The 72,089-nt window shown below is 32.6% G+C and overlaps 6 protein-coding genes and 1 long non-coding RNA gene across 20 annotated transcripts in view; 3 read left to right on the forward strand and 4 right to left on the reverse strand.

Annotated features, from left to right (window-relative positions):
• LOC116352207 (facilitated trehalose transporter Tret1-like) overlaps positions 1-6,123 on the reverse strand; it is a 13,896-nt gene extending 7,773 nt beyond the window's left edge. Inside the window, exon 1 of the mRNA XM_031784612.1 lies at positions 5,265-6,123. The gene's annotated coding sequence lies outside the window, so the exon portion shown is untranslated. The remainder of the gene's footprint in view (positions 1-5,264) is intronic.
• An 11,291-nt stretch (positions 6,124-17,414) lies between these two features.
• Positions 17,415-24,080, reverse strand: LOC116352309 (heparan sulfate 2-O-sulfotransferase pipe). Its single transcript, XM_031784812.1, has 8 exons — positions 23,411-24,080; positions 23,077-23,219; positions 21,406-21,455; positions 19,796-20,091; positions 18,641-18,706; positions 18,350-18,565; positions 18,052-18,206; positions 17,415-17,929 (listed from the first exon to the last, which is right to left on the reverse strand). The coding sequence occupies exons 1-8, from the start codon at positions 23,452-23,454 to the stop codon at positions 17,730-17,732; spliced, it is 1,170 nt and encodes a 389-aa protein (XP_031640672.1). The 5' UTR covers positions 23,455-24,080; the 3' UTR covers positions 17,415-17,729.
• A 3,507-nt stretch (positions 24,081-27,587) lies between these two features.
• On the reverse strand, positions 27,588-28,886 carry LOC116336791. Its single transcript, XM_031760922.1, has 4 exons — positions 28,812-28,886; positions 28,466-28,688; positions 28,208-28,362; positions 27,588-28,071 (listed from the first exon to the last, which is right to left on the reverse strand). The coding sequence occupies exons 1-4, from the start codon at positions 28,884-28,886 to the stop codon at positions 27,769-27,771; spliced, it is 756 nt and encodes a 251-aa protein (XP_031616782.1). The 3' UTR covers positions 27,588-27,768.
• A 1,729-nt stretch (positions 28,887-30,615) lies between these two features.
• LOC116352537 (palmitoyltransferase Hip14) lies at positions 30,616-34,222 on the forward strand. Its single transcript, XM_031785218.1, has 8 exons — positions 30,616-30,868; positions 31,121-31,841; positions 31,906-32,073; positions 32,162-32,524; positions 32,614-32,776; positions 32,844-32,963; positions 33,029-33,310; positions 33,463-34,222. Exons 2-8 carry the CDS (start codon positions 31,167-31,169, stop codon positions 33,543-33,545), a joined length of 1,854 nt encoding a protein of 617 aa, XP_031641078.1. The 5' UTR covers positions 30,616-30,868; positions 31,121-31,166; the 3' UTR covers positions 33,546-34,222.
• Positions 34,223-36,676: 2,454 nt separating this feature from the next.
• Positions 36,677-59,709, forward strand: LOC116352028 (endophilin-A). Of its 10 annotated transcripts, none has more exons than XM_031784222.1 (12): positions 36,677-36,904; positions 51,842-52,295; positions 52,953-53,021; positions 53,088-53,304; positions 53,375-53,508; positions 53,583-53,649; positions 54,115-54,215; positions 54,296-54,399; positions 54,521-55,257; positions 56,190-56,240; positions 58,244-58,383; positions 58,459-59,709. In XM_031784222.1, the coding sequence occupies exons 2-12, from the start codon at positions 52,251-52,253 to the stop codon at positions 58,576-58,578; spliced, it is 1,785 nt and encodes a 594-aa protein (XP_031640082.1). In that variant the 5' UTR covers positions 36,677-36,904; positions 51,842-52,250; the 3' UTR covers positions 58,579-59,709. The 10 variants fall into 10 exon arrangements, with proteins under 10 accessions (XP_031640082.1, XP_031640087.1, XP_031640090.1 ...); XM_031784227.1 differs by having other exon boundaries at positions 54,130-54,215; XM_031784230.1 differs by lacking the exon at positions 56,190-56,240 and adding an exon at positions 57,513-57,572 and having other exon boundaries at positions 36,678-36,904; positions 54,521-54,633.
• Positions 48,080-50,611, reverse strand: LOC116352030. Of its 5 annotated transcripts, none has more exons than XR_004202250.1 (7): positions 50,529-50,611; positions 50,131-50,320; positions 49,923-50,043; positions 49,716-49,857; positions 48,791-49,536; positions 48,464-48,695; positions 48,080-48,374 (listed from the first exon to the last, which is right to left on the reverse strand). It is a non-coding gene; the product is annotated as an uncharacterized LOC116352030 (long non-coding RNA). The 5 variants fall into 5 exon arrangements; XR_004202251.1 differs by having other exon boundaries at positions 48,791-49,027; positions 49,126-49,857; XR_004202248.1 differs by having other exon boundaries at positions 48,791-49,043; positions 49,126-49,857.
• A 7,187-nt stretch (positions 59,710-66,896) lies between the features above and the next one.
• LOC116336605 (ras-related protein Rab-23) overlaps positions 66,897-72,089 on the forward strand; it is a 12,469-nt gene continuing 7,276 nt past the window's right edge. The window contains exons 1-2 of the mRNA XM_031760554.1: positions 66,897-67,004; positions 69,741-70,415. The gene's annotated coding sequence lies outside the window, so the exon portion shown is untranslated. The remainder of the gene's footprint in view (positions 67,005-69,740; positions 70,416-72,089) is intronic.

Genomic DNA, 72,089 nt, shown 5'->3' on the forward strand with positions numbered 1-72,089 from the left:
TAAAAAAGAGAAAGAATCAAAAAAACTGTTCCGAAATTAATTAACACTTTGTCTATCGTCTAGTTAGAATATATGTTTGAATGGGATGGAATGGGTCCGAATATTCGTGATTCCAAACGATATTGATATACATATGTATATATCTATTGAAAATATCGAGAGGAGAGTATGTTTTTATTCAGACAGCGCTGAATAACATACTCTCTTCTCGATATATTCAATAGATATAGGGAGGGATCCGGAATGTTGCTCTTCATACTTGAAATCGTATGAAATCAATGTTGTGATCATTACAATTATTTCAATGATCATTTTATTGAATTCGATTGATTGTTTATTGGACTTGTTTAGTTTGCGGTAATTGTACAGCATTTGTATCGATTCAGAGGACACTTTCAAATAAATCGCATTTGAAAGTATTGTCGCCAAAAAAAGGGGAACAAAGATATTGATGAAAAAACCTTAATCGTTCATGCAAATTCATAATAAGAAGAGCAACACAAAAAAATTGGTTTGGTATGCACGAAACTGGTTCTCATATTGAAAAAGTGAGAACTGACCTAACTCATGCAAACCAATTTGCTTTCGATTTTTCGTTGTAGTTATGTGCAAAAGAGCATCGTTTAATCAATTGACTCTATATCTTTTAGTGATATTCATCGTTTTTGTGTTAGCAACAGATAAATTAGTGTTAATTTCGATCAACCAATACAAGAAGACGAGAATACAAGTCCGAGTTCAAAGTGTTTGCACAACACAAAAAAAAAGGAAGACTAGTGTATGGGTGTGCGCTTGTGATAATATTTATAAAATATGCCACAATGGAAATATTTGGTAAAGCGTAAAGTGTGTAATTGTACGAACGAATGCAAAAGAGATAGAACACCGATAATTTACTCTTTTTTTTTATTTGGTTTCGTTATCTCTGCGTTTCAAACCCAAACCCACCTCAATAAGAATTTATTCTCTACGAGTTTTATTTCGGTTTGTTTGAGTTTGTTCATAAATACCGTGAATCACGGAACTTGGCTTAATTATTCGAAATGAAGAAGAAGAAAAAAAAAATCGCACAAACACATTCAAAATGGGTCAGTTTCACTTTTTTTTTCGTTTTTATCGTCTATCACACACAGATTTCAGATTTGAAAATCAAACGGAAACTTTTTGCCAATAATTTTATTTGGACATTCCAATTCGACCCATTCTGATTCTGAGTCATAATTTTTTGGGAATTTGTCGTATTATCAATGCATTGTATATACTATTTGTATTTGTTGATCAATATCGTTTGTTATTTGTCCGTTGTGTTATCAAAAAATAAATATCATTTAATGTAAACAAATTAAAATAAATGCCCATATTATTTTACTGATCAAAAAAGTGATCGCTGTTAAAATCGGAACCACACTTCTGCAACAAGAGTGACTCAATTTCACAAGAAGTGGCAAACCCATTCAAAAGGATATGATCGAACGCATTTGCAACCCTCCCCCCAGCGTAAGGCATCATTCATTGCAACAAAAAGTAAACACAAAAAAATGCATACAAAACAAATTTAATCACTTGCAAAAAAAAAAACTAAATAACCAAATTGTAATTGAGGGCGAATCTCTACGTTCAATTTCAATGTTATGTATGTGCTTAGCGTTTATTTCGCTATGACTATTCATTCAGTGTTTGACTATTAAAAATAGTAATTGTGGCTACGGACGGCCGTTTTATTTTTATCTTGATGTATATCTCTGAGAGAGCGCATTGATACACATAAAAAAAAAATTCGTGCACAATCACAAGCATTATTTTAATCGCATTCAATCAATCTCGCGTGCATTTAAAGAAATAGGAACTCTTTTTTCTCTCTCGTTGCAAAACTATAAATTTTCTATGCAAATTTAGACGGATAAAATATCGATAGAATGCAAACAATTTACTCACACGAACATCGATCGACAAGTGTAAGAGAGTGGTGAACGAAGGAAAACAAAGAACGCACACAAATATTCAAATTTTTGTGGTTATGCGAATTATTATTTATATTTATATCAAACTCATGTTTGTGTGTAATTGTTTGTAGCATTTCATTCAGCTTTTTTTCGAGTCTCGATAAAACGCACATACATATACGTTATTTTCTCTTTCTCGAGAGAGAGAAACCTCTAGAAAATTCACAAACAACACCAACACAACCAGGCGAATCAATGTCGAGCGATGAGTTTCTTTGCATACTATTTGATTAGAGGCTCGTCTGAACCCATTAAACATTTAATCATGAAGTAAAAGAGAAGAAAAAAACAATCAATGACAAGAAGACATGAAAGATATGTATTTATTTTGTTGATTTTATGTGCTAAATAACTGATATCGAACAAATCATTTGACATACGCTATGTGACATTGCGTTTTAAAGTACGTGTACATAAAATATAATTCTGCCACGTGCATTATATAACATTTACATGCTCAAGAAAGTGGTGTGCCTGTTAATTGACTAACTAATGGACACGGCTAGCTTGATGTGCTCGATTTTCTTTTGATACGACATTTTTTTCTTCTTGTCCCAAGTCGCTTCGATATCAACGATGCACAATAAAACAATTCTGAACCTTCGAACTCAATCGTATAACTTTTATATCGGACCTTTATATTAATTGAATGTTGCTTTGGCCTGATTTAACTATGGTTCTCTTCCAGTTGACATATTCTACAATGCTTAACCCCAATGCAAGTGATAAATGTTATTCTTTCAGTTAAATTGAATTAAGCTAAATTAAAACAATTCAATGTATTCAAATTATCTCGACCGAATGCTAATCAAGTTGATACATTAGTTTCGCGCCGCCCTTTTGAAAGTGTGCCGATAATTGGTGATAATTTCAATTAGAAATTGCATACATATGGTACATTTCATCCGAAAAACAATATCGTAATGCATTCGATGATGTCATTGAAACTTTTTGCTCCAGTTAACAGGTATATTCATTCATGATGTAGATGTTATATCAACAAGTGTCCAAATATATGAACTAGAGAAAAGAATTAAAGAAGTTCTCAAATATTCATGAATTTTGCTTATTCAGCTGGCAGTAACAGATGATTTAACTGAGAAAAAAAAAACAATTTTCACCTACATTGCGAATGTCGTTTCACTTTGGAATGAATGCGATTTGTTAATTGATGAAATATTTTCAAATTTGAATTTTAATTTGCCGTGAATTCGAATTTTCAAACTTTCGCTGATTTCTGATAAAATAAAAAAAAAGAATGCCGTTTCAAAGTAAATGTTCGAACAGAATCGATAATAAATGAATCAATAAGGAAATAGAATTTTATTGCCAGCATCAGAGGTCAATAAATATCTTTAAAAAAAATCATGGTTTGCATTAATTGGAACATCACATTTCAACGAATGAAAATTGAGGGGCTTGGTGAGCATATGTACAAATATTTTTATTTAAAACGCCACAAAAAAAAAAAACAATTGAATGTGTGTAAGCAATTTTCAGTCGGAGTTCATCATTTTTCGGTTTTAATTCGTGGTTACCGAATAAACTGGATTTTCAGTTGCCTCAATGTGGTGCAGAGTAAATTATGATTATTCATTAATTTTCAATTGAGAGTAAAAGGAGGACAACTTAAAATCCATCATTTTGCCAGTTGAGTCTACAGTTATTAACAGCATTGAACTAAAGAATTGCCATTTTTACCGTTTTTTTGTTGTCAAATTTCCAACGAAATTTACCACAATCAACCGGTATTTTACAGATATACATATGCATATCAACCGTAAAAAAATATCTGTGTATGTGTATGTAGAGAAACCAAAATAGTACATGTTAATAACAACAGTTGTCAGCTGATTTTTCTGATTTGTCGTCATCTTTTGTGTGTGTTCGTGTTTTTTTTTATGCGTTTCTCAGTAAATACAAAACGGTAAAATATTGTATTGATTTTTCGCACGATATTGCGATTCAATCAAAATCAATAATTGATCAACGGCCACGACACTTCACTCATCAAATATCAATCAATGACTATTGCACAGCTGGAGATATTAGACACATTTTTCATTCTCTATTTTATTCGGTTTATTAATTTGGGGCGAATTTAAATTGAGCATTTGTCGTATGACTTGAATGACGATGCTAAAATTGTGTGACTGTGAGTGTGGTCCAACGAATCTAGCATTTGTCACATTGTTTAGCGTATTCTTTCACTTAAATAAGCTTTTACGATGGCTCCGACGTACTTCATCATTATCATCACAGTTTCGTCATTTTTCGTCAATTTGGGTTGCTTTAGTCTAATTTGTTATAGCTGATTGTTTAAATTGACAAGTTTTGCAAACAAAGAAATCTTTTCAATTGAACCCGGAGATGGAAGAAAGCACACAATAATTCACAAAGCAACAATGTATCATATTTGTTGGGCTGTATGGGTGGTGTGTGCGCTGTGATCTTATAACATTAATTAGATTTCGAATAATATTTAACCAGTTGCCAGCTAATTTGTAGAATGGAACAAAGAACGCGAAAGTGTCAACCATTGACAAACGTGTTGAACATATGACAATTGATACACACATCTCAATGTGTTGAGATTTTGAGATACTGTTGAATTAACACAATTATGTAAGATTATGTTATGAACAGGAGAGTGAAAAAGAAACACAAGAGTCAGTTTCATTTCACCGCAATCACATTATTTAACTGCTAATTTTACATATGAAATATTCAGTCTGAACAACAATACAATTTTTTTTCTTCAAAATGGTCTTTACCACGCGATATTACAGAATCATTTTTTTTGTTCACCGATCAATCAATTGAATTTTTTGAATGGAGTATTTTTTTTACGCATATGAGAATGTTACGAATTTTTCTGTACATCACGATCGGCCAGGTGATCGCAAAATGTGAATGTGCTCATGCTTACATCACAATGAGCTCTTTATTGGCGGTGTGTGTATATATATATATTTCTGTTTTCAAATTGATGGCTCGTGGTTCACGGTCTGCGTAAATTTTGTTACGCGAATTACCTTCTATTTGTTAGTATCTATTTGTATACGTAATTTGATGTTCGCAATTATCATACGGCCAAATGTAATTCAAATAGATTCAATACATTTGATTTAATATTCTTTCTCTCTTTCGTTGTTGTGTGCAATGAAACGAAAAAAAACCTACGATGAAAAGTGTTTAACCTTGACATATGCATCCCTCAAACACTCACCTAAACCAATAAATAAAAAACTTGTACGTTACCTTTTAATTGGTGTATTCACGGATTGGCTTTCCTTCGATTTATTAATGTATTGTGTCTTACACAACTCTTTCTCGGTCTCTTCCTTTCAAATCTCGGTTCTTAGCCAATATCACGTTTTTTTCTTATTTGCTTTTCGTTGCTTCAAACTTTTATTTTTGTTCGCAAATATCACTATGATTTATATATGCTATTTTTAGACGCTCAAAAGTCTTTTCTTTTCGTGTGTTGGTGGCGATTATTATTATTATTATTTTCGTCGTTATTGTTGCACACTAATGTCTATGTCCCTTACAATCGCGCATTTGTTCTTTTGTTTTGTTTTTGTTTTTATATTTCTTTGTTTTTCATATGCGACAAATGCCGAATTGTTTATATTTCTTTGTCACTCGGTTATCATTTACACTTTTTCGTCTATTTCGTTGCGGCTTTCATTTCAAATCGAAACATTCAATCTAACGATTAGATAATCGAACGCGCATTGAATGTCAAATTGACGGTTGATTCAATTGATTTGGATTCAAATATGATGAATTATCCTTATTTTGATTGTTCCGTTGTTGGACCGTCGTCATTGTAATTATATCCCAGCCAACTTTCTGACCTCAGTTAACTTATCACTCGTTGATTCATTTAAATATAGTTTTATCCTCGATGAACTTGATACTTGTCATTTAATTCACTCGTAGCTAGTCGATGGTTTTTCGTTTGCTTCGTTCGATTGTTGAATTTTTTAAATGGACTGGATATTTTTGCAATAATTCATCATCAGTCATCGTAAATTCGGATAATTATTTTCAAATGATCAAAAATGTTGATGCCACATTTGAGACGGGTTCAGGTAACATACTAAATCTTTGACTTAACGTTGGTATTTCCAATATCACGGTTACATGGAAAAAGAATGAAAAAGAAAGAAAAACAAAAACAAAATGATCCGATTAGCTAATGGAAGTGTTTACATATTAAAAAAAAATCATTGAATTCATAAAATGTGATGCGCAATCGCATGAGATCCATATATACCAACACACACCGAAAACATTTGCATTCATACTAATTTCGGATTTCATTGCGTTCATCGCACGTATACAAAACAAACAGCAAAAACCGAAAGCAATAAAAAGCCGCCAAAAAGTGGGAGATTGTGAGAGATGGAATTTCACTTTTTCACATATAAATTGAGTCATGTTTGCGAAAATATTTAGAATTGTCAAGTAAAAATCCTCGTTAAATCCGACATGAAATTATATCGACCGACAATACTGTATAATATGGTGATTTTTGCTTATTGTTTTATGTTTGCCGATAGCACTTGAAAAGCATTTGTATCAAAGGCAAACGGAAAAAAAATCATGATACATTTCTTAAATGAGTCAATTCGATACAATCAATACACGATTGCGATAAAAGGTTTTTCCAAAGTCATTTCCTAACCACTTCTTCATGCTTCCGAATGACTAATTGACAGCAAACTCAACATAATTCTACCTGAACTTTGATTCGTGACGTTTAAGATGATCGTTCAGTTTTACGTTAAAACGATCAATTAATCTCAAGTCATTTCGATATAGTGGATACACTTTAAATGGCCAATGAAGCGTTACCGGTTATAACATTCTCTGTTTTTTTTTTTAATGTCAAGACGACGATAAACAAAATAAAAACGGATGTATTATGAAAAAAGATTTTTCCCAGCTAGTATGCAATGATATGTTTTACTTTGCGGTAAATGATAATTTTTTAGCGAATTTCTTTTTTGGTTGTCAAGTCCATTCCAAGGGCAACCGAATTTTCACACACTGAAATTTAAACTTCGCGCACAAAACTGACGTTATCTAATGATCGTCGAAAGATCATCATCTTTAAATGCCTTCTTTTTTTAGCGCAAATGCCAAAAGTATATGTGTGCAAGAATTCAATCATTCTATTCTCTTTCTGACATGTGCTCATTTCTCTGTGATTTCCTTTTTACACTCAATCTTTTTATTTGTACATATAAATATTTATTTATCATTTGTTTGACGAATTTGTTGTTTTTGTCTGTGTACGATGTACGTATTGATATTAAATTTATAATTTACTTGTATAAAATTTTTGGTTATTCATTTAAATGTGTGTTCGCGACAATTTTGTTTGTTGACATTGAGTGTACTGCGTGGTGCATTATATTTTTAGTGTTTTGGCATCCAATCAAACGATCAAAATATGCGTTGCTTACAGTTTTCTTTTTCTGTCCGTAGAGTAGGAAATACATACCCAAAAAAAAAAACGCTCGCAAAAAAAGTTTTTTTTTTTTTTAATTTCGCCAAATAAAAAGGTGTCGATCAGTTGGTTTTTCACAATTAGAACTGATTAAGAAAATGTATACAATATTTTAACTGATTTTATTAGTATTTGACTTTGAACCAAATTAAATTGTCAAAATAAAACCTCTTTTTTTAGAAGAAACACACAAACAGAGCGCCTGCACTGTAAGTTTTTCTCATTTGATATTATCTACAAAACTGAAGTGTACATATCAAATGGTTCTGGTATATATAGGTTGGGTATCGTGTCGTGCCGGTTCGGTGTGTACTTCATCAAGTCGCTTATTAGGCTGTCCGTGTCTCACACAACAAATATACGATGACGATTCAACTTCTAGGATATTTATGAGTGACCTCTGTCGTGCTGTTAAATCACAGAATAAAACCATTTTTTGCGGAATATTTTTTTTTTCAAGTATCGATAATTTCATTGAAAATTTTGAACAATTTCAAATGTATCAAATCGAAAAATGCATCATATTTACAATCGGTATCATTTTCACCTAAAGCCCATATTTATTACGAATTTTTAATCATTTAGTTCAGGTTCAAACCTATGGCTCAACCAGTTTTAAGATGAATTAAGCGGCCAGCCTATTTCTCGCGTACACAATGTGAGTATTAAAATCGTAGTATGATGTTTTTTTTCGTTGCTCGTGTATACATATGTTTTAGTTCGTTCTCTTCTTCGTCTCTTCTTTTCGTTGACGTTTTTTTTTCGGTGGTCGTTTTTGTCGCTGTGTGTGTTAATGTTTTTCTTTGGTTGGCTGTTTCAGTACTTTCTCGAATAACTGACAGTATAAGATAAAAGTATGACAATCAACTCAAAAATTTAAATCGCTTTCATTTAAACATTGAAAATTGATTATAAAATTTGATTTAATTGATTTGAAAAAGTTGTGATTTGAATTCATTTTTAGACCATTTCTGACTATGAAAATCAAGCTTTTAATATGTATGGACGAGAATTAATGAATAGTAATGATATATTTTACTGAAGAAAAAAAATACGTACGTCAAAAAATGGATTTTTTCAGGTTTTTTTCAATCGTAAAATAATCAAAATTGTCGTAAAAAATGGGTAAAATGTGTATAAAAGTTGTTCTTCTGGATGTAAGATGATATTTCTTTTACTTTCATTTCATTCGAAAAAGATGCTCGGTTTCGGTTTGACGTATTTCTATAGATATTTAAATAAATCTATCCTTGTCTGTCCTACTGCATAAAATGTTAAGCGGTGTCGAATTGATGAATAATACGTCTGTATATTATATATATTTTCAGCTATAGGCAGTGTATGTATTTTTTCTCTCAGAGGAGAATCTGTTTTTATATGTGTTATATTTTTTTGTATATTCGTTCGAATATGCACGTATATTAAAATGTATTGGGATGCGAATCGTGATCGCATACACTTGCAAATTGTCACATTGAATGCTCAATATATCCCGCCTAATTACAGCTATAAAGTGTTAGTTCGTTTTTCTTTTGATTCTGGTTTTGCACATCACTGATTGTTGTGCTAGCGGCTATTACTTTGAATACACGAATGTCTAAGAACAAGCATGTGAATGGGAGGATAAATTGCATTGAATGACAAAAATAACATGATGTGCATTGATAAAACTGAAATATCACACAGATGTTGTTGATTCAATCATATGTTGCACATTTTCGCCAAAGATTTGAAGCAACAAAAACAAAAATTCTCAATGAATTCAATCAGTCCAATGTAGGAAAATGCTGTAAATCGGAATGGAACGCACGCAAATTATTCGATTCATGCTGATCAAGCACAATGTTAGTCATTTGAAGGACATTACTTGATGCTACCACAAAGTTTATTGGCGATCAACACAGGTAACAGGGACCGATCACCCATCATTTCAATTGCAATTAAATGAAAAGCTCGCTGACCCCCCGTAAAATAGAATGGCGTTAATGATTTCCATGGAATGCGTATTTGATTTACATTTCAAATGATCGTCGATCAATTTAAATTAATGTCAATCGGGTTTGCTTTTTTTTTACGATCCACACGAATACAATGTGATCCAATCACATTTTTCTCAAGTCAATAAGCAACTGGCAACGCACTTGTTTATGTCCCATTCAGCTTAACAGCAACAAAAATAAACCAAATAAATCAATTGTCAATCATTCGATTTATATATATATATATATTTCGCCATCATTTGGATTTGTTTGTTTTGGTTTTATTAGTGAAAGCATGCAAAAAAATTAAATGCCAAAAATACTTAACGTATTCGTACATTTCCTATTGAAGCAAAAAAAACAAAAAAAAAAAAAACAAAACAAAAACATCACATCGAACCATCAACAGCATATAGTCACATGACGCAGTTACCTAAATCACGAAAAACATGCTATTTATTTCTCTTTTTTTACTGTTGAACTGCAATAGCTGCCGAATACGTTGGAAATTTTCCACTTGCATACGCATCAGCATACGCGTCGGTGATCTAGACGGAATTTTGCAGTACACACAGTATAAAGACTTTTAGCACATATATTGTATATATATACATATATATGTTTCTTATACGTCGCATGGCCTTTTCGTACTAGTTTTAATCTTACGCAGAAAATGTATTTTCAAAAAAATCAATGGTATTACTCATGGCGCTCAGCGTGTGTGTGTGTGTATTATTAACTCCGGACACGGTGAGAGCAAAAGAGATAGAGTACAGTCCATTTTATCGGAATGTTCTAGTCATATGGAACTGATAATTGAATATGAATACGTTCTACAAATAATAATAAATAAAAACCACAACACAAGCAACGAGTTGTTTCGCTTTGCTTTTGCTTTTGTCGGCGCTTCACCCATATCAGTTGATCCGATTATTACTTTCGTTCCGCGATCGGGAAAAAAAAGAGACACGATGTAGTGAAAGAGAGGTTGACGTGCTTATAATGTTATTTCATATTGGATAATGGAAATCCAGTTCCAATGTTAGCCTAATGACACACCAAAAGCACTTCGAATATGTCTGATTACTTTGCTGAAACCAAAATGAAACATTAGATGAAAAGTAATTCATACGTCATCGCACAGACACATATAGATATATTCTCTGGTATTTCATCATTTGCCTTGCCGATTTTTATGGAATTTTTTTTGTTGCGATTTCGTTTTTACTGTTTAATTTACAATACCAGTATTGTATATGTATGTATAGAAGTGCATTCATTCCAGTCTGGAATCTAAAGTGTGGTATGTTATGAAAAAAAAAAAATGAACGAAATATCAGCGCAAAATAAAACGCAAAATCACCGATATCGTGTCGGTGTACGAAATGTGCGTGTATATGTGCACGGCGTATAGTTAAGTCTGGATGCATTTAGCACACAAACGATGTAAAGTCATTTGTACTGAATGAAATCGACTCTTATCAAAATGCATGCGTTATCGGTCAAGAGCAAGTATCTAGTTATACTTTTTGTAGGAATAGTAGTAATATTTCTAGTCAAGGGGATGTTCTCAGAACCAAAGTCTAAAGCAAAAAAAATATATTACGGTATAGTTTTTTTTGTAGACGCTGATACATCAATTAATCATCTATTTTGAGATGATAAAACACTTTAGATAAGATCTGCTCCATTCATGCTTCAGGCATTTCCTTTTATCAAACAACTGAATCATCAACGGTTTTTTTTTGAGAAAATTGTTGAATTTAGAATCAGTTTCTGTATTCATAAATTTTATTAAAAAACGATAATGACCTAATGAGCGCTCAATGTTGTCGCCTTTCTGTGCTACGACATCAATGATATCAATGCCGGTGACAGACTTTTTTTTCATATTTTCCGAAATGCTATCTCTTTTACGCTGGGCTTTTGTATTCTTCTTCTTAATAACAGTTGAAATGACCACAAAGTGATCACGCGTTTTTAAGAATTATTAATAGACTTGCGATTTATAAAAATAGTGACACAAATGTGTTTTTCTTATTTTCACATGTAAATCGTTTTTTCTACTATTGTACATATTTTTCTTGTGTTGTATTAGTGTGTCACTGTTGGTAACTGTATTCAATAGTATTGCGTATTTTGTCGACAGATTTTTTTTTTCGCTTTTTTTTGCGAGTTATTTTCATATTCGTAATAATTTAATGCGGCGCCGTTGCTCTAGCCAAATGCTTCTGAACACAGTGAATCGCCTGGTTTATTTTCTTTCTCCCTCTCTCTTCGTGTATTAATCTCTGCTTTTATATGCCTTTCGTCCAATAAGTGAGTGAGACGGAACGAAAGAAGACGCAGAAACAAACTGTATTGAATGATGTAATAGACGAGCCCTCAAAATTGATTCGTCGATACATTCATTAGTCGTGCTCACTACAAGCGCAAAAATGAATTTCGATATATAATACACATATATTGCTGTGCTTGCGTATAGATCCGTTAAGTACTGGTTTTTGTTGTTGTTGTTGTTGTTGTACATTTTTCTTTTGAATTTTATTTTCGGAATATTTTTTTTTATTCAGAAGCGTTTGCTGCTTGAATTTTGCGTATTCTGGTGACGCGAGCTGAACTCAAAGAAGATGAAATAAATTTGAATTTCATACGATCATGAAATGTGTCACAAATTTGATGAAATACCTACATATTACATTTACGCTAATGCGTAAATACGCGATACATGTGACTTTTTCAATTCAAAATAGAAAATACTTGAGCATGTGACACAAGTCATACACGTGAATACATTTACATTATACATGTTGCTTGCGGTTGGGCGTTTGTGAAGAAATTCACGCTTAAACGACCACTACGAAAGTGTCTCAGCAAAAAAAGAAATAGAAAAACAGTGAAATGAATCGGCATAATTATTCATACTAAGATACTTAGATAGAAAGGATATGCATATAGAAACCGAGATAAAAAAAAAACAACATTCTGCGACGACAGCAAAATAGGCGAATACTTGTTTGAAACGTTGTGTCGACTCGACGTCATGCCAAGCCCTCGCGTACGTGCTCATTGCATATTCGATTCGTATGTTCATTAAACGCGAACTTGCTTTCAATTTAAATGACACAAATGATTGGCAACGATGTTTGTTTTCTGCCACACAACAATACCAAACAAGCCTCTTCAAAATTGACCGCTAGATATTTGTTTCTCTTTCATTTTTTGTGTTGTCTTTAATTTCCTCGAATTTGAACAAATGCACAATTAACTGAACACTTTTTTTTATTGAAAAATTGATCGACATATCGTACTGCCCTAGCATGGTTAATGATTCGCCAAATTTATTGGCAATTTTGAATAATCTGCAAGTGATACGGTGCGATCGTCACATCGACCATTTTCTGTATAATTGAATGGCGACACTAATATTTAACATGGTCAAATGCATATATGTGTATGGATATGTGCCTCCAATCACGATCCAATATGCCTCCAATGAATCGGTGACGGTCAGCGAGTTCATCAAATGATTAGTTCGACATTCAAATTCAGTACAAACATATCAATTGAGTGAAAAAAAAGAGAGAAAAAAAGTAAACGATTTTCCATACTGTTTGACTCGCGCGATTTGAATGTATTGATTTAAGTGGAAACCGTTTCATTGATCGATTTGTATGTATAGATCATTGTGGGGTGTGTGAATTAATGACGTGGGTGGTTGATTGCTGTTGATTATTTGATGTCAAGCTTAATGAATAACAAGAAAAACACAAACGATACAAATGAGAACACTAGCACACACCAGAAACCACTGAACTCAACAGAAAAAATGATTCTAACCATAAGAAGAAGAAAAATTGAAAAAAGACTCGTCGTCGGACTTCAACTGAATCCATGGCTGTATTATAATATGATATATGTATAAGTTTATTGGCTAAATAAAATGAGTGGAACACTCACAATCTATCACTTGTATATTTTATTTCGACTCATTCATCCAACAAAAAGGACATCTACCATGTATTTTGCGTCACTTTTATAATAACTGTATCTAGTTTTTCGAAAAAAAATTGTTCGATAAATGCACCATTCAATTACAAAGTATATTCAAGTATAATATTCACAATTAAAACTAATCCAGTTTTGAGCAAACACATATATTTTATGTAAAAAAAACTGAATTTACCTCATTGTGTTTCTTGTGTGTGTGAGTACTTGAAAAATCAGGTGAATTTTGAATCGCAATTTGTTTGTTATTGTTTTTTTTATGTCTGTTTTTCTTTGCTTTGTTCCTATTTTTAGTTACACTGTACGCACGTTGTGATGTTATGGCCTATAATTTGTGGCAAATACAAACCGAACACACAAAAATTTCATCAAACGACCGTTCAGAATGAATATCATATGAAATGACGTTCGAAACCGACAATACGCAATAAAAGTGAATAGCAAAAGTGCACGTTCGACTTATCCGTTGACAAGATTTTATCTGACATACGGACCGAAAATGCCGTACTGATTTTCTCAAACATTGTTTGACACTTTTTTGGGTTTTCCATGTTGATTTTCATTGAGAATACGAAATTCGTTCGTCGATTGGGCTTTCGCTTTCATTGTATTTTCAATACGCAATACAATCCAATGCACACATTCACCCGGTTCTTTTGCTTTTTGGATAATGTTATGCTCTCTACTTGTCTCATCCATAATACAAACGTGGTTGCGTTCTTTATACTTATGCATTCACTTATTTTACAGATATCTATATATATAAATAAATAGATGATGGCATACGCAGCACCAATACGCGCCAAATTCTTCCAACATATTTAAACACAACAAACGCACTGAATACACATTGAGTTCGCTCAGCGTTCAACGAAAGGAAAAACAAGTGGATAACGAATGCGATGTATTCAGAGTGAAAGAAGATGTATAATAAAAGGAAAATCTCTCAAACGACCTCCAGGATACTTTTCCAATGAGAAGCAAAAAAAAGAGCAGCTATCAGCTGGAAATGTATTTGGAGCAATCGATAAAGTGGCTGTCTCGGTGGTGGTTTGTTTTATTGTTTTCGTTCACAATCGTTGCGTTTGTGATGGAGATGATATGCTGTGTTTGCATGTGGGTGTGTGATGCCGGTTCCACAATGTCTGAGTCCCATTTGTACTGAACATATCTCTGGCATGCTTTTTTTCATTTTGTGCAGCAATATAACAATCAAACTTGATGAAAAAAGCTTTTTTTCATTATCATCCACCATTATTTCGTTTCACGCATTGATCTCTACATGAGAATTTCTTTTAAGAGAGCACGCAATTCATGTCATGGCTACACATTTTTTATTTAGTTTCATCGTAATAAGATATGACAACGGAACAAAGAGTAATTGAATTGTTAATCCATTCGAAATGAAAAATTCGAAATTCTCACACGGCATTCGTTTGGTTGTTGGTGCCACCAACATTCATACTATTTTATGCCAAACATCCGCCAAAGAAATAAAGACAAAAAACTCTTGATGACTTACTATTTGAGATTATCCAAGATTTTTTGCAATACAATTTCCACATATCGTTTTTATATGACACGATTTTTTTTGTAATAAATTATAACGAATTATAACAACAGTATTTCTCAATACTTGGACAGTAATTTCACTCATTCCAGATGATTTTTTCTTTTCAACCATGACATTTAACAATTTTCTTTACACACACATATTTCACGTTACAAAATCAGACATACTTCGATAATTCAACTTCCGCTCACTCGAATATACCAGTAATATTTGGAATAAAATTAAAAGTCGCATTCTTCAAATCATTCATATGCATTCATTGAGTAGCCGCTATCTGAACGCTATCGATTCATATAGAATCTTATGAGGAAATGCTTAGGTTTGTCATGTTTGTGGACCATTTTCCTGGTCCTTGAACAAAACTTCTAAAGAAACAAGAGAATGGTGTTCAAGCTTGATATTGTTTTTTTTTTGTTGCTGCGAATCACAGCTTTAAAAAAATCATAATGAACTATATTATAATCTAATTCTAGACACTTTTTTTCAAAAATCACATGAAAAATATTATTATTTTTTTTGAAAAAGTTTAAAACTTTCAAAAATCTCTTTCAAAATTCTGGCACAGTCCCGCCACCGTCAAAATTACTCCGCAAATGAATTATATGGGTAGCCTGTAACACAGAGAGTCCCATCATACTTGATTTTAATAAAAAAAATATTTTGAATAAAACTTTGCGATTCAAATAAAAACCGGCATGAGTTCATTCAATGTGATTCATCAAGCGCCGACAATTGATACAATTCCATTCATTAATTAAACAAAAAAATCAATGTTTTTGAGGAAATTCTCGATTAATTTGTCCATGCATTGATTTGACAACGAGCTATATAATATCGCATAAAATTCAATATATAATTTAAAATGACTGTAAACATTTATTTAAATATCAACAACGTTAATAGTTAATTTTCTCATTTAGTTCGTTAAATTAGGCAAGCAGATTCATAAATTAAATGGTAATTGTCAACAATACCCGCATGCTGTACATACATGGATATGCTGTGATAATGAAATTGAAACAGAGTGTGACTGACTGTTCTGAAGTTCACGTTCAATGACTGTTTTTGTTTCTCTCTCTCTTTATCGATAAGCGTTGTCGATTCGTTGTGTGATTACATGAAAAGTCGTCAAGATTATATCATGTGAGACGGTTGTGAGAATACGGCAAGCAATAAAATATAAAAAAGAGCGTTCGCACGTGACATTTGCAGGGATTGGTGTATCTGATGATATGTAAGCAACCACAATTAAGATAAAAAAAGCTTTTAAGATAGATGATATTCCGATGTTAACATTTGACGTATTCATACATCGCAAACATTCTCATGATAAAACGACATATGATTTACAGGCTCGTCGAAATGCGCAATTTTTGGCATTCAAAATATTCGACAGTAGACTTTCTACACCAGAATTTCGTTGAAACCTGAAATTACTCCCGCCACCGGCGATGAATGAATGACCAATCGTTTATAGGGTACATCACTGTTCGATCAATTAAAACAAATCGGCATTTGAATGGAAATTGCTAACTTGTGACAACTTTTTTTTTTCAACAATCAATCGAAGTGAAATATTGCAACTAATTCATCAAGATGTACAAATAATAGATAAACGTGGTGTGTGTGTGTGTGTGTGTTTGTAGTTGCTAATGCCATAACCACAACCACAAATAACCAAACGATTTATCACCACTTGCTAATAATAGACACTACACACGATGAAAGAAAGACTGTTGATTATTGTTATGTACATTTGTTTTGAACTCGAAAGTGAATCAACGATGAGCCCACATCTTGATCAATCGTGGCGAATGTAGTTTTTTTTTTGCGCAAAACCAATCGATCGCAATGCCTTGATAGTGAAAAGTAATTTATTATAATTTATTCGATCTCAATGAAGAGAGTATTTCTTGAGAAAAAAAAAAGCGAATGTAGTTCGCTGAGAAAAAAAGGAGTTGAAACTAGGCGAAAAAAAGTAACAATAAAAAGTTTGCCCCCAGTTCATCCGGATTGACTTTTTTTTTATTATGTAGTTCAATCAAATGGAGAATGTATGTTTGAATGCAAATATTGCGGTCAATAATATCAACGTGCAGAAGAAAAAAATGGAATCAAATACGTGAAAAGTCACTGTGTGTTGAAAATTTACCTTTCGAAACGATGGTTTACTTACCGTTTGAATTTTTTAATTTGTAATTTACGTGTAAAATGATCAATTTCGAAGTCTCACAACAGCGATCTCTTAATTTATTGTTGAATTCATCTCTTTTGTTTCATTTGTTTATTTCATTCAATCAATGATCGATGTAATGCAAAAGCGGTTGTTGTTGATAAAAAAGAAGCAATAATTTATTTTTTTTAATAAATTTGAACTGAAGTAATATTTCCTATATATATATATTTTATTTAATGCATAGTTTTTTGTGGTACCGATGGCTTCACTGAGCCAATCACTGCAGACTTTCGAAATTGTGTAGTCGGACGCAAAATGGTTGTATGCATTGTGTTGCGTTGTTATTGTATTATCGGTGAGTGATAGTTGAAATTCGTCAGTTGCGAGTGTCATTTCAAATCAGCCTTTAGTGTTTTGTTTGTGTGTGTGTGTGTGTGTTTTGTTTTATTTCATTGAATCACATTCTTCAAAATGCATTACGCGTGGAGGATACATCTGTGCTTTTACCGCTTGGCAATTTTAATGCACGATATTGCTTGTACAAGCGATCTTTACAAAATTCATAAAATTCAACTTCGCGAGAGAAATTTCGCCGAACAATATCTTTCACATATTCGCTGACCGGCGGTTTAAATGAATTTCGATTAACGCGAACGCTTTCACTGGCTACACGTTTTTGGATGAAACAAACCGTCATAAACCGAATAAAATACAATTAAAATTATGACAATTAATGACAGTTGCATGATCATTTGTTGTTATTGTTGTAAAATGCATGAAATACAAACCGTGATATACTCGAGTGACGCCTCTAAAAAATCTAGGTACATAATGCTCCAAGACAGCAAATGTCGTGTTCAAATCTTCAAGAACACCAACAACCGCATAATTTTCTTCAACAGCACGTTTTGCCTTGTCCAAAGCTTCCTGGGAATTGAACGGTCTGTTGGTCGCCATGTGAACAATAATGGACGATGAATGATGGTGAAACAAGTATAATAAATAAAATAACAATTAAAATGAAGTAAAAAATGGAATGAAATTGAGTGAGACAAAAAAAAAATCGATTTGGATATTGATACATACGTGCAGTCCGGTTCATGACCACAAAAGAAAAGAGTTTGACGTCGATGATCTCCGATACCTTCACGACGTACACCTTGATTGTACACACATTCGGGATCGCTTTGTAGTACACATGTTTCGAAATCTTTTCTTAGCCAGTTTGGATCGGGCAACGGTAAATCGGGAAATGCCCGCTTTCGTTCAACATAATACCATGGTGCTCGTACATAATAGAACCTATACGAATCGATAAACAACTGTATATTCAATCTATTCGCATATCGCATATATTTACTCAATTCATCAATTTACCAACTGATTACTCTTTCCACCGGGTCTCGTACCAAATTTATGTAAATGGGCGACGGATATCCAAATCTATCAATAAACAAAAGATAAGATCAATACATTAATGGTGAATGGAAAATTTATAGAAAAAAAAACAAAAATATTTCCGATTTGTTTTTTTAAAGCAAGCATTATAATGCATAGATAGGTTGTGTTTAGTCGATAAGTCGAGTGGTGATAAAATGTTTATTTTCAATATGCTATCACATGCACTTTTTAAAGGATTGATTACCAATCAAATCACTTATCACAAATGAATTCTTAAAATGGAAACGTCACCACACAACGATTGGAAAATTTGCCTAAAAAAACCATTCCAAACACATAAAATGCAATTTGACTGATAAACTTGTTTTAAAATAAAATTGTTTTCTTTTTCATTTTTATTCTATAGTAAGCGAACTAAAGATCATGTATTCATCATTGAACACCTGAATGAGAGCGCGCGCGTGTGATAAACAGTGAGATTTTTTTTATGACATTTAAATTCTAGAACATTCAAATTATTATGAATATTGAATATTGAATATTGAGTACTATAAATTGGTGAGTGATTTTCCGTGTGCAATATGCAATATTAATTTATGAAGCGTGTGCGTACGCGCGTTTTTCAATGTATGTGAGTGAGAATAAACGAGTATTTGGATGATGAAATAACTTGAAAATACAGACTATTCTTCATAGCGTATATTTTTTATTATTTTCTTTTTGATTGGCTCTTGCTTTGATTCGTTAAATTGCCATTTCAATAGCAAAATGAATATTTCCATTGTAGTGGAATTGTGTAGTGGAAATGCAGGAATCAGCAGAAACAAAAAAAAATTATAAATTAGAATATAAGCTATATATAAAGTGTGAGGCAACTCAAATTACATGGTTTACGTGGAATGGCCAGTACGGTGAATGTATTTTATTTGATTTTTTTACACGTGTATGTGCAATGCATATATGCAACAATTACTGCATACCATAGCAACCATAATGACAGTGTCATTATCATTTACAATGGCCAAAACTTCAATTAATGAGAGAGCCAACCGTGTGTTTGATTTGCATTTTTGAGTTTTTGATTTCAATCGCCAGATTAAGATTAAGAAATCGTATTCGATCATTGTTTACCTGGTGAAATTTGTGAAACAGACATGCTTAACGAATGCCGAAGGTGGAGGCAAATTTAAAATTGCAGAGGTCAAATCAAACTGTTGCGGCATACTTAAACGAATCATTTCAACGCGTTGCACCGGATCTCGATGAAAATGGAAATCATTAAAGTAAGATAGCTGCTTCATAAGCTCCATAAATGTTTGACTTCCAACTTTTGGTACTCGATTGAAAAATAGGATTTCTTGTAGCGCATTTCGCGTATTATTCATTTCATAGGCACTTGGAACTATTTCCGGAATGTTTGTTGATCGCTGCAAAAGAGAATAAAAGTCATAAATTAAAAATTAAATTCAGACATAAGTCATGCTAATGAAGACAAATCAAAAGACATTAAATCAAACAGAATGCAATAGAAAATAACATCTCCATATTGCATGTGACGTCATTGGTATCATCCTTCTTTTTTTTCGGGGCGATGGTATCATTAACAATCATTAGTTTTGATGATAGCTATTTGTCATCTTGAAATTATGATCACAAGTTGCACATTAAATGTTTCGTACAATAAAGAGCTGTTAAAGCTGCTACTAAAATTCAAGAGAAATCAGTGCAAAATGTAAGTCGTATAAAACGCGGTTAACATGGTTTATACAGCGCGGTTTTCTTTCTTTTTATTCGTTTTGCCTGAGCATTTATTGTTGTGCATCAATAATAATTGACACGATTGAAATTGTACATGCAAACAAGTGCCACGGTGTGATGATATTCACATGAAATTTATATTCGGTATTGAATGTCATTTGTGCATCACAATGGATGCTAAAAATAAACCATTTCTTGACCAAAAGGTTTGTTTTTTTTAGTTTTCTTCTCTTTATTGAATGCTCGATTTGTACGATTATATAGAACGGCATGTGATGCCCGAGAAAGAGGTTTGTATGCCAGTTAAAGCAGTAACAACAGAGAATGTCGGCTTGAAATTTGAGTACACCGCACACAATCCGTACCGTAATCGACGACTCTCGTTCGTCTCGCATAATGTTTTTTTCCTCTTCGCCATAACAAAAAAAAACTTCCACATAATTTATGCGTGAAAATCATACCGAATACACCATAAATACTTGAATGTGATTGTATCGGCGAATTTTTTTGTTTGCATTCAAAATTCTCTTGTTTATATAGTGTTTTTTATGACTATTGAATGAAAATTAAAGATCATTTGAGTGTGAAAAATTTTCAAATTTTATCCATCACAGCGGTACATTTATATTGAATGTACTTTGTACATTAATATTATAAAAATATAATTTCCGATTTGCACGGCAAAAAAGATGACCGGAAAATGAAATATTCTTCGTTTTTATCCACTCAATCTCTTCATTATCGTTAGTTCCAATCATCCCAATGAAAACAATGACAAACCGTTTTTTTTTTTTCAAATTTACATTGAGAGTTCGAATGACGACTTTTTTTCGTCTTCATTCCATATTTGAATTGTGATTTAACCAATTATCTAGATTCTTCAAATAGACCAATTCGGATTTTTTTAATCGAAATTATTTTGTTGATCCGCTAGAATATTTCGATTCAAATAAGTTCGAAACATTTTCTCATGAAATACTTACCGCTTGTGCATAATATGGCTGATATTCAATACTATTGTTATTGTCTTCATCTGAAATTCAATACAATAAAAAACAATTTTTGGTCATTTTAATTTCATACATAACATGGCTTCTATCATCTCTTAGAAAATATGATTCGCTTGCACATCAATCAAAAGAAACCGTTTTTCTAATGGCTCAAGTATTTGCCATTATCTCTTTCTTTTCCCATTTCATGAAAAGACGAAAAGTGTACGGAAACCATTTTTTTCACACACATCTCCCAAATGTGAGTTACAATTGGGAATTTCCATTCATCACATTTCTGTTATTCAATTAATCTTTGACGACAATTGAGAGAAAATTTCAAAATCCAAACAAATATGAAACGCAATCGAAATGTTGGCGGAGAGGCACGTTTTGTTAGAGTAAAAATGCATCGATTTTCATTTCAAAACGTGATTTACATCCAATTGCTCTTATCTATTATGGCCATTGAAGCCATCCATTAAGAAAAAAAATCATTAACTCTGTCGTGCTCTCGTTTTTTGTTTCCACATTTATTTAATCAGTCGAATGTATAAACTGAAATTGTTATTGCCGAACTCATTATACATGCCAATAGTGAATGTTCCATTTTTTACCTATTATGAAAATGAGCAATTTTACCAATGAATGTTATGCTTGTAAATGAATTCAATTAATTTTCCATTTTAAAATCTCAAAATGTCATTGTCACAAATATTGCATCTCCTTGAAAATCAATCAATACATCGCCGTGATGTACTCTTTATTGTTTATTATTTGTTTAACATTGTCGGCTATGATATGTAATAAATTTGAAGAAATAAGCTGTTATCGATTGATTGATTGATTGAAAATGAGCTACCATTACAAGTGCACAAGTTGAAGATGATTTTTTTAAAAGATAAAAAACAAGAAAATATTCGAAAAAAATTGTGTTGACTCATTTTATTGACTTTGAATTTTGAAAGTCTAGACAATCTATCGAATAATAAAGAGAAAGAACATGAATTTTATTTGAATTGAAACAACGCCAACGTTCGTTTAATATTTCTATTGCATAAGGTGCTATTAATTCCAAAAGCATTTGAGTAAATTAAATCACACCGGCGAAAAAAAAAGTGAATTCGAACAAAAAAAAGTTAAAAGTCATCAGCATTATTAAGTGATTTGTTGATGGCTCAATTACAGCTCAATGGATTTTCGCGCAAATGATTGTTGCAATTTCAATTGAACGTCAAGAGTAAATACTCTCTCAAATTGTTCGTTTGAAAATATGAAATTTCGAAATAGTCTCACGTATTTGCAATGAAACGTTTCACCACATATGGGATGTATTAGCATGCTCATTGATCTAAAATTGAATAGCATCTTTTCTATAAAAAAAAAACGCTCTTTGAACAAATCGGATCAAAAGCCTTCTAAAATGTAAACTGTAAACACTTCATTTGCTTGTGAAGAAAGCATGCGCGCTGCTTTTTTGTGGTGTGCCCAATTTGGTAAATGTGTTGTAGAAATTGGCCGTAAAAATTATACTGTAATGGATTTGAAGCGCCTATTGAACAGAAATTTGTTTGCTCGTTTCGCTAAATTGGTTTCTCGTTACATTTTCGTATGGCAAAGAAAAAAACGGGTTCCAAATATTAAAAACAGAGTCAAATGTTTTACCTGTGTTTTGATTGTTGTCAACCAAATTTATTGTTGAGCTGAGACTTTGGTCTGTGGTTGACTTTGTTATCCTATCTTCGGGTCGATAAAACAATAGTAATGTACACACTAGGCCTATCAAAATCCAAAAGAATAGTGACGATCTGTTGATGCAAAATAAAATGTCGATCAAACCTTTGAATGGTTTTTGTTCGTCGAAAAGTATGTTGATCGCATTTAGAAAGGGAATTTATCAATAGGTCAACAAAAGCATTTCCTTTTAGTTTTGCGTCGATGTGAATTGTATTCATTGTCACCAAAAAACGATCACACGGTCAATTCCACACTCACTTACCTTTTTATCATATACATTCTCCTATATTTAGTTAAAAATTCCATTATTCTTTCGTTTCTATGCTAAATCGCTCTTTATCACAATAAACACTAAAGCCGAATGTACAAATAATACATGATTTTTCTATAATACTGTACACATAAACCTTTTCTAACCCACACTTTTCACTTCTTCACTTCGAAAAACGGAATTCGTCTTTTTATTTGTCGTTTGTTTTTGTTTGTTGTGAATTTTGATGTGCGCCAAGTGTTAATGCGCTGATTTGAACTGAAAGTCGTGCAGATTTTGATGAAACAATCGATTTGGTGGTCAAGAAACGACTGAAATTTTTTGGTATATTTTCTGGTTATAGTTGACGATTACTCTTTTTTCGACCGTTTCGTTGTTTTGTCTGCTTCAATCCAAATACCATTTCAAATTTTTTTATATTGTACGTGGTCAGTGGTTGGGATCCGTAACATACACAATTCCATCGTTGACGAAACACACACACACATACGAGCGCGCGATTCCGTGAGCGTAAAAGTCAGAAAGAGAAAAAGGTGAGAACCACTTCTTAATATTGTTCCGTATTAATGTGTTTACACACTCACTCTTCGATTGTTTATTTGCATTTCAGACTTTTACTCTTCTTATTTTCTTCGGCTTCTTTTTTACTCTGCACACGAAAAGTATCTGTTGGGATTGTTCGCATTTAGGTATTGAATTGTAACTGAGACGCATTAATAAAGCGTCTTCAGATTGTTCACCGTGCTAAATGCCACTACTGCTGTTTTCAGCCGGCAAACGATCTGCTTTTTTTCTTTTCTTTTTCTTTCTTTTTGGAGAAAATAAAAACCGCACATAAAAAAGCGACGCTTTGGTGTGTGAGTGTGTGTATGCGCGTGCGTGCGCGTTTTACGTTTGTTTATTTCTTAGTAACACAAATGCAAAATAGATGAACTTTTTAAACGGCCAATGGACTCATGACTCAATATTGTTTTGGCTTGCACATACGACAAAAGTATTTCGATTAGCATAGTCACACGTACTAACCGCGTTGAAATTACCTTCTCATTGTGGTGAAATACTGACATGTAAACCAAGAGAAAAAAAATGAACCGATTCAGCACATTTAACAAAAATAACAAATAATAAAAATGATTCGAGGTTGATGTGCAGCACACACCATATCAGCGAAAACAACTGGTGCATTATTATTTTGAAAATTTTCATACGAAATTATGCTAAAAGTCATCGAAATTTTTCGTGCAAACTCATCAAATTAAATTACCAAATGTTACACCACATCGCATTGCTTACTGACGCGTTTATTATATTTTGTTTGTTGTTTTTTTTATTCTGATTTACGGCATTTTACACACATTCCGTATGAAATTTACTACAAAAGAAATTGTTTCGGTTTGCCACATTTTTTGTTTTCTCGCTCTCTTCACTATTCGGTTTGATTACGTTTTTGATGGGTTCCTCAATTTCAGCGGTCAACGTATTTGTCATTTCACCGAAACGACAGAGCAAAAAAAAAAATGATATTCAAAAATATCATTGTCACTAATTTAGATGCAGTTTTGCTTGAGATATTTTCAATCGTCTTTATTATGGAACCGATTGAACAATGGCTGAAGTGGGCACATGGCGGACATTAACAATTCAAAAGATTTCTTTTTCCTTTCGCTGCCAATTTCTCTTGATGTTTAACCACCAAAAATAGACTATAATATTCGGTTACAAACCAAAATGGTTTGGCATACATTCACTCTCGTCGCGTCGCACACGCTCTCGATATACTGGCGAATTGCGATCACATGCGCATATATTGGTTTTTGCACATCGTATCCAATCATCGAAAACATTCAATGGATTATTTTATGCCTTAATCCGATAGAGATCACGTCATGCCAACCGAAAACTGCAATTTTCGACGCTGTAATAGCCCAGCGAATTAATGATCCAGGTAAAGTGAAGAAGAAATGTGAAATTTACAGAATGAGATGGTTTGTTGCGATGCTGTAAATACGATCACAGATTGATTGGGTCGCAAAATCAGACCTTTAACTACCGGGCCCGATGCATGTGTGTGTTTCTTCACTTTTGCGTGCATTTCCCTTTTTTACGTCATTAGCGCGTATCAGTTTTTGTTTATTTCTGCGTTTTATCAATCATTAACATTATATTTCTTGTTACCGGCATGCACCGAAAATGTTTCGATTCCTTTACAAATATTGTTCAGATTTTATGAGCAAGTAGCGCTTGCAAATAAAACCGATTCCAATTGACCGTAAAATTATCTTGTTTCTTTCCAAATGGCATAAAGCGTTTCTTCTCTCTTTTGAAATCACATTTTCATAGACGTTTTCAGTGCGATGAATATATGAATATATGATTATAATCATAATATATGCATAATACAAAATATAGCAAGTTCAATGCATGCTTTACATCATATTAATAATGATTAAGAGGCGTAATAGTCCTTTTTTTCTGCACGTGCAATACGTAAAAAATCTTTTCGAGTTTAGTGAATGTGTTTTGGCAATTTCGTTACGAAATTTATGTATAAAAGTTTGTAATTGAATTTACAAATTTAAAAATGTGATGAATTTCGAAAAATACAAAAATTTGATTTGGTTAGATTTGTGTGTGTGTGTGTGTGTGTTGTTGTTCACTTTTCAACTTTCAATAAAACTTATAAAAACCTTAGTAAAGTATTGCGCGCAATAATTGACATATATACAGGGTGCGCCATAATAACTGTCCCTTTTTTTCAATCGTTTGTTTTAATACTCAAATGTCTTGCGATACACTCTGTCGTTTACCGTCTTGCAATAAGAATGGATGTGAAACGTCAACTGGTACTAAATTTGCACAAACGGGGCTTGAGACAAATTGATATTCTTCAACAGCTACAAAATGAAAATATCAACTTGAAATTTGTAAAGCGCACAATAAAACGATACAAAGAACGGAGCAGCGTTGATATATTAAAGAAAACTGGACGAAAAAGATCTGTTCGTGCCAAAAATCTCATCAAACGTGTGAGAGAGAAAATTCGCCGAGAACCTCGAAGAAGTGGACGAAAGTTGGCTCATGAGCACAAAATCAGTAAAACTTCAATGCGACGAGTTTTGGCAGAAGACCTGAATATGAATCCATTCAAAAAATGTCGACGACATGGTCTCACAATCAAAAATAAACAAGCCAGAAAGCAAACATGCAAAGAGTTGTTGCGCTGGCACGCAAACTCGAACATTGTTTTTTCAGATGAAAAGTTGTTCCTTTTACAGCCAAGCCTCAATTCGCAAAATGATCGTGTGTACGCAACATCAATCCTTGATATTCCCGAAGATAGAAAAAACCATCGAACGATTTCAAAATGTTCCACAATTGATGGTTTGGGCCGGCATGTCGGCCGACCACAAATGTCCACTGGTTTTCGTCGAAGAAGGCGTAAAAATCAATAACAGAGTATATATTAGAGAAATTTTGCGTGAAAACTTATTGCAACAGTCTCAAAGACTATTCAGAGGTGAACCATGGGTATTTCAACAAGATGGTGCACCCGCACATCGAGCAAATACGACACAACAATGGCCACGCACGAATTTTCCTGATTTCATTGACAGAGACTCATGGCCGCCATCGTCTCCTGACTTGAACCCGCTCGATTTTTTCGCTTGGGGATACATGTCGTCGAAGCTCAATGATCTGAAAATTACGAAACGAACCACTTTGGATGCATTCAAAAAGAAAATAATAAAAATTTGGAACGAAATTCCCATGGATATGGTGCGTGCCGCGTGTCAATCGTTTTCGAAACGTTTGCGTTTGGTAATCCGAGGAAAGTTGGAAAGAATTAAAGTCAAAGGCTGAATCATAATCTCTATACCTCATTCTTATATCGAATAAAATTATATCTCGATTTGATTCAAATTTCTGTATTTTTTGGCTAGAAATAAAAGGGACAGTTATTATGGCGCACCCTGTAGTTTGCTACAGTTTTTACAAACCCGTTTTTTCAAACTACTGACAGTTCGAATGTCAATGTTCTGTGAGAGTAGAAAAAAATAGCACAATTATCAAAACAACAACGAAGATATTACGGTGTGAAAATATGTTAACGTTTTATTTACTGTAAAAATCAATCTATCATTTCTAATTTTACGATTAAAGTAGGTGCTTATGAAATTATTGTAGGTCAAAAAATGTCATTTTGGACAAAAATTAAGTAACGCATGTTGCTGCAACAAAAATATGGGATGTTTGATTTTATCTCAAAGAAAACAATTTTTTCGGTTCATTCAAGTGTAATTGCTTGATTCATAGTTGATGGACAGTTAAATGTCTTATCGATAAAAATTTCATTGAATTTTTTGTATTTTGGCCGGGCTTGGTTCGGTGTTATCTTCATCATGGTTGGAAGCTAGAACAACAGACACATTCTCTTTGATTTGTTTAAGGTATGCTAGATACTCGTCACTCGACTGTCTACCAATATTTCGCTTTGCCATTAATTCCTTTTGATTAGTAATTTCACTATCAGCGGAGTCGAAGACTTTTGGAAAATTCCACAATTTGATGAATTCAACAATCTGGGTGCGATATTTCATGTTGTCTTTCATATATTTTTCCATTCTCTTTGTCCCTCTATGGAGTGCGCCAAGCTATATAAAAAATTAATGAATTAATGATTTTAGGTGGAATAATTTTTTAATAGGAAAGATTTTTTTTTTAATGAATTCGATTTTTTTTATTTTATCGGAAGTAAAAAAAAGTCAGTAAAAATAAGTTCAAAAATACCTGGAAGTCGATAATACTAAGATTTCCTTCGCCATCAATGCCATAATTCTCCGAATGAAGATCCGTTAGGATAAGAATATTACTGAGCAATTCACACTTTAATTTTTCTCTGTCGTTCATTTTTTGGATATCAGATCTTTGACGAAATCCTTTAACTAAAATATAAATGTATAGACGATTTTTCTTTGCGTTAAGTAATTTTAATTATTTAAAAACAGAGAACTAAAAAATGAAAATAAAGATAGTTTCAAATCTTACCATCTTCCGTGGCAATGTAGAGTCCAAATCTGGATTTTTGGATGTTCGGTAGGAAGTGCACTGTTGGGCCAACTTTTATCAGATCTAGCAGCTTGTACACAAAAATTTCTCCAAGATCGACATTTTGATGATGTTTTGCCGACCGCGAAATTCCCAAATGTATTTTGATATGATATTTTCCAACCGTGTTGCCCTTTTTCGTTACCTCACAAATCAGGCCGCCCTATAAACGTTTAATTAATAAGATGTGCAATAAAGGTTCAAAGCTAGAAATGCACTTATTTGCTATTATTTATTTAGATTTACTTGAGCTTTTACCACTTTTCTCCTTTGGGAAACAATTTACAAAGACGTCGGGATTCTGTGGATTGTTTTCGAATACGGGAGGAAAAAAATGTTTTGCGGCTGACGATGAATTCATAGTCGGAGCGCAGACCGGTATAAAGCACTCAAACAATGAAAAAAGTCCAGACCGTGATTTAGATGATATGGAATGCGATTTTTTTCATTCTGATTTCACCAGGTGATACAGAAAATTGAGTAGTATTTGAGAATCGAAGAAAAAAAAATTAATTATTTTTTTCATTTTTCGCGATTTTTTATACCATCTTTATTGGAAGCTTGTATGAAAAACACGGAAGACCGCTGAAATGACACTGTCGTAGGTCCGTATATATTTGGCGTTTGCCATTTCAGCGGTCTTCCGTGTTTTTCATACAAGCCGCCCATGTAAATGGTGAAAAGTTCGCGAAAAATGAAAATAATAATTAATTTTTTTTTCTTCGATTCTCAAATACTACTCAACTTTCTGTATCACCTGATGAAATCAGAATGAAAAAAATTGCGTTCCATATCATCAAAATCGCGATTGGCATTCGGTCACCATTCAATGGGTATCACACACATAGCAAGTTTATATGAAACTCTCGGAGACTCGGTATAGAGCTCTCCAAAAGTGAAAAACCTCCAGATCGTGATTTGGATGATAAGGAATGCGATTTTTTTCATTCTGATTTCACCAGATGATACAGAAAGCTGAGTAGTATTTGAGAATTTAAGAAAAAAAATTTAATTATTTTTTTCATTTTTCGCCATTTTTTACCATTTACATGGGAGGCTTGTATGAAACACTGGGAAGACCGCTGGAATGACACTGTCGTATCACATGCGTATAAAAAAATCAATTTTTTCGGCGTAAAAACAAGATCCCGATTGTTGCGAGGAAAAAAAACTATAGACAAAATTGAGAGCAAAAACATGACATATCCAGCCTGCGGGCAAAAACAAGTAATCGATATATTGTGTTTTTGCCCTCAGTTTTTTATAAACTCTTTTTGTTCTAAAATTTGAAAGTTCTCTATATACGCTGAAGAATTTGCATCATGTTTTTACGCTCAAGTTCTTCCATTTCGGTTTTACTATTAGGCTGTCAATTGAAGTTTTGCAGATTTTTTCCACCAACGCCTGTAATCATTTCTATCTTCTTCAAGATTAATGAAAATTCCTATTGGATCTAAATCAATGTCGTCGAGTTGTAAGTGCTCTGTCAATCAAAAACAAATTTGATGATAAACTGTTTCGGTTGCGAATTTTTCATAAATTATCCGATAAAAGTTCGTATTATATAGAAATCAGTTTAAAGTTATAGCTAATGTAGTTGTTCATTCTGAATCAAACATTAAGAAAAACATCAAACAACATTGTTTCATTTGTTTGATTTTGAAAATTGTGGTAACGCTGAGCATGAAGAACTTCCATAATCGTTTTTTTTCGTGAGCAGTGATAATTATCATTTAATTATAAATTTACAAATTAATAATGTTTCAATGCCGAACTGAAACCATGTAAACAAAAGTTGAAATTTTAAATGTCACCAGTTAACTGTCATTGGTAGCGGCTAGTGAAGTGAACTTGGTTGTGTTTCGAACGTATCATTGGCGCAATAACATCCAAATGAAATTTGTTTGCATTAAATTATTATTGGAAATATATTGAAATATGTCTGGTTTTTTAAATGGCATCATTCGAATATTCATGACCTTTGAAATGACATGTTTTCGTTTAAATGGTATGATAAAACGGACGAAAGAACACACACGCACTTACACACATGTACACTGATACACGAATAGACAGTCCGCTTTATTGTCGCGCCTTTGCTGCAGTCAAGTGACAGCTGTCAAAGGCGAACGTATTTTTTTTGTCCAAATGAAATTCGACAGAACAATAAAAGAAAAGGATAAAATAGATTAATAATCAAAAAGATTGCATATGATCGCTAGTACTGTTTAACCAAAGAAAAATGCTTGCAAATGCAAAGAAACTACAAAAATAATGTGTATAATATCAATAAATCGCATTAATCGAATCTAATAACCGTTCATTCTAACTAGAAATTAGCAGGTAAGTTATCGTGTATGTGCTTTGAATGTTTGCTACTTAGGTTTTAGTAAACTATTGATTATGCATGTGCGTGTTTGTTGTACGATTTCTGTGTCACTCGACCAATTTATTTGGTGTATCTGATAAGAGTGATAATGTGTTTGCTAAAAATCATGCTTGTTTGATGAATTCCGTTTGAATCAGTATAAGCACATTTTCAAATAAAACATGAATCATATCTGTTGTTTTTCGTTCGATTGATATTTTTTGTAGCGCCAACCATTTAACGTGAATTTGGAATTTAAACACAACCAAAAAAATGTATCAAAGTGCTTGTACGGCAGCTGGTTGCACACAACCCGAGCGAGATCGCGAAGGTTTAATCATAAACGAGCCTGTTGTACCACCAGTCGATGATTACAGTGGTTTCGATATTGTGAAGGCAACGCAATACGGTGCAATCGGACGAGTCAAAGAATTGCTCGATGCTGGATGGGATGTTAATCAGCCGGATAGTGAAACCGTTTCACTGCTTCATTGGGCATCCATCAATAATCGCAAAGAAATTATCAAATTATTTTTGGAACGTGGTGCCATTGTTGATTCGATTGGTGGTGAATTGCATGCGACGCCATTACATTGGGCCACACGACAAGGGCATTTAAATGCCGTGGTTTTATTGATGTCAGCCGGTGCTGATCCGAGTTTACGAGACGCCGAAGGATGCTCATGCATACATTTAGCAGCTCAATTTGGTCACACTGCATTAGTTGCGTATTTTATTGCACGAGGTGTGAATCCAGATTTACAAGATCGTGGCGGCATGACAGCACTTATGTGGGCCGCTTGGAAGGTTTGTGCACTCGATCCAGTTCGTTTGCTTCTTACACTCGGTGCTAATCCAACATTAGTCGATGCATCACATGGAAATACCGCATTACATTGGGCCATCTTAGCACGGAATACCACAGCAATAAGCACACTAATATTAAAAGTAAGCCAATTCCAATGTGACAATGCGAATTTTTTCATTATCGTAATATTTCTTCATAATATAGGGAAAAGCTAGCTTAGAAACTGCAAATTTACGTGGTGATACACCGCTCAAAATGCTACAAATAAATGCCGGATCGATTTGGATCGGTTCAAAAGTGATGGAACGCATCCGAGAGGACAGTCAGTCAAGTCAAAGACAAAGTTTTATTGTCAAGTTAACATTAGATAAAGTAAGTGTGTTGAGAATTATGTCGAATTTTCTGTCCATATATCGATTAAATGAATTAAAATGTTTGATTGTTTTTTTAAATTTGATAGCGGGTCCGATGGTACACAATGATTGCAACGCCATTTCTAACATTTTATATAGCTGGTCTAATATTTAGTGCGGACACATTGTATATAATCAAATTTTTCTTGTTGGGCTGTCTATATGGGGCCGCTCACAGTATAGGCAAAACAATGTTTGATGATAATTTGATGTCACTATTGCCGCTTAGTGTTTATATGGCAACGAAACTATGGTTTTATGTGACATGGATTATTCATATTGCGCCCACCGTTTCACAGCTAACCACCATTTTATTCCTATTATCCAGCGGTGCATTATGGTATTGTTTCTTAAAAGCATGGCGTGGTGATCCGGGTGTTATAAAACCAACACAAGAGCAAAGATTCCGGGTAACCATCACGCTATTTTTTAATTATAATCATTGATGCACAAAATTGGATAAGATGTTATAATCAACCAATTTCTTTCGAATGCATAGACAATAATCGAATTATCAGAACGCGGTGGAAGTGGATTTGAATCAGCGTTATTCTGTTCGGGATGCTTGGTGAGACGACCAGTTCGTTCGAAGCATTGTTCAGTATGTGATCGTTGTGTGGCCCGTTTCGACCATCATTGTCCCTGGATTGGAAATTGCATTGGTAATAAAAAGAGCTTCGTCGCCTGAAATGAATCAGTTGTCATTTGGAATTACATTTTCTGTTACAGGCGCAAATAATCACAAATACTTCATGGGATTTCTGTATGCTTTGCTCATGATGTGCAGTTGGATGATTTATGGTGGAGCCAATTTCTATATGAACGCCTGTAATATCACAATGGAAGAAGGTGAGCTTGATTGTACTTGATGTAAATGTACGAAATCAATTTAAAAAAATGTCTTCCATGCAAAGGTCCTATTAATTCAATCATTGCCATTGGTCAATGTAATCCATGGATTGGATGGGTGATGTGCAATGCATTGTTGCATATTGGCTGGGTGGCATTGCTAACAATATGCCAAACATATCAGATTGTTTGGTTGGGCATGACAACAAATGAACGAATGAATAGAGGACGTTACCGTCATTTTCAAGCAGCCGGAGGCAAGAGTCCATTCAATCGTGGTCCCTTCAAAAATCTGGCCGATTTCTTCGAATGCAGTTGCTTTGGCCTTGTGCAACCAGTGAAAACCGGTATTTTTCAATTATTTTCTTATAAAGACCAGTGCAAAATTTTGTATGAAATCTATAATGCTTACATTATAAATTCGGCACAGGTCTTTGATTCAATATTTCTTCGACTGAGACTAATCGTTGTCTTTTTTTTATTCAATTTTCGATTGCAGATTGGATGACTTATTTTGAATTAGAAAAAAGTATTGAACACGAACCATTACTTAGAGCTACCGATAATTATCAGTATGTCTAATGCTAAACAAATTCATGCCCGGTAGTTTTTCGTGCCTGACTGGAGGTTTAGACCATTTTTTTTGTTTGTTTTGTATTTGTATTTTTTCATCATATTATGCAAATTGTTTAAATTCCAGTTTTAGTTATTGTAAGTGTGTCTCTTCATTTTGTATAAATTGTCCGATATTGATTAACGAAAGAAAACAAAATAATAATCCCAAATACGTTTTTTCTCAGCAAAAAACATTTAGACATACTGTGTGATCTATCACTGACGCTTTGTTCTTCAATAAGTTAAATTATTATCGACGCGGCAAGCATTTATTAAATTGAATTCCACTTAAAAACAACAAGCAAAAAAACACATATTAGAATTTAATGAAATTTCAGAAAATGTACAAAGGGATTACGTGGCATACACATATCCATACGAATAACACCGATTATAATTAAAAAGAAAAACAAAACAGATTGAAAATAAAAATAGAAAAATAAAAAACAACACAACATCGAGAAAATGACACTGTTGCATTCACAAAAAACTAGTTCATTGCTTTAAAAATCTTGATAGATATACTCGTTTATCGTGACCAAATGTCGTAATTTTCCATTTAAAATTCACAGTTCTAAATTCAAATCAAAATAATTAGTCTGTAGTTGACATATGTAGTTACGTGATAAATTTCAAAAAAAAAAGAAAGAGAAAAATGAAATCGAACAACTACACCAAATAATATTCTAAATGGAATACGATGAGACACATTGTTCGATCATCATGCATCAAGCATAATATCAGCGTTGTAACATCATAATATATAACATTTATTTCGTTTACTCGATATTCTTCTGATGCATTTGTCAAAGTTAAGTTACCCGCACAGAATCGAAAGATGAAAAAACGAGGAAAGAAAAAATAAAAAAAATCAACAATTAAAACATACACGGCATATCCAAAATGCCTTAGTATATTTTTCATGTGCTTTATTTGCTTGATGTTCAGCTCGACCTATCTTAATAAGACTTTCATTGAATTTCGTCTCAATCATTAAAACACTTTTTTTTTCGTTCAGCCAAATAGAAATAGCCATATAGAATGAACGAATATTTGAAACAAAAAGAAAAAACAAACTGAACCATGTAAATGTCATACAGATGCGGAAAATATTTTCGAATTAGCTATGTATTTTTGAAAACTTTTTTTTAGCTATTCATTTTCGAAGAAAAAATAAACAGAACATACAAGATTTTTCATACAATCAAAAGAAAAAGCCATCGAACAAAATAAAAAAAAAACCAATGAGAAAAATACCAACCAAAGATCTCACGAAATTCAAATAATTCAACGCAATTTTACTGTATTGTGTGTATATTGTATAATTTACTTAAAAACAAACATAATTAAACAACATTTGTTTAGTATTATTATTCCATAAGCAATGAATTTTATTCGAAATCAAAATGTTCCAATAATTATATCATCAACTAACTGAATTACCGGTAAATTACATTTAGTACAAGTTCTTTGATGATTTTTTTTTAATTTCTTATTTCGTTCATATTATTTCTTTTTTTTTACTTTTTTTCGATTTGCATAGCAGATAGTAAATAACGGACTGTACTCGAAAAAAATAGATTTGAATTTTCAATAAAAAAAAAAACAATGCATTTTGAAAAGAAATGGTAAGTAAAAAATATTGCGTTCCAAAAAATGATTGAAATTCCTTTCTGAATCTATTTGGGTTTGTTACAAAACCATTTCAAAAGATTCCTTTGCGGCCATAATTTTAAATGAAAAAAAAAATGAACTTCATTGTACCACCCAACGTAGTGGAGACGCCAACATGAAATAAAAACTCGTTGCGTTTCATTCATGAACATAATTTCATTTACTATAATGTAATTTGAAATAAGCGGCTGGAGATGTGCAAGATATAAAAACCCTCTCATTAACTAATTATTATTTAATTTTATTTTGAATTTAAAAAATCATCGCCATTATCAATTTCTCATAATCTTCCAAGGAAATCTGAATTTTGCAAACAAAAAAAAATCATATACATTAAATCGGAATTGTATTACTATGTACATGTGGTGATTGTGGATTTTGATTCAATAACATGAATGAATCACGAAATACAGTCGACGTTCTCAAATATAGACAATAAATGAAAAGAAAATCGTTAATTTTACGCATGATAGAAACGACGTAACTACTATCAAAATCTACTACCACAACTTTGATTTGCTGATTTTTTATCGAAGCGACGAAAGAAGTGAATCGAATTATAATTCATAAGCATTAAACTGATAGTAGAGAAGTAAAAATATTGTCCAGACAAATCATTTCTTCTACTTGTCATCATCAAAATTAAATAATGTAACAATTCATAAAATAAACGATTTTTTTTTGCTTCTATTACATCATTTGCACATACAAATACAATGCAACGTAAATCAGAATGTTCATTCTAATTTACAGAGATTCGGTTACAGGGTACAGGGTAGAAATCTGTTCAAAATAATCGAATATGTCACGAAAAGTTCAGTGTTTGCGTAAAAATTTCGTCGTTTCATAATAAATGGATGTTTGTATGCACCCTGCAAAATTCATGTATAGATTATAGATTATTACACCAGCTGCGCACTAGTGTATGCGATTGCATGCACTTGTAGTTGTAGTTCGCTCTCTCTCTCTTTCTCTCGTTCGCTCTCTTTCGTTCAAATCGAAAGCCATTATGCGAGTGAATGAATCGAATCGAGAATACTGTAACGAGAAGGACAAAATAGCAAAATGCTTCTATGCAGAAAGAAAGAAATGAAGAAAGACTACCATGACGGCTGCATGAAATACATGCGTGTGAGTGTGTCTGTGTGTTGCCTGTAAATATCAATGGTTGAGCATGTATTTATTTGTTTGTGCGTACCTAACATGCACACATTCAAATCGACAAATACCCACACACTTTCTCTACGATGTAGTAGAATCTTACACTTTTTTTCTCTCTTTTTTTTTTTGCTTATTTCGTTTACTTCAATTGCACTCTATACCTATTTCGTTCGCACTCATTGATGTATCCATTCATGGTATCTTTTCGCGCTGTAAAATATTCGAGACGAAACGCCTGAACATTGTCATTGCTTACTGAGTGTGAACAGTTTTTTAGATGGCGATCATTGGTACTGTCAATTCTAGTTTGTCTTCGCTGAGTTATAACTAGATAGCTTAACTGCTATAACTTGCTACCGCTGCTGTGCTGTGCTGTGTATATATCTCTAGTTTCTTTATAAATTGGTGTGTGATAGTACGCGCGATTCAAACAGAAAAGGCCAAAAGCATTTTAAAAAAAGAGTATCGTATATTTACTAGATTCAATCAATGTAAGCAAATTTGTTTGAAAATCTATACGAAAAAATATATTAATATATATTTACGTTTTGTTCTGTTTGGTAATATACATTTTTGTAAGAAAAGAGAGAGGAAAAGTGGGAAAAAAAGAAGAAAACGTCGACGACATTTGGTTTTTGTTTCCTTCCATTCGATTTCAAATAAATGACGTCCCATGTATGTGAGAGTGTGTCATTAAATGTGTATGTAAGTCAATGCAATCGAAAATAATTTCATTTTCTTTTGGAATATCCACCTGAATCGATTGCAAAACACGTAAATTATTTTTTTTATTATTGTTGTTGTTGGTTTTTTTTAAAATTAGAATACATACATACATGCAACGAACTGAAATTCTTCGACTATAATAAATGAGCCAAGTTGTCAAGATCGGACAAATCTTGGGGGAAATTTTAAAGGCAAAAGACACATGCAAAATCATTTCCTTTACGTTATATATTGATGGTGTTTTTTTATTGTATAAATTGTGTGACTGTGTTGGTGCGCGCGACAATATTCATTAATCGAAACAAGTTGAAGAAGTAGAAAAAAAATATGTGTGTATATATACATAATAACAAAAATTCAAAATATATACACATATGCGTCAATGAAAATGAACAAGTATATCGTTCATTCTTATGCCTCTTGATAATCAAAAAAAAAAAAAAAAAAAAACAACCGAGATTTTTGTTTCGTTTCATTTGATTTGAACGGTGCCGTTGAATTGTGTGTGCCAAGCACTGGCAAATCGTCTTCTCGTAACTTTAGAATTGAACGGTATCAGTACAATGAAGCAATTACTAGTGATTGAATAAGTGCTGCTAATCAATGAACAGCATTACAACAAACAATTGCTGCACAACAAATTATTTTCAAATTCTGCAACAAACAACAAATGTCACCAATGAAACAACGACAACAACAACAACAACAAAATCGTCCGTCGATGATGACATCAATGGTATTTTACTTTTGAAACAGAAAAACGCCCCGAAAAAAATCCATGAACGAGAGCAAAAGACAAAAAAATAAAGCTACTTTAATTACCTTTGAAAAATAGTGGGTGTAGTACGTCATGTACTATATGTAATGTAGACATGTTTATCGCCAATTCGATTGTTTATTCGGCTTGATAATTTTATTGTTAAAAAACCCCTACACATAGAATCGAATTCATTCATTGTAAATAAAATACAACAAAATATAGATATATATATATGTGTGTTTTGCCAAATACATCACATCGAGATATTGCATCACCATTTTTTTCCAATTTGTCGGTGTAATTGCAGCTCAATGTGAAGCCGTATTTTATGCAAAATCATACACGTTTGAAACAAATTATTATAGAAAGAACAACTTATTCAAAGAACATTTCAAAGATAGAACAACTTATTTTATACCACAAAAGAATGAATGTCAATAGAACCATATCTAGCTATGTTTTAATCATATTCGCGGAATGCATAATGGATTCATTGCGCGCGTGTCATACATACGTTCAAATATATTGAACTTGAACTATATCAGAGGCATTGTAAAAAAGAAACAAATCACATTTCATTGCAAAAATGGTTGGCGATTTGACATTAGATGGGTGCCAGTGGTTCAGGCTCACTTAAAATGTCATACTCATTTAAATTAAAATTCAAATGGTTGAGCACATATATTCTCACGATGTGATTTACACGACAAACACCTCATCACACCATTCATTCAATCGGGTCGACCCTGCATTAAAATCAAAGACTGAATTCAACGATAGAGTAGAACACAAGAATCGTGTGTATTTTGCCAAGCAATTACGGAGCAATGTTCCAAAAATGAGGTTGCCTAAATATGTGCCTGTATTGAGTTTGATGACTATCATTTAATAGAGGTGTTGTATGTACTTTACGCGTGTTATGCTTATTTTTTACGCATCGTGCATAGTGTGAGGTATTCGCCTTTTTGGGGGTTCTCAGAAACCGTGAACATTATGATTATATGTGACTACCTTTTGTTTATTTTCGGTAAATTTACGGCATTTTCGCCTTGTTTTTCTTATTCGATTCTCTCTTTTTTATTGTTGTTGTTGAATGAGTTTTCTATTTTCTAATGAAAACATTTCATATTTGAAAATTATTTGAATATGACGTTTTTTCTTGTACATCATCGTTGCTATGTAAAAAATATAAAAATAAAATGTAGTAAAGAGATCATTTTATATATTCTCTTTTTTTTCTAACCGTTATTTTCTAGTTTAATTCAATTTGAATACGTGCTTATATTTCCGACCGTTTTTAGTGCTTAGTGCGTAGTCCAAGCAGGAGAGATCGGTCGACGCATTTCTTCGTGCTGGAAATTTATCAGCTCGAGCTAAGAATATTTAAGAAGTGAAGAGAGAAAAAATCGTTGACGCCGGTTAGAACATTTTTTCTACGTCAACCTCGTCTTCTTCTTCTTCTTCTTTTTCGCTTGCTGCTTTTCCACATTGCCATTCTTGTGCTTTTCTTCTTTCGTCATGCTTCGTTCATTCAGAAATTCTTCGGCGTTCAAAAAATTGTTCGGATGTTTCGCGAAAAAGAAAAACTGACCCAAAAAAACGAATCATCAAAATCTATATTTTGCGTCTATTTATTTTGGCGAACGTATTTTTTTCTATTGAGACACTATGATGCTGCTGAATGTAAGTGTGTGTGCGTTATTTTATTTGTGTCTCCTTGCCGTTTATTTGTTGCCAAATTAAGCATATTTTATCTACACGAAGCGATATGAGATATTTGATTGCGCCAAACATCATGCATATTGAGTTGCGCGACTTAAACACTATGCTACACTATAAGCATATTATACGGCATACTTTCTATACACAACCAAATTGATAAAATTAATACACTGGTTTCTCTTTTTCAATTTTGCTTTTTTCTCTCTTCGGTTGCTTTTTTTTCGATGCCGCATCGACGATGCGCGATTTATTTTTTTGTTTTGTCTCTCTTCCATTCGAGCGATATTGATACACCGATGACGAAATATATGTATGAGATGCTGATGATGATGTTGTCGGTGATGTGGGGGGCCATCGGGAAGATTTACGGGTTGTTCGTTATAAATTTGGTATTTAGGCCACAATGTAAACCATGTTAGAGTGCTTTAAACATATCAATTTTAAAGAAGATTAAATGCGATATGGTATTTATACCTATGTGCCATCAAATATGAAGTACTATGCAAACAAACAACGAATACAGAAGGATACAGCCTCTAGACACATGATTGCAAAATTTAATCACATAATTTTCCAATGTTCAAAAAACTTCTCTGCCGACCGTTTTCGATACTGGTATCATTTTCATAACTGCCGATTTCATAACCGAATTCGAAGATCAGCAATCGTCTTTTATTCTTCATAATGTCTAAATAAAAAAGAAAAGAAATTAAAACATGTAATGACTCTTGATTTTATCGATAAAATGATATTCATTTATCGTCAATGGCCGTTTTGTTTTTGTTTCTTTTCGTTAAACGGAAATTTTCCGCAAGCATTTGATTACGCACACCCACCCCGCAATATTATGAAAAGCAACACAACATAAGTTTAAATGTAAATAAATGTTTGAGTGACCATTATTAGAGGAAATGTACCGCAATAAAATGACTGCAGAAAATAGTACATATTAAATAAGTAATACATATACTTATATTCGAAATATGAATGCTTGATGCTGCTTTTGGAGCGCGTTCAAGGCTCGTGCATGCGTCGATATATATAAAAACGTTGAAATGCAGAGAGAGAGAGAAAAAAAGTTTCTTAAATGGCTTCACTGCTTTTCAAATTGTCGAATGAAATTCCAAAGAAAACCGATACCAAATAACTCATATCAAATACTTTTCAATTAATTGGGATTTCGATCGATAATAGCAAGTTTGAAACCAAATTAGCAACAAAAACGAATGGAACAATACGTCTTGTCATATTAGTGCGTGGTGCGATGTGCGTGTGTCTCTTGATAAAATATCAAAATTATTTGATGTTGATTCATTTGGAAATGTGCTGATTTCCATCGAACGAGAGAGTTGTGTGTTGGTTGTTTGTTCTCGACCACAGATATTTAATTATAATACATGTAGATAAGAGTACTTCTTTAGAAATGCCAAAATGATTCATTCGTATGTCAGTCAATGCTTAATCTGCTTTGGTTTCTAACGAATTTTCATGAACTTCTATTTAATATCAAGGTACTGAATAATATGCCCACACAAACAATTTCAAACGGAATTAGGAAGGACGGTTGAAGTACTGTTGAGATTTTTATTTACTTTCTCTCTCTCGCTCTCCATCTCTGGCATCTCATACCCTCTCATCCACCCCGGATCTCGGTTGACAACAGATCCGACAAATGAACAGATGAAAATCGTTCCGGATGCCTCGTGCGTCGTCATTACCAGTTCATTTATTTATATGAAAGAGAGTTTTTTTCTTCCACGAACTTGTTTTAAATGCATCGATAACATTTCATGTGCGTTTTATTCAATGATGATTTGCTTTCCGCCACTGTCATTTTATTTACTCCATAGTCGTGTGTCATTCATGTTATTGTAACAGCTGTAACAGCATGAAATTGCTGGTGTATCTATTGCGTTTGGGATTTAATTCTTTGTATTTTGTGCTTTTCTATTAAATTATATGCGACCAGCAACCGATATGAGACACTTCCCGGAAATTATGATAAATATAGGTAGAAGCTGACTTTTACGCCAACGGTATCTTCTCTCTGAGTGTCCTCCGCTAAATCGCCTCAAACCGAGAGATAACATTTTACTTTGTGAATGAACAAGTAAATAAAAAATAGTATGAATCCAATGACAACTAAAAGTGAATGGGTCAAAGCAAAATTGGTTGGGGTTGTTTTACACCTCCACAAAATGCGTTTCCGGGTCATCACCGACCGATATGAAACAAAGCAAACCGATATATTGATCAACAAGTTAGCTAGGCGTATTCTAATAATAATAATGATAATAATATAAAGTTTTCTCTCTAAATGTCAGTGAAAATTTTCTGCTAAGCTTTGGCATGAGATTAAAAATTCTTCACTACACAAAAAAAAAGTTTTTTTTTTAATGTTCATGGGGCGTACAATTCGCAATTTGTTTAGCTTATCTATTAATTATATATTTTAGATGTACGAGGGCGGTCGAAAAAAAAAGTTGCAAAATTAAATGTGAATGCTTTTAGCGCGTACATAAATAGACCCATACAAACGCCAGAACAATGAATTCAATTATTATTAGTGGAAATCCGTATCGTGACCAAAATCATAAGCAATGTATATACATAATAACGACCTTGTTCTTTTTTTTCGCTTCTATTATTACTTATTACATAGAACATTCGGTATGCCAGAGTGTTGTGCACGCGCACAACACACATTCGCTTGGAATTCATCTACGGATGTTAAAAACAAATCGCCATCGCGATTTTATAAAAATTCATTTGCATTGTTGTGCTAACTTTGTTTGGCGGTAGCCGTGAGTTTGTGAGTAGAACACATAGGTACATCGTAAACGGCGTTATTTGAATTTCAAATCCAGTTATGACAAACTATCAAATTTCCCATTCAATGAAATTGAAGCGCGCATATTTTTATCATCATTCCTATCGATTTGCTCTGCTTTTGTTTCAACGAATATCGAGAGACCGATGCGAAGAGAGAAGAAAATCAAGAGAATCACATAGAAATACAAAAAAATATTGCCACAAATATGTTTGATGAACTCACATTATCAATTGTTTTAGAGAAATATAGTCGGACTCAATTATGATCCAAAAAGCTAACTAAAATAACTGCAGTGCCCAATGAATGCATGTATGTGTTTATATTGGTGTTCCAGTTTTTTCAATGCCATATGAGGTAGTGAATCGTTTCAGTCTTTTGTCTTGCTCAATGTCAAGGATGGTGCAAGAACCAACAATCTCAATACACGGACGGCCACATGCATGAATCTTCACCTATTTTGTATGGAGAAAATGTAATTTTATACAGAGTATTTTGATTGTTGCTTTCTTTTCCCTTAAATACTTGAATGAAATAAACGAAATAATAATAAAAAAAAAACAAACAAAAATAGAAAACAACAAACAAGATAAAATGAAATGGTTTATTTTTATCTGGATTGAAATTTCAACGAAATGAAGTAATAAAAAGTCGATGGAAGTACACCACTTTAAAATGTAGCAAATATGTTGAACATTTTGAATCGTCAAGACATACGAATTGATATACATTTGCTATTTGGTCAATAAATTATCACAGAAATTCTCTGGAATAAGCTTTATGATTCGATTTGCTTGGGAACAACATAAATATTTTGCTGATCAGAATTGACATGTAAAAAGGTTAGAAGTAAAAAAATAGAGCCATTGCATAAACGAACATGTTAGAACGAGAGTAAAATGAATTGAAAGGGGGACAGCGAAAGTGTTAGTGATAATGACAGAACACCTTCGACGTGACCTTTTCAACTATTTCAATTATTTGCCATTGTAGCTCCACTCTCTATCCATTTCTCCCGTTCTCTTTCTCATGCACACACACATACAAAAAGTGTGTGTCTCGCTGTTGTTGTTTCTACTCCTTATGAACTTTCTTAGGTTGATTTGATGGAGAGGCTTTGGATTTTCTATTTGGAAAATCTTTTTTGTTTGAAGGTTGTTTTGAAGGTTTCACCGACTCATAATAGCATCATTTCACACATTCCATTTGGTGTAGACGATGCTCTCCTTTTGCGCCATATATTTTGGGCGATAAAAATGAATTCAAAATCTCTAATATTATTTTCGTTTCTCATGTCATAAAATCTATTGTTTGTTAGTGCAATTCGGCAGCACTCAAGACGATGCACGAAAATACAAACAAAAAGATAAATAACTTTAAAACTCGCAGCGATCATATATTTCAGTGTATATTTTGAGGCAGATTTGCATTAAATTGCATCGTTTTTTCTTCTTCTGTTTTCTCGCTTCGTCGTTTTGCGCTCCGTATATCGCATTGGAATCGTGTGTTCGGAATTGTTGTAGTATGTATTCCGTTCATTTGGAAAATGCAATAGTGAGTGAATAGATAAGACGATTTTGGTGTTAATGTGAATGAATGACAACAAAACACAATCTCTAATGGAAACAATAACAAATACACATAACAATTAATGCTTATGCTTTCGCCTGAAAGAGTCAATGTTCTTCAATTCTTAACTTTGTAATGACTTCTTATCGAAGTTTTGTATCACTTTTGTGCATTGCCATTGCATTCGTCTGGTATTTTCGGTTCAATAAGATAATCGCTTATTATTTGTGGTAGTGGTGTACGGGCAATGTGTATTTTTTATACAAGAATTACGGTTTTTATTTATTGACACACATTAAACCAGACAAATGCCATGAATAACAAACCAAATTGAAATTATTTACACAGTTTGTGTGATAAATTTGTCTTTGATTAAATACTTTAATCGTTCACCAAAAGCAAAATTAACACAAATTAGTACAATACTAAAAAAAACCACATGCACAAACATATGAAATGACGAAAACCATTGACTCTAGTACGAATGCCGATCTGAATAGGAAAAACAATCTTGAACGGCCTTTGATAATTTAAAATGTTCTTTGCACCGTACACACACATAAAATATGAGCGTGTTTTGTGTTACTGTGAATAAAGATTTTCCCCCGTTTCGTTCATCAGTTTGCATATAGCCTTGAAGACCACATACGCTTTTTAGTTAGTTGACTCAATACAATACGCACTGACCAAATTCGTAAGCTTTTGCAAGTGCGGGAGAATGTTTTTTGTTGTTGTAAAAACTTACAAAGAAAAACCATTTATTATTTTTTGTGTAGAAGATTATTTTTGTGCCCGGTTATAACATGATTCCATTTGATTTTTCCGAAAATCAATGTGCCACATTATTCTTGAACAAAATTAAATAACATGTAGTAATGAGCGAAAAAGGCAAGAAAAAATCAATTAGGTTTTGATGCAATGCACAAATTAAAGCAAAAAAAAAAAACACTTGAAAATGCAATTTCTTATTAAATTGTTGTTGATATTCTTCGTTGCATGCAAGAAAATAAATTTATTTCATGTAAAATATACGAAGTCACAATGAAAAAAGAAATGAGAACTTATCAAACGATTTGAAATTTTATATTCATTCAATCATAATAAGATTTGTACCGAACAAAGCAAGAAAACACGATGCGTTATAGATAAATCATAGCCATTTTGTGTGCCTAATGGACACACATCCCATACACCTGTTCATTATTATAATTACTCAAGGCGATTTCAGAGGTGGAATTCCAATGTAACGGATCAAAGAACCGTCATACACATAAAGCAGTTTCACATTGGACAGTTTTATGTTAAGAGCATTTTGAAAAAGGTATGCAAACTCAAATGGAATGCATATATTAAAATTACCTGAAAGATATAAATAGCTCGGCCATATAAAACATCTCTTATTTCAAGAAAAAATTACCTACAACACAGAACAAATGTGAAAAAATCCACTACTAACAGAATAATACATGTCGAACACATTATTAATTATGCTTATGTTTTCGCTGGGGAAGGAAAAATTAAGCCGAAAATCATATCAAACAAGCTTATATATGTGCATCAAAATGATATAATTAGTTATTTACAAGCGATGCGATGCCACCGACGTTTTGATAAAAGAAAATCTCCGAAGATATTCTATTTTTTGACTCTCACAATTTCAGAATATTGTATCGCTATTTTTAGTTGAATTTTCCGCAGACATCTTTTTTTTTAATCAAAAATGTTATATAAAGCATATAACAATCGATTCACCGAAGATAAAGAAAATATTTTGTTAGCAAAAATACTCCCTCAATTCGTGCGATTGAAGACTCTTGAGATAGTCAATGGTGACTACAATATTTTCCATTCTGAAATGATATTAAAAATAGATTCGTGTGAATGAAATTGTGGACCGAGAGCGTACACAATTTTATTCTATTGTATAGTTACTCAATTTGCAATTATTTGCATGCAAAATATTTTGTTATCGTTTTTCATTTTCAAAGCATGAAATGCATTCCATTGAAGAAGTCGGTTGCCAAATATTGCAGTTGAAATTACAATTATTTTCGTTGTGCGTGGATAATTCAAGTGGAATGTCAGATTAATGCGAACCAATTCAAAATCATAGTCCAGTGTCCTCTCACTGATAACAATTAATTTGGAAACCATTCAATTATCAAAATTAAATTTAATTAAAACTGTAGGACGATTTTTTTCGTCTTCTGCTCAAAATGTATAATTTCAACAAAACTCGAATGCGTCATTGAAGAGATATAATGAAAAAGAAGCAATAAGAATGAATGTTGAGGAAAAAAACTCATTTGCATATTCGTTTGCGTCTAAATTCGACTTTGTTCACAAATGCACCAGAAATCCATTAAGATTGCACAAATCCGATAAACAAAGTAAAAAATCGAATGAATTTGCGATATAATATGAAAAAGAGATTTATATTATATACTGTTTCTGATTACAGCTCATGTTTTTCTGATTTATTTCATTTTTGTGGCATTCAATAGTTCATTGCAATAAACGTCATTTGTTTATCTCAAACAATTCTCGGTCGGTTTAAATTGTATAATGTGAAGCGCGCTTTATGATTCATCATCTCACTAAATCAAGCTCAATTTTCAGACAAATTTACACATTTGTAGACGAGGTAGTATTCAAATTTTTGACACTTTTTCACTCTTTCACATTATCACCCAATGAAATTTCGCCCATTGACCTTGGAGAATTCCCATTTTTTTAACTATCTAAAAAAAAAGCTAGGGGCTTAATACGGCAAAAAAAAAATTCACAGGAATTCACGGTTTTAAATCGAGTTCGGTGAAAGTTTGAATCGGTGAATTCGTGTGAATAGAATGAAATGTGTCAAAGTAATAAAGTGAGGTTATGATAACCGCAATATTTTTTAATTTATTATTTTTTCAATATTTCCGATTGTTTTCGATAGAAAATCGCTCAAAATTGAAAATAAAATTAATTTTTATTAAAAAAATATAAAAAACATTTACAATTTCGTTACACAAAATATGAATATTGCAGTAATTGCCAGCAGAAACTATTCACCACTATCTCACATATTTGAATGAAATTGCCGTAGAATTCACTGGAATTCATTCGTTTGCTGAAAAATTTAGTTAATTTAGATATTATTATAGAATTCAGTCGTTGTAATTTTGAATTAAGCCCCTTAAAAAAAGTATATCAAAGTTGTATACATTTATACAGCAAAATAATTGATTTATGTGTTAAATTAAAGTTGACAAATACTCAGCAGGCCTCAGATACTTTATTATCATATCAATTTGAAAATGCTAGAATATCTTTTGCAGCATTCCAAACGGACGTAATATTTTTGTTTTAACTCGTTCTGTCGCTATTTTTGAATTATTAACGATAATAGACAATTGTCTTCAATAAAATTATTAAACTTGACTACTGATATAGAAGATAGTTTTTCGTCGTATTGTATAAATTGCGCACGATTCACGACCGAAAAAAGTGCGAAAGATGAAAATTCCCCACAAAAACACACCAAAATATTTCACAAATAAATATTCTCAAATAAAAAATGAATTTATTTAATAATTTGAAAAGTTTTTTTTCTCATACCGAACTTTGTTTACGGTTCGCATTGCTCAAAAAAGAAAATTCTACTGTTAATCATTTGATGCTATTTTACAATTATTGGAACAGAACTTTTCAACACTGTTTGAGAAACTACATTGAGCCTTAACTACAAGATATCGGTCAAACTACGTGACAGTTCAATTTCTAAGATCATTCCATTTCTGCAAATGGTTTTTAATTGTGGCATATCCAACCATGACATTGATACCCACCTGTTTAACAAAACGCAACGCTGTTTGCTACATATCGCTGTATGCAATTTCATTATTATGACATTTTCATAGAACTATTTTGTAAATCAAAATGCCAAACATTCAATAATCCACTATATCTAAAGTTGAATGCAACAAGAGGAAAAAATATTACCGTTATTGAGAATTATAATTTGCATTCTGTAAGATTCATGAAATATTTGCTTAAAAATTGAAATTCACCGAATACGATTGACATAATTTTATTAAAAATAACATTTGATTGAAATTGACGGGGCTTTTAAGTTTATTGGATTATTTTAATCGTTTTGAACGATATTATGCCAAAACCATTTGCTCGCAAGTGGTACAATAGGTTCTAGGTTCGCGACACGAGTTCATGCAGTAAACACAAGGTGCACAAAGAAAAAAACTAACAAGACAACACCAGAGAAATGCGATATGCGTTTTTCATGTGCTTCGATAACCGATTTGCGTCATTAGCGGTGATTGACAACTCGTGCATAGCTTTTTGTGCACATCTAAAGAAAAAAAGAGGATGATTTGATGATGAAATGTTTGATGTTTTTTTTTTGTTGTTGTTGTTGAACAACTATTTACAAACACTCACTTTTATTAATATTATTTCCTTTTGCGATTGGGCTCGAAGTTTTATGTACGGACTGAACTTGAACTGCTGTCGGCACTAGAAATTGTACATAAACCGGTTGTTGGTTTTGAATTTGTGACTGAAACTGAGATTGAGACTGTGCTTGATTGTACAGAACGTTGATCGGTAGAGTTTTTTGGATCTCTTCATATGATGGTGATGGTGGTGGTGGTGGTGCACTGGGAGCATACATCTAAAAAAGCAATATAAACGTCATATAAATCCAGAATTCTCCATCATTTTACAATAAACTTCAAACAAAATCACACTCACGATCACTAAACTCACAATGTTTAATGATACTCCAGCAGAAATGAATGATTAACTTCCAATATTTTTTCAAAAATGTGTATTAAGCCTGTGGATTTCTAAAGCAAATTATTGTTTCGGACGTTTGACCACCGTTTAATTTACGATAAATAAATTCCGACTAAGCAATTGACGAAATTGATGGTTGAATTTAAATTGCCTACTTTGTAAAACTGTTATTTGGTAGCTTCACCAAACTGCAGAAAATGCAATTTACTGAAATAGGTTTTAACTAAAATTGTGTTATTTGTATTGGAAGCAGTGATGGGCACATTAGCTGGCTAACGAATGTGTAAACCAGCACTAATACATACATATATACACTGAGTTGAATGTCACTCATAAACGTCAGTGAGAATCGTACGTAGTCACACAGATAGCTGGCTAACGATTGGCATACACCAGTTGTTGGTGTAAACCAAGGCTAAGACAATGCTGGCTAACGAGAAACCTTCACTGATTGGACAAAAAAAAATCAGTCTTGAACTTCAAAAGTGTGAAAATGAATATTTTTTGAAATCAATGTTTTTTTTTTCTTAAATCAAGTGAATTCTTTTCAACCAATTGTAAAATAGTTTTTAACCGCCCACGTTTGCGTTCACAACATCATTTTTTCTTCTTTTTTTGTTCAAGTAAAGTGATAATACTTGTAAATACTTTTTAGAAAGAAATCTAAATAAGGCACTAATCGTCTTCTCCCTTATATTCCAATACATATGTCAGTCCTACACAAAAACAACAAGAACGTTTCAAATGTTAATACCCCATTTTAAAAGCATTAAGTGTGATTTGAAGATTACCACGCAGTACTTTATTTTAATTTAGTCAAGCGTCATTATGAACAAATTTCTTATGCCAACATTTTATCTTATGCTGAATCTATTTTTTTTTTTTAATTTCAAACCTTAATTTGTTTGTTATAATTTGCGCAAGCTTTTCAACCAAAAATAAATCACAGCAACACCATACTGCCACACGCTCGACAATACACTTGAGGTTCACGGCATGAGTCCACGCAATAAACGTATGGTGCGCATAGAAAGCAACTAAAAATGTCACGATGCCATTTAGAACACTTGAGATATTCCGCGTTTATATTGCATTTTCTTACCAAAAGATGCAGCACAGCAAAAAAGTCAAGTGTGTTTTTCCCGTTGCACGATAACCAATTCGGGTTCGCAATGGCAAATGGCATCCGGTACAGAGTCTGCTTTGAAAACCACCACTTGTTCCTGTGAAATGAACAAATGTTTTTTAGTGGTCGTTGCTGTTGTGACTAATAGCCTTTTGAAAATGAATTTAAATCGATTAAATCTTACTGCTGACAATTGCAATTCGATTTGATGTAATGTCTGCACTTGGCGATGAATTGAAACGTTGAGATTGAATGGGAATTGAAAGTTGGGGTTGCGTTTGAGTTGGCACATCGATTTGGTAGTTGTGTGAGGTGTCGTTCGGCATTTGATTTAAAACATCTTCATAGGCTGGAGGTGCGCTTGGTGTATACATCTGAAGTGAAATTCCACATGAATTTTCAACAATTACGCAGCCATTAATTAAAGTAGTTTCGCACATATTTCCACAAAATTACTTTCAGTTTACAAAATACAATAAATGGTTTTCAAGCGAATGAAACTTTTTCGTCTCAGCGTTATGAAGTGGAAATTAAGCAGAAATAATTTTGGTTCTTTCGCAACGAAACTTCTTGTAAACTCACCGTGTCGATGAAGAAATAATTTTTCCACCAATATAAAAGCAAGTTACTTTGGCACTTAATTGAAAGGAACTGCAGAATTGGAGAGGGGCATGACGATACTTAAGTGCATTATCTTGAGCGATTGATATATTAGTATCAATTTATCAATGATGGTTGTATCATTATCATATTATCGTTGTCTGAACACGGATATCAATATTGACAAATATGGCATGATTTACGTATGTTATACGTAATATGGCAAAAGCATTCGCATCAAAGACCGAATAGATAAAGTAAAATGGTCATTTTTGATAAGACCAATTTAATTGGTTGAACATCGATGATAATTTTAACCATGATATTTGCATCAATTTAATCTTGGCACAGACATTCGTAATAAATTTTGTGTCAAAGGTGAAAAAGAAATCAATTTCATGATCTTTTGGAATATAACTTATAAATGACATGTACATCGATTTCGTACATGTACATTAATTTCTCCCCATTTAAACGACCTTCACACACAGCAAGTACAATGAAGCCAACGAATTGGAATGAAGGTGTAAAGCATGAATAAAAAAATTTCTTGACAGCTCACGTGAATATAGTGGTTTTCTCACAGCTCCTCTATAGACATAATCGCACATGAAATTATGGTGACAATTGCGCAAATACCGAATGCCTACATTGAAATCAAAATGAAACCATTTCAAAGTAATAATAAATGTATGAATGATGCTGTCGACGTCGTCATCGCTGTCGTTTGTCGCAAATGTTGAATTGTTTTGTCAATTGTATTGCTTTCAGATTCGTGTACATCGTTCATAGCTGTGTTCTATTTATGAATTGTTTTTTTTTTCAGTTGCGCTAAGTTAAGTAGAATGAACGCTCTTGTTGATTCGATTTGTTTTTTTTCTTTTTTTGTTCAACGGTTCGGCGTTGGGAATGTAAATACGCACATTGACCCACACACTGATTGCCAACACTTGAATACATCGTACAATCAAACTATTGTGAGAACTAAGCTCTATCACTTATGTATTTTGATAAGCATGTGGTAATTTTCACAAACAGACAATTACAATAACAATAACAATGGTAATAAGAATAATGGATTGTAGACAATTTGAATCAGCAACTAAACACAGATTGCATCGTCGTTTTCTTCTATTTCTCTATTTCTTGATACAAAAATTTATCGAAGGTTATTTGAATTGGTGTGTTGGGTTTTCATTTTTAAATTCTTGGAATTTTTCATTTAAAATTATAGGTATTTACGCATTTATCACGTTTGCAAATAGTAATTATGTGTTGTTATTATTTATTTTCAGTTGAAACAGCGCATAGACACCACAACTGATTCAACACAAGCTGAACACATTTCAGAGATAATCTATGGAACAAACGACGACGACAAAATTGAGGCAATTTTAAAAGGGATCGCTGGCGAAACGAAGACATTTTGACTATCGAAAAAACAACGAAATCATTGGACATTTCAGTCGCACCACATTGGGGAAAAAGAGATAAATTGAAAACACAATTTGTTTACATTTTTGATCTGTTTGTCAATACTCAGCTAAGAAAATCTCATTGAGTCGTTCATTGAGAAGATCGGCAAAACACACAAATTGCATTGCATTGAGAATCCGAAAGTCGGCTTAATTTTTAAAGAAACACAAAGATAGACATTTGTCGTCTTTTTATTCAATAAAAGTGGAGCACACAAAGAAAAACACGATGGCATTTGCTGGACTGAAGAAACAAATTAATAAAGCTAATCAGGTGAGTTGAAATCGAATGATGCTATCACCCAGCGAAAAAAAGTGAGTGAAAAGGCAAAATATAACAATTAATCAAATTGCATAAGATATAATTGATGTGTTTGCACTTTCTCTTATTGTGTGCAGATATGTGAAATAAGAAAAAAAACGCATTTAAAAGAAATGAAATAAAAAAAACCAGATTGTTGAGGCGCGCACACAACAAATAACCATATCACTCATTACAAGCAATAAATTGAGATTGTTTGTAATGAAAAATGAAAAAAAAAAAATATATAAAAGAGGCACACGCGCTTTTGAAAGCGAAATCGAAACATATACTTTTATGGTAGGCAGTACGTGTTAATTATAATTGCGTTAATATGCGGCCACTTAACCATTTGCCGTAAACATTTAGCACGTGTAATTGTGTTTCTTTTTTTTTCTTTAATTTTCATTTTCGTTGAATTTTTCGCGATCATTATGTTGCAACCGCTTTAATTGGCTACATCCGAGCTTATGAATCTCGGATTATTCTTAAATACCATCTCAGGCATACTCAATTGTTTTTTTTTCGGTTTCTTTTTTTAATATTCAAAACGAATGCGTATGCCTGTTGTATTTTTACTTCAAATAAATCGATGCTATTTTCAATTTTTCTTCTCTTCAACCTTTTAAGTATGTTACCGAGAAAATGGGTGGCGCTGAGGGTACTAAACTAGATTTAGATTTTATGGACATGGAGAGGGTAAGTGAATTTCAATTCAATGCGCATCTTTTTTTTTAACTGTTGAATTTGTCTTATTATTTGCAGAAAACTGACGTAACAAATGAGTTGGTTGAGGAGATACAAATCAAAACCAAAGAATTCCTTCAGCCGAATCCAACAGCACGAGCTAAAATGGCTGCCGTAAAAGGGATATCGAAGTTGTCTGGCCAAGCTAAAAGCAACACCTATCCACAACCAGAAGGTTTACTCTCCGATTGCATGCTTATGTATGGCAAAAAGCTCGGTGATAATAGTATTTTTGGTATGATATTCACATGTTTTCGTGCAAATGGGAGTTGCGATTTTTCTAAAAATGAATTTTCGTTTTACAGCGGAAGCTCTAATTGAAATGGGTGAATCATTGAGACAAATGGCTGATATAAAATACTCACTTGATGATAATATCAAACAAAATTTCCTCGAACCATTGCATCATTTACAAACGAAAGATCTGAAGGAAGTTATGGTGAGTGAATGAATGAGAGTTTTAAGAGAAAAAAAAACCGTTCATTTGGTATTGTGTTTGTTTCATTCGGATAGCATCACCGTAAAAAATTGCAAGGACGGCGTTTGGATTATGATTGCAAACGACGTAGACAAGCAAAAGGTAAGGCCATACAATGGAGCGGCACATGGAATTGTGGATACTGAGCGCGCGCAAAATAAAAATTATGACATTGAAACACTCTGATTTTTTCATGAAAAAAAATTGCATTCCATTTGTTGCATTAAATCAATTCAAACAACATTTAATTGCATTTTAATCGACATAATTTATTCAATGATCTATTTATTTTCGTTGTTGTGATTTTATATATTTATAATTTCTTATTTTTATTGTTTTTTTTTTTATTTCTTTTTCGGTTGATTTGACGTTTGCTCATTGGAAATTGCATTTAAATTGGCCATGATGCTGGCAACCATATATTTTACTTTTCCATCATTATTTTCATCCTTTTTCATGATTTCGATTCGTTTTGGAAACATTCTTTGGTTTGCATGAATGTTGAATGCAAACAAAAATAAAACCAACATTGTTATTTTAAAACGAATGGAAAATTCACAAACAAAGGATCTCATATTACAGACGATGAAATACGTGGTGCCGAGGAGAAATTTGCAGAGTCATTACATTTAGCCCAATTGGGAATGTACAACTTGTTGGAAAATGATGTAAATATTATTCGCATGAAAATTTGTTACATTGAAAATGGCAGCAGTAACGTTAAATTCAATACTAAATTATAATTTAGGTGGAACAAGTTTCGCAGATGTACACATTTTCTGAAGCATTACTGGAATATCATCAACAGTGTGCTGATATTTTGAAGGGATTAGTTGAAACACTTCAAATAAAGTGAGTGTCGTGGTCTTCAAATGAAATGCCATTTTTAAAATCTCATTGGGATACAAAGTTGAATATGATATTTCGATAAAAATGCAAAGAAATTATGGAATTTTTGTTAAATTTGTTTCAGGCGTGATGAGGCTGCAAGCCGTCCAAAGGGCGAATTCGTACCGAAAACATTGGCCGAATTGAATATTGAGGGTGTTGGTGTCGGTGTCGTTGGATCCGATGGGCTAGGAAATGGTGGGCGTTATTTCTCATCCAATTCACATAAAATGAATCATCAAAGTAGCAATACCAAATTCAACAACAATCACAAAAATTACGAAAGCAGTAAAAACAATTTATTCAATAATAAAACAAACAATAGCATTAGCAATAGTAACAACAACAATCAGTACAATATGTTCAGCTCACAGCAGAATTTGGCGAAAACAAATATCATTCATAGCAGTAATTTTGCGAGAAGTCGAACATACGGTTCACAGCAAAGCCTATCGACCGCCTCAAATCACTCATCATCGTCGTCGCACCGTACAAACAATAATAACGATTTATTATTGAATTTCAATAGTACAACAATGACAAATAGCCATACAAACAACATAAACAATTGCAATTCAACGAATAATATGTTGTTAAGTGATATGAGTGCGATACCAACGGATGTATGGGCAAATGCATGGAATTCCCCGCCGTCAGTAACACGGACGCCAAATCCAGTTCAGTTCCCATCCGCAAATATGTCAAATATGGCAATGCATGCCACTCAATCAAATCACATCACCACCACCACAACGACATCGAATAGAAATCATTTTAGTAATTTTAATAATCAAAATGGTCACATCAACGATCCGTGGACAGGTGAATTTTAATTTCCTTTTTTTGTTTTTTGTTTTTCACTTTCATTCATCCTCAGCAATAATTTATATTATCCTTTTTCAATTCATTTCCTTTCTTTTTTATTTTAAACTTTATTTCCTCATCCACATTTATTCCCATAGTTATAATTTACCATTTCTTTTATTGGGTTTAATATTACATTTCACTGGTTTCGGTTGCTCAACATCGGTTTTTTCTTCTTCTTCTTTTTTTTTAATTGAATCATCAAATCCATCCACGAATATTTGGAATCGATTGCAAACTTCGCATCTTTTCACTCGCACACATTTGTCAGTTTTTTTTTGTTCGACTTCGATCATGGGAGCATCGTTCATACAGGAAAGGTTATTCTGTTTGAACAAATGCATTTTGAAACGTGATAAGAATCCATGGAACTTTATTTCCAATTGTCATTGGTTTCAATGCAAAAAAAAAGATCCAACGCACCACAAAATCGATTGCAAAAACTTGTGCTCACGTTTGGAATGTCATTTGAATGCTGTGATATGCACCTGTTAAATTAATTTCAAACACTCATTAAATGATTAGCATTTTGTGATTCAAATCAAAAAAAAAAAAAAAAAGAAGAAAAGAATGAAACTCGATGTCGAGAGTGATTATTTGTTAAGTTTATAGTATCCTTTGAATTCATTTTATGTATATTATTCGTTGGTATATCCTCACCCATTTCATTAAATAATAATTTTACCTACAGTATCGATTGAATGTGTGTACTACCGGGAAGTAGTAATTTTCTTAATACTATTCAAAGTAATCGTAATGAATCATTTAAATGTTCAAAAGGGTTTTATTTATTTGGTGGTGATGGTGGTTGGTATCAGCATAATCGAATTTCATATCTGGTGTTTCGCGATTAAATAAACACACACACATTTTTTCCGATTTGTTAATAGGCACAAAGCAAACAATGGAGTCAACATGGGGATATGAATGCAGCTTTCTTCGTTTAGTATACATTTTTTTTTCTCTCGTGTCAATGATAGGCGCTTTAAATCATTTTTCACGCAAATCGCTCAAAGTCGGCTTCGATCTGTTGTGGACTGAAGATGTGGATTGTTCAATATATTGTTGTTGTTATTGTTTAGATGCCATGAATAACCCTTCTCTCACCCATTTGAATGAGTATTCGTTGTGAATTTGAGATTGCATTTTGATGTATACTCACAAAACTTATGTAACATTGCCATATTGTTTGAATTCTGAGCGATGATTTTTTTTATTTGATTTGAATTTCACGTCGTTTATTCTAACAATTGTCATAAGTATAAAAGTATTTTGTAGGTAGAAAACAGTATTCTATCTTCAAAGTACTTGCGTATCATTTTTGTTTTCTTTTTAATCTGTTTGACAAACAATTTCATTTGAATTAATAATCACCACTGAAAACCAGAGATTGTTTCTCAGAGCAAAATATGTGGGGAGGGTTGCACTGAAGTAAGGAGTGAAATATTTAAAGTCCTCAGTGCTCTGAGGAACAGTCTCTGCTAAAAACAAACAAACACTTCAAACAAAACACTAACATTCTAACATTCGATTCGATTTCAATACACCGTAATGAAATGAATCACATGAAATATTGAAGTGTAAAATGAAATATTCTCATATTCGATATTTGTCGTGATGAAGAGGCGACATATAAATCGACTGGATCATCGAGCAAGCATTAAGTTTGTGCGTGGATGCACAATGGATTTTTAAGGAGTTTGACTCAAATTCAAAAGTTGTCAATGAAATACACAGAATATCAATTTGATGTCATTAGTTCAAAATTCAATTTGTCCACATTTATCGTTATCAAAATTCCGATGTGTAGAATTTATTCAATGTTGCAACATTTTTTCGTTGTAAAAAATCAATTATTAATCTGTATACATACAAAAATGTATGTGATTATGTTAGTAAATATATCTGTCCAATTTTGATGTGTAAACTTTGAAAATGTTTCAAGGCGGATAGGATTGACTCAATTGACACTTAAATACAATCATTTCGATAATATGTTATAAGCTCTCTGTTAAACGTTGATTTTTCTTTATCGCTGTCAAAATTATCTTTGTTTTGATGACCAATGGATCGTGTTTTCTTTTTGTTTGATTTAAATTTGATTGTTATATTTTCGGCCGTTTGTAACATTTCTCTTTATATATATCTCTCTCTCTCTTTCTATCTCTCTATATCTGATCTCTTTTACATGTTTATTCATGTTTAACATACAGTAACCAAACCCACACATCTGGAATTGGATAATGGTCAAGTGCAATCTCACTCGACCAACGGTAAAATCAAATCTCCATTTTGCTTTAATTTAGATCAATTTACATTTTATACCAGCATGTTGATCTTCATTTCAATAAGCCAAAGTATCTACACAATCGATGCTTTGGTAACAATGGTTTCGTTTAATTTATTTTTGAGGAATAACTGCATGTCATTTGTTATTTTTACGCTGACTATTATGGATTTGGAATATGGTTTCATTTTCGCCAAAATATTTGTTATATACCGAAATTTTTTATTGATCTTTACAAAAATTGGGTCTTCTCTTATTTTATTCCTTTTTGATTAAAAAAAAAAACAAAAAAATTCGACATTTTTTTCATGTCAATTGTCATTGGATATTACACATTTTGTATGATATATTTATTCTAAAATGTTTGCATGAGTTTATTTTCTAACTATACTAAGTACATTTGATTCGAGTTTGAAGTGTGCTTATTTGTCTGCTTATTTTAATTGCGCACCAAAATAAACGAAAGTGTAACTTTTCACTTTATTTTGGTGAATACATTTTAAATTTTGCATCAACCTTGTTATATGCATGAAACTCTTTGTTGAAATTCAAAAAAAAAAAACTAAAATGCATTTTGCCTTTTCTTGTTTGTTTCTCTGGCGACAAATAAATGCAACTTATTCTAATAAGTGTTGTTTTCATCTGTGTCGATTACAGCATCACCTTTGCCATCACCAATGCGGTCTCCAGCAAAAACTCCATTGCCGCAACAACCACAACAACAACGTCCTTCCGGACCATGCTGCTCTGCACTTTACGATTTTGATCCAGAAAATCCAGGAGAATTGGGATTCAAAGTAAATATCATTTGCCATTGATGATTCAAAGATCTAATTTAAAATTGTTTCTCTCTCTCTATCTCTCTCGCGCAGGAAAATGATATAATTCAATTACTGAATCGTGTTGATGAAAATTGGTATGAGGGTAGCGTCAACGGTCGAACTGGTTACTTCCCTCAGACATATGTTCAAGTCATTACCCCGTTGCCATAAACAATCTAACGTCATTATTTGTTTAATTTAAAGAATCGTTTTGCGCTTCGTTTATTCAAAAAAATACAAACAAAATTTAGCAACAAAAAAAAAGAAGTAAAGCGAATATAAATACAACCAAGAATGAAATTAAAGTTTAGCTGAAGCCACGAAACGTAGAGAAAAAAAAAGAAAAATCAAATAAGGAATCAACATTAAACCGAGATGCAGTGCAAATATGTATACAATATACCATACAAGATATGAAAACGTATGCTGAAAGATGGCCATCAATACCAAAAAAAGAAGAAGATTGAAGACAAACTTAATTACCATCGTATGTGAACAGAATTAAACAGTTACGGTGTGCAAAGCCGAAATGCAAATTTATGGAAATTGTTTCGATGAACACTTTCCATACGAAATCACATCAAAATTCATACAATTATCGAACAGTCTAACAAACCAAGTAACAAGGGAAAATATTCTGGATTTTGTTTCCTTCGCTCGAAATATGTCAAAGAGACGACAATTTATCACTTCATATTACTTGTTTCACAAGAAATTCGTTAAGTTGGACGTGAGATCATTTGCATAAAACAAATATATTTAAAAGAAAAACGAGAGAAATAGAATGAGTGAAAAAAAAGATACACAGATGACAATGATTGAATGAAGCAGTAATGTTTGCATGATGTGCCTATGCACCCTTCACTTCCACTTTATTAACATTCAAAACAATAGTTACGAGGAGATTTGCTGTTGCTGACACACACCCACACACATACACATATACATCCATAAGACAGACACACGCGCGCGAATGTCTCAACTGATTTCGTATTTATAAACGTCATGTTGTTCGTGCTAAGCATGAGATGATTGGCAATCGCACTTAATCGTATCTGCAACTGGACTTGCGAATGTAATTCGATTTCAAATTTCGGGAATGTATTCCTAGAAAATGCGCGATTAAACGAACAACAACAATATGAACTCGAACAATAATGATGATTGAACAAATTAAAACCTTTGATATTTCATGTGTATTTTTTGTTTTTGAAGAAAAAAATCGATTTTAAAATTGTACATATTTTTATTACTTTAATTTTGTTTAGATTATAATCAAATATACTGATATTTTATACCTTTTTATTTTGATTTTTTTTTTCTTCATTTGTATCCATTTTCCCATTTGCTTTGTTTTTATTGACCGTTCACGTTTCGTTTGCCTTGATTTAATCCATCGTTTTGAACATTTCCAAACTATATGCTTGCATCAATTTATTTTTTAACTTTTTTTTGTTTTCGTTTGGCTTTATTTTATAATGTTGTTTTATAATTTTGATAGAATTTCGTTGCTAATTTGTATCGTCAATGTCGAGTGTGCAAACGAACGATTAAACAGTTGGGACCAGGCGAGTAAAGTGGCTGCCGTTTAATCCATTACAGTTAAATAAAATAAATATCTAGAATCACAATGAAAAGCAAATCAACATCTATATATAATTTAGCGATGTGAAAAAATTCATTGAAAAACCATAGTTCAAAATTGAAGGCATATCAAATGTACAAGGTACATTTAATGGAGTAGTGTGAACATGGCTTTTAGTTTAAATGCACAAACGCCATATGAAAATAGAAAATAGAGCAGAGAGCAGTCTATGTATTTCGGATGGATATCCATCCGAGATATTTTAGAATATCTGGATATTTAACGCAACTGCACAGAGCCAGAGCTGTGTGCGTCGCACATATAATCTACGGTATGTCGCTACACGTAAAATACAGACACAGTGTGACTGTGTACGTGCGGCATTTGATACACATATACATCGCGACATACCGTAGATTCTATTTGCGACGCATACAGCTCTGTCGCTGTGCAGTTGCGTTGAATATCCAGATATTCTAAAATATCTCGGATGGCTATCCATCCGAAATACATAGACTGGCAGAGAGTTTGAGCACGAAATATGTGGAACGATTGACTTTTTCATTTAAAGCATTTCACACACACACATACACACACACACACGATTTGTAGTGTTCACAAAATACAAAAAAAAGCCCTAGACGATAAGAAACAAGGAGAGACCGACTACGCAAAGAATCAGCATCAGCACTCACTCATTACATTATGGACTTGAAACTATAATTAGAATTAATTTAAAACATTTTTAGATAGGATGCACTTTTATGAAAAAAAAAAAGCAACAACAAACCAACCAAAAACGGATTTCTTTCGATCAATCGTAGATTGAAAAATTGCACTTAAACTGAGATGAAGATCGTATGATCGTTGAGTCATTTTCGCTGATAAAAATTCTCTCATAGAATATCTTAGAAAATTTCCGTAGTTTTTCCGATTACTACTGTACATTCAAGGTATTTTCTTTTTTTAGAGAGAAATTACTGTCCGAAAAATGCTGAACGTGTAATCATGAATGAGATCGCGAATATTAATCGCAACAAGGGTCTTGTAATTTAGATTAAAAATTGGTTCAAAATAAAAAAACGAAACATGTTGCCAATAAATCTTCCAATAGAAGTCACCGTTCATAATTTTGCCTGTAAACAAAAATACAAAATAAAAAATCCAATTCTTGTCGCTGCCCACATAAATGCGATTGAAAAATAGTAGAAGTAAAGGTGATTGGAAGGCAAACACACAATTTACACAGGCACATACGTTTTAATTAAAATTTAATTATCTGATCATTGCCATTTGAATTTTATCATTTCGTCACACAAACAATCTCAACCAACTATATCGAGAGAATGACTTGATTTAAGATTTTCGAAATATGATAAAAATCGAACACCAAAATGTTAAGTGGTATTTATTTATGACACTCAACCAAAAAAAAAAGATCCATTCAACCTTATTCTAGCAAAGAAGAAAAAAAACTTGAAAACGTAATCGTCGTTCATCTCATTTTCCTCAGCAAAGTGTAATGATTTGGTTTTTTTCTTTGTTTTGTTTTAATTTCGCGATAAAGAACTGAATAATGCGAGAAAAATTATTTTTGAAGCGATAAAAGTAGTGTGCGGATAAATTAGAGTGAGCATGATTTACTCTATCACCAGAAAATTTATTAATTTAAGCACGAGAACAGTTTGCAGTGAGACAGTTCGTAATATTGAGTTAACATAAATGAAAATCTGCGACATTATTTGATTTGAAATGATCTCAAAAGAAAGCGAGTCGATGCAGCAGTGAAAAGTCCTTGTTGATCAACGAATTCATTTAGAGGTTTAATTCAAAAACAAAACATGTCGTATGCGAATTATAATAACAGACACATTAGATTATTGATATTGACATGCTTGAAAGCTTCCATTTACGGAATGCGGGTGAAAAATCGTTAAATCACAGTAGAGAAAAATAACAACAACAACAAAAAATATAAAATAAATATAGAAAATTAAGCAAATAAAATTATTTAAGGTTTCTGGAGTTCGGTCACGTACGGCATAATCACGAATAATCGCTTAAACGATGAAAAACATATACATAACAAATCAAATACATATATACACATATACAGCACCATTTCATGGATAGGTCCTCTCTTCTACTTTGCAAATCAGCTCACAATCACTCCCGTCGAGCACACCTAATATTCATTAATTATGAAAAAACAAACTATAATGCATGACAACTGATTAACTAATCGCTGTGATGTTATTTCAGTGAATTTTCTTTTGTATCGATATTTCTGCAACAAAGAAAAATACCTTCATAGCCCCCCTCCGAACAGAAAGAAAAAAAAAAAACGTTATTTTTCCCTTCTGAACACCAAGATTGGCCGTTTTTTTAAACTGTGTCACTTCGACCGATTTGAACCCGACAGATAATGTAATGTAAAAACGGCGGAAAACTGTATGAATAAGTTAGTAACCAAAGAAATAGTAAAAATCGAATAGATATATAAAAACTGTTGAAATCAACCAGATGTATCAGAATCGACAGGATTAACAAAAAAAATCAAACTCACCAAAGGGTTAAATAACAGACAAACACACAAACATATATACAGACACACACATAAACATATATAGCAATAAATTGAAGATAAGAGTCAAAGAGAAAATAAAACATTGAGTGTATTTATTGACGAATAAATCATATTCGCATTTTCAAAAATATGTGATTTACTGCTTCTGTTCTTTAATTCTATTTAACTTTGAATAAGCGTTCGTTTTTGCATTCTATTTGCATCAAAATGTTATGTGCATACCAAATGAAAATGATAAAAAAGAATCCTATTCTAAGTGTTCTAGATGTTTCTTTTATCTCATTCATTTTGACGTTTTTAAACGGAGTCGGATCAATTTCTCTCCAGTATTTCCTATCAACAAAAAAACTAATCAACCACAAAATATATTTAAAAAAAAATTGTTGTTCTATTCATATGTAATCATTAAAATTGTAAAAAAAGAAGATATAATACGCAATGGATCAAAGACAAAATTTACAGTTTCCAGAAATGTCTTTTTGTTTTACAAATTTCAATTTATCGTGGTTTTTATTTAATAAAATATTTAACTTGAGAATGGCATCATAACAATTGCATTTATAGACTATATTATAAGCGTCTAAAGCCTTAACCACAAAAGAAAACAAACATAAATGACACATTTCATTGGCTGTTACATACGAAACATCCAAATCAATTGTTGTCACCATCAATTCCCAAATGAGATTTTCACACTTATATATTGAACAGCCAATAAATTGTTGTAAAAACCATGTATCTACAAAATGCTTAGAAACGCAGCACAACACATTCATTCATTTAATGTTTGTGATGACCTTTTTTTGTCTCTTTTAAACTCAATTTCGAGTATATATATACAGTGTTAAAATAATCATTCGTTTGTTTCTGTTGTTTTCACATTTTAAAAAAAGAAGAAGAAGAAACGCATTTAATAAATAATATCGTTCATTTGAAACGCTCAAATTGCAATTTTAATTTTGCATTTTCTTCCCATTTTAATTACATTTACCCAAATTATAAAACAACAACCAAACAAACAACAAATTATTTATAACCAAAATTACTATATTAACCTATTTGAAATGAAAAAAAAAATTAACTAAAAAACGTACTTTGAAAATGAACAAAAAAAAAACATGAATAAAACACACGACAATACCTAGAATTAACTAAGAAACTAAATAAAGTAATGAATAAAACGACGGAAGCAAGTAAATTAAACAATGATAAAGAGTTTGCAGAAAAAGCAAAGAAAAAAAAAACAATTTCAAAGATATTTATTAATAATTCATGCAATACAAAACAATTTTACCGATTTATGAAATCGACGAAAAACTCGGGTCAATAAATTTCACCCACAATTCATACATTCATCGATTCCAATAAATTATCAGTATCATCTATTCTATGTTTAAAATATTTCTTAAAGTTATATTATTATTATTATTCGTCTCTGCATGATCCGCATAATTATTTTCATTTTTATTGAAAAGAAGAACTAATCAAGAAAAAAAACTTCAAAGCGTATTAAAGAGTTAATTTCAAAAAATAATCCTTCGTAATAGTGTTTGTATGCGCGCATGAATAAATGCTACTACACATATTATTCTGCACACACTGCAACGGACGAAGTCAAAGTTACCACAGTGTATTGGCCACCACACTACATAAGCAGGGCTTTTTACTCAGCGTTTGAAATTTCCTCTTTAAGATGTTATAACCATAAAGTCAACAGCAACCAAACGAAAAAAACGAGCAAAACGTTGTAATTTTACTTACTATTATATTGATATGTTTGTTTTTAGCCATTTATGCTAAAAATGGCGCGCATTCCTTTTACTGAAGTATCAAAGAAAAAAATGACGAAAAAAAATATTATACGTGTATATTTATTGTAATTTGCATTGTTGTGAAAATTTTCTTCTTTCAAATCAAACAAAAAAAAAATCGATTAAAAATCAACAAAAAAGTGTTTATTCAAAATTATAAATTAACAAAACGAAAAACTATTACCTATTATGATTACTAAAATGAAAATTATTTAAAACAACCTTTACACACGTAACCAAATCCTTATAAGCAAAAAATTTCGAAAAATTTTCCCCTCTACCCCTTCATCCGGCTGGTAAAATCACAAGAAGAAAAAAAAAACTTTAAACAAAAAGACATCTCCCGTTTCGGAGATTTCAGGTACATTAGCTCAGTTTCCAGTTCAATATTAATAAAATATAGAATCAATTACGTTTCAAAATCTTATTTGAATACAATTTATATTTCGATTGAAAAGCAGAACTTAGCTCGAGTGTGGTTGCATATATGCAGTAACTTTACACCGTTTCCAAACCAACAATAGTCAATAAAATAGTAGTTGGGTAGTTAGCTCCAGCTAAGATCTGGGAAAAAGTATTCAAGACCCAGCCAGTTCATTTTAAACACACCGGATTTTCTTTTTGTTGAAAACAAAAACTCTCAAAATTCATAGACATTAAATTTAGCCACAGAAATTACTTCTCATTTAGATGAGCTAATTAAGAGGGAAATTACACTACATTCCATTGGATCGGCTCCGAGCGATGATGTTTTTTTTTTTTTAAATAAGGAATAAATCAAACTGATATGAAAACATGAACAAAAAAAATAATAATACACTGATTGAAATGAATTTATTGAGAAAAAAAAATGTCAACAATTTGTGTATGCATTTGCAGTTATTATTTACTATGGAATAAAGATAAAACTATAAATTAAAATAACTTTTTGTTTTATTAATAAATTTTATTACCCTGCCTGAATGTATGCTCTACGACATGCATATAACTTTTGGTGGTTGACATTGAACAAGCGATATTTGAATAGATCTATTACACACCTGTTGCATTGAGCAACTCTTACTTGGAGTGATTTCGGTTGCGGTAGACATGAACATGAGTGTATGTGGATTATGTATGGTTGTTCATCAATTTTCATTCACAGGTGCTCGTTTCAATATCATTCTTTATGGGGCCGTTCGTTTGGATATCGATGTGCACCCTATAGCCCAGTTGATTTAATGATCGAACAAGTCATTTTGTTTCCGCTCTAATCCAGCGGCAGATGCGTCGGCGCGTAAAAGGATCCATTGTGAAAAGAAAGCAAGTGTATATTACATTGTACATGTACACACATGAAAATAAAATTGAAAATTAATTGGAATTGTTAAAGGAATGCACGCATTTTGCATTGTATTCATAACGGAACATTTTGACGATACGAAAACAAAAAAATCGCATATCAATTGACAATTTGGTACAAAACTCATGCTGAGCGAATGAATCAACAAAGCGCTCTGTCTTTCGCTTCACCAATTGCATTCATTTGTGTTCAAACAAGTCAAACCAGATTTTTGTCACCAAAATTTTGTTTGTGAAATAAAAATTACGGTTCACGATGTACCATGCCAATACGGAATAACAGATCATTGCACTTATTTGTAACGAGTTAATGAACTAAATGAATTTAAGGCGCGGAATTTTTGTCTCCAAAAAAAGAAATATATACACAACGGCACCAACCAACGATAACAATGCCATAAAACGGCCAACCAATTTGATCATACATAAACCGAAAAGAACAAATAAAGTAAAACAGAATCATAATCGTTGTTAACGGTTGGCGTTGTTTACTGTTTTACTCCTGTTTGCGTTTCTCTACATATACATTCAATGTGTTGCAAATGCCTGATCATTTGTGTTCATGATTTTTTTTTCAATTAATTCAAATGAAAAATGCTACTTCTAGTGGATTCGGGATCGGGACCTAAATCTTCCATTTTCCTGCATTCTGAATTGTCGAAATAGAAATATATCATGTCGAAAGCAGCAAGGTTGAAAACAAATCGAAAAATTCATAAGCAAAATAAAAGGAATAAAACACTTGATGAGCAAGTGTTCATTTGGTTGATGCGGTTGTGTTTGTGTGTATGCGCGCGAACGTTCTTGTATTGGCCGCATAATATTGGCTCATGTCTTTCGCTTTAAGCGCACCATTCGAATTGGTTGCCTTGAATCAAGGTGTAATTCAAAACGGACAAACGATGAAGAAAAAGAACACAGAATGAAGAAGTAAAGAAAGAAACATGTGAAATACACACACAGAGACATACAAGTGAATATAACGTAGAACGCTCGATCGGCATTATATTTTTCTCTTCTTTTTTGAATGATTTGCACCACGGACTGCGAACGATGCGGCTTCGAATGAGCATATGCGCTACATTGTGCCGCGTTGAACGTTTGAATGCAAAAGAATCGCTTGTGATATGCTTGTGCCGTAGATTTCCATGCTTGCTAAATGGAAAGGTGAACGCCAGCCAACGTTCAGTTGAAAAATAGCATTCGATTTAAGTGCACGTACATTTCGACCGGTCGCACTGAAGAAGAAGAGAAGAATAAAAATATAACTCACGTAAATTTTCTTTTCTTTCTCTCTTTCAAAACTAATCTTGTAGCAAGAGTGCGCGCGTATGTTCGTGATGTGTTCTTTCGTGCTCTCGTTCATTCGATTTATCGTCTTCTTTCATATATTAATATATATTTTTTCGTTGTTGTTGTTGTTGTTTGTGGTTTCTCTCTCTCTACCTCTCGGTGTTGTGTGTGTGTGGATTTGTTATAAATACTTTTTTTTTCTGTGTATCGAAACAAAAACAGAATTTGCTTTTGACTTTGTTTCAAAGTAAATGAGACAACTGAATAGAATTGAAGGCAAGCAAATAAACAAAATAAAACTACTGAAATTCAACGATCGTGGTTCGAAAGCAACGAGAAGAAGATTAAAAGCGAAAAAAAAGTAAAACTAAGCGTTAAAACAAAAATGGAATTTTAATTACGTATTATGGAGTGAGTAAAGTTGTACCACGGAGCTAAAGTTGTTGTGCCACTACTACAGCTAATTGTGTGTGTATGTGAAAAACGCACATTTCTCGAGCTCGAATTTTCGATACTGTGTTGCATTTTTTTGGTAAAACTTGTTTAACACTAAGTGCCAGATTTAATTCAAATCTTATTTTAAACATCAATAAATCATGTTTTACATGTGGCGCGCATTGAAGTCTTTTGTTAGCCACATAAATCATTCAAAAGATTAGAAAATATATAAACGATGCTTCGTTTATTGACAAATAAGAAAATGCCAATTTATTATCTAATGTTCGGTGTATACAATGCATACGGTACCACAACATTCGATCATTCCACCTCGACCGCGTAATTTGTAAACACACAGGTTCTTGTTTCTGCAGCCAATGGCTACAAAATAGTTCCGAGATTTATCAACGTTATGTAAAACGATCTCTTTTTTGCTACTTTTTTTTTTTTAATTCTGTTCAACTAAAGTTCTGCGATGCTAAACCGCAAACCAATTTCGTGTTTAAGTTCTTTGTTATTTTGTGAAATCCCGTTTGGACTAATGTTTAAAATAAAAAAAATAGTTTCATACAAAATTTTTACTTGTAATTGTCTCGTCGACCCAAAATACGCAAACTTTCAGCATAATGATTCATCATTGGCTGCCGTCTTTTGAGAGGCACACTCATGATCTTGTATTTTGTTTTTGCCACAAATAACATTTTGAACTTGTTTCGAGTTGGAGAAAATATGAAATGCCCAAAAGATTCTTTTTTGGCATTCAATCGTATTTTTTTTCCTATGCTTTGCACCATATTCATAAGTGCTAGAAAATTATTGAAGAGTGACCGTTCCGCCGCTCTTAAGAGCTCACTGAATTTGCACTTTTCATTTGATTAAATTGCCACTTCCGTTTGATGTTCATCCAAAATTCATAAGATGATCAACACACACACAAGCACGAATAAAGGAACATCATTTTTGGCACTGCGAAGATTTGCAGAAAATGAAAACGAGAAAAAAATTCATTCGATTCGACAGTAGACAATTTTTTTTTTAGAAAAAAAAGGACAGAAATATGAATGCAAACAGCAAGAAACCTAATCATAATCGAAATCATTTGCATAGAGTTTATTTCCCGTTCGTAATGAAATGCATAAAAAAATTGTAATTGGCTTTAAAATAAATTTTAGATGTGCAAGGTGTTTGCAGAGAGTCGCTTATGCCTCACAGGAACAAGAACACTTATGACATTCGATGGCATGATGAGCGATAGAGACAAAGTAAATTGACGATCTGCAGATATTTTAAAGAGAAACAAGGAATAGGCACTTAATGAATAAATAATAATAAAATGACGTTAGACGAATAGCCGGGACAAAATCATGGCATAAAAGTGTAAAATACTCATTATATTTCTATGCAGATATAATGTATAGAAAAGATGCTTGGCTGATGCCGATTGACGTGCAACTCAACATTATAACGTTTTGGCTGAAAGTTTATAATCATCATACAATCATTATCTATTCATAGTATGCAAAGAAAGAGAGTAGAAGAGAGAGAGAGAGAGAGAAATTGAAAGAAAAAAAAGGCTAGTGCAAATGGCGCATAAAAAATTGAGCTGCGGGAATGACGAGAATGTGCAATTAACATTTTATTTTCCTTCTGTACGCAAAATATGGTATGCACTCTTTGGCATCCAATATCCGTCATTGCAGAATCAATATATTCATAGATAATTCATATGAGTGGCAATGCATACCCACACATACACACACTCAAACAAGATTGTTGTGGCATGTCAGTTATTTGATTCGACATCTTTCTACTGCCGTTTTTTTCTTCTTCGCCTTGCTTGCATGAGAATTTACCTTGTTTCACCTATCTCTTTCGTTCGAAGCGAACGTGTTCGATTTCCCTTTTTTGTGTGGTGAATTCGCGATCGATGGGCTTCGCAATTTGAAATGCCAAATCATATACAATTGATGGTCAACAAAGAAGTGATTTAAAACAAAATGTACGAAATGCATTGATTCTTATTTAAATAATTTCTGTTCTCACCATCCAAAACACTTTACATTTCTTCACAAAGTGGTCGAACCCACTTGAAATAATCTGTACGCAATAAGCATTCGAATGCAATAAAAATGATAATAATTCATCGATTGAATAAAAGGCATGCCGAAAAAGATTCTTATGAATATATTCAGAGTGATTGAATTACAGACAAAAACAACAACATCATACGTTCGTTTTCCGTTCTGATTTCTATAAATTTAATCATTTTTCGTCATAGCCACAAAAACCGAAGCTGAAACAGCACGTAATGGGGTCCAATCATTAGATAAAGACAAACATAGTGTTGAGGATAAAAAAAAGTTGTGCATGAAAAAAAAGAGTGTCGAAAACGAAAGAAGCCGAAGCGGAAAAAAGAATGAATACGAAACCATAAACTTAAGTGAATAAAGTACAAACGCACATATTACACGAGTTTCAATATCAATCAAAGAGGCATTCAAATGGATATTGTACAGTGTTGAAATTGGTCTTGTGTGATCACAGTGGAAAAACTGAAGAAAAAAAATCATTCGATCGCACGAAGTAAAGACTTTGTAGAGAACAGAAGAAAGAAAGAAAAAAACTGTAAAAAAAAGAAAATACCTGCCAATTGTGCCAATTAGAGAGAATAAAACAGATCGAGATGTTACTAAAATTGTTGTCGATTTAGTAATCATTAAATGTGTATCGCGTTTCAATTTATAAGCTAATAAATTATATCGGCTAAGTTACTGTTTGAATTGTAGCCAAAATAACCATTTGTTGCGCATGAAAATTCATTTTAAAGCAATTTTAAAATAAATAAAATAAAAACTGTAATAAACGATACAAGAGAAAAAGAAAACCAAGCCAACGATCGAAAACAATCAGCGCTCCAAGTTTGAAAGTGTCAGAACATGGACTAAAACAAATGGTAAATATATGTTCATGTTCATTTCCTTTTATTTCGCCGTGCATCATTTGAGTGTTTAATCGAAGTCGCCTCGGCAATTGTTCAGAACGCTAAGGAAAACGAAATTGAATTCAATGTTTCACATCGAAAGAAAAAAACTCTTTTATGCAAAATCATCGAGTTCGAAATTTTGAATATTGTCACCAGCCATTATTTATGAATTGTCATTTAGTGTCAATAAAAGTCACGCAGAGAAGGAACTGAAAGCAAAGAAATACCATCTGCATATTTATTCGAATATAATGAATAAAATAAAATCCAAAACATTGTTCAGGCATTGAATGCTGTTTATTCAACCGAAGTCTCCGAAGATGTGGTGGCCAAATGGACACTTAAGCTGAGAGTAAAGTTTTTTTCTCTGATCAGGTGCTGGCAATATCATTTTCACTATTTATAATTCGTGATTCACATTATATGCAATCAAGAATTTACAATTCGGTTTTACAATCGTAATCCCTGCTGTGAAAACTTGCAATAAATAATTCTTGTCTATGCCTCTCTTTCTACACAATTTATCTACATTTTTTCTCTCTTTTCTCATTTTAATTTGCTTAAGCCATAGTTTGTTTATGCTTCAACACAATATACATTAAGTGGTGTAATTTTTTTCGGTGAAAGACAATAGACCATTTAAGTTTGAAAGTGATCATGAAGAAGCAAAAATTATTCGAACATTGACAATATAAAAATAAATTCCATCTCCACAAATTTTTTTTTTTTGAAACGTTGTTCAATCAATCGAAATGAATGTTCGATGTACTTTATGCGAATATGTACTGTTCATTGCTTCCGAATGCACAATTTGAATGATTCAGCGAAGCAATTGCAAAGTACTTGCAGCACAGGCTTGTTTCGATTTCATTTCCCAGTGTACCATCCCATTTTATTGTTGTTGTAGCGAAAAAATGAAATTGTGCATCGAATGAGATATGTGTTCGGGTTTTTTTTAATGCACCAAATGTTGTGCATGCACACTTTTGGTTTTCTCTATTTTTTCTTCTTCTTCGTTTTCTTCGGTGGATTTTTTTTTCGCTTCTTGCTTCAATTAAAATTTACATAGCTTAGCACCGTACACATATACTGCGAATTCAATTTGCTTCGAATGATGCATTACAATGTGAATATTTTGCGGCTTCAATGTTCATTGTTGTAAGTTTTGTTTGTATTAAAATGTCATATATGAAATGAAATGTGCATTTAAAATTTAATAGCGTTTGAATGCGAATATTATATTTATTTCATTTGTTTTTCTTAATTGTACCAATGATTTCGCGAGATTCGAACTAGAGGTGTAAACTTCAAAATGTACGTCTCAAATAGATCCAGATTGTTACTTTCTCGCCATTTGTTTCATTAAAAAAATGAATCAAACGCAAGCATCTATATCTGCGATATGTCTTTGTTTCCATGCTGCGTTCACCATCGCTCAAAATCGAACTGATAACATTTGAATTGTATTTGAAATAGATATTCTCTAGATCAAAAAAATGTATTGTATTGTTATTTTCTAGTTTATTTGTTTGAATTGGTCAAAATCGAGGAGTTTCAATCGACAAATTTATCTGATGACTCGTCGTGAAATTCAAATAAATAAAGACGTTAGATTGGGTGATAAACTACTCAGAGAACGGAACA

Source organism: Contarinia nasturtii, unplaced genomic scaffold, assembly GCF_009176525.2.
Source record: "Contarinia nasturtii isolate CC-2019 unplaced genomic scaffold, AAFC_CNas_1.1 Cnas_scaffold_187, whole genome shotgun sequence".
Classification (NCBI taxonomy): Eukaryota; Metazoa; Arthropoda; class Insecta; order Diptera; family Cecidomyiidae; genus Contarinia; species Contarinia nasturtii.

Bases quoted from the DNA above. Each gene is read 5' to 3' on its own strand.
- LOC116352309 (XM_031784812.1), bottom strand. From the start codon at position 23,454: ATGGAATTTTTAACTAAATATAGGAGAATGTATATGATAAAAAG. The intron at 21,456-23,076 runs GTAAAACATTTG...ATTGAATTTCAG, and splicing joins TGACAACAATCAAAACACAG to ATGAAGACAATAACAATAGT. The intron at 18,566-18,640 runs GTAAATTGATGA...CGATTCGTATAG, and splicing joins GTGGAAAGAGTAATCAGTTG to GTTCTATTATGTACGAGCAC.
- LOC116352028 (XM_031784222.1), top strand. From the start codon at position 52,251: ATGGCATTTGCTGGACTGAAGAAACAAATTAATAAAGCTAATCAG. The intron at 54,216-54,295 runs GTAAATATTATT...ATTATAATTTAG, and splicing joins ACAACTTGTTGGAAAATGAT to GTGGAACAAGTTTCGCAGAT. The intron at 55,258-56,189 runs GTGAATTTTAAT...ATTTGTTAATAG, and splicing joins CATCAACGATCCGTGGACAG to GCACAAAGCAAACAATGGAG.
- LOC116352537 (XM_031785218.1), top strand. From the start codon at position 31,167: ATGTATCAAAGTGCTTGTACGGCAGCTGGTTGCACACAACCCGAGCGA. The intron at 32,964-33,028 runs GTGAGCTTGATT...TTCCATGCAAAG, and splicing joins TAATATCACAATGGAAGAAG to GTCCTATTAATTCAATCATT. The intron at 33,311-33,462 runs GTATTTTTCAAT...TTTCGATTGCAG, and splicing joins TGTGCAACCAGTGAAAACCG to ATTGGATGACTTATTTTGAA.
- LOC116336791 (XM_031760922.1), bottom strand. From the start codon at position 28,886: ATGAATTCATCGTCAGCCGCAAAACATTTTTTTCCTCCCGTATTCGAA. The intron at 28,689-28,811 runs GTAAATTGTTTC...AAACGTTTATAG, and splicing joins CACAGAATCCCGACGTCTTT to GGCGGCCTGATTTGTGAGGT. The intron at 28,363-28,465 runs GTAAGATTTGAA...TTTATATTTTAG, and splicing joins CTACATTGCCACGGAAGATG to TTAAAGGATTTCGTCAAAGA.